Below are 72,089 nucleotides of genomic sequence, written 5' to 3' on the forward strand. Positions count from 1 at the left end.
GATCTGTAATTTTCTTGTCTGGCTTTTGTCTAGTTTTGGGATCAGGGAAGTGCTGATGTAAAATGAGTTTAGAGGTGTTCCCTCCAGTTTCCTGAAAAGTCTATTTAGAATTGGCATTGTTTTTTTTTTCTTGGGAAGTTGGTGAATTTACCAGCGAGGCCATCTGATCCTAGATGTGGGAACGTTTTTAACTACAAATTCAATTCCTTTCATAGGCAGACGGCTATTCAGGTTATTCGTGTCTTCTTGAGGGAGTTTTATATCTTTAAAGAATTATCTCATTTCATCTAAATGGTCAAATGTGTTACGATTAATCCTGTAATAATTAAGTTTTTATCTTTTTATTGATGTTGGGATCTGTAGTGATGTCCTCTCTCTCCCTGCTAATATTGGTACATTTGGATCTTCTTTATTTTTTGATCAGCTTAGCTAGAAGTCTAGTAATTTAATTTCTCTTTTCAAAGAACTCACTTTTGGTTTAGTTGGTTTTCTGTATTCTACTTTCTATTTCATTGATTTTCTCTCTATTATTTCCTTCCTTTTATTTGTTTTGGGTTTAATTTGCTCTTTTACTTCACTTTCTTGGGGTAAAAGCTTAAATCACTGAACTTTGTTTAAGGTGTTTAAAGTGTCAACTTAGATCACGTATTTGAGACCTTATTGTTTAACATATCACTCAGTGCTATCAGTTTTCCTCTAAACAGTGTTTTAGCTACATCTCAGAAATTTTGATAGTTTTTGATTCTCTACAAAATACTACCAGTTTCCCTTTGTGATTTCATCTTTGACACATGCCTTACATAGAAGTGCAACATCCAAATGTTTCTGGCTTTCCAAATTCCTTTCTGTTATTAATGTTTATTTTAATTCTGTCATCATTATAGAAGGTATTCTGTCTGATTTTAAGTATTTTATATTTTTGAGAATTCTTTTCTAATTGTTATATCAGTTTTTCATAGACGAGTTTTAAACTTTTTTCTACATTTTTGTTTCTCCATTCATTTCTATTGGTTTTTGCTTTATTCATTTTGAATAAATGTATCTGCTATTTGGTGTTTTTTAGGATTATATTTAGGATTATAAATAGTCTTATTGATGAACTGACATATTTGCGATTATCTCACCTGTTAGGTGCTGCAGATATCTGTTGCCTTACTTTGAATGGCTTTAGTTGTTTGGAAAAAATGACTGTGTTGATTCTTTTGTGTAACAATTGATACAGTAAGGACATTAGGTTGTGATATTATTAAAATAGACATGATCATATGACGATTTAAAATAAAATTTTAGACAAACCATTATACCTTGTATGGATTTACATGTTCCTGATGTGCTAGTCAGCATAAGTTAAAGGTGGTAAGGACTCCTGGTATTTTTTATTCTTTCTGACAACTAGTCCTCTCATAATTGGCTCTATGACGACCTCCATTAACCCATGCGGTCCCTGTCATTAATTGAGGATGCTGTTTTCATATGGCACATTGCTGTTGATCAGCTGTGTTCAGCAGCTTTCTTTTGTCCCAATCCCTTGTTAAGTAGCGCTACAGCTGTCCCTCAGCCGCAGGCTTCTTCAGTGTCTGGTGGAGGACGTTGTGTGATTATTTCCTCTTCTCAGCAGGATGAGGAATGATTGAAATGTTTTCTGCAGAGTACAGCGGTTTTGCAGAAAACACCAAAAGCACAGTCCTTGTGTATTTGCTGCTTTGGAATAAAAATATGATTCAGCAAGGCCCCACTGTGGGGCGGGCCTTCCTTGTGCCCTGTCCAGATCCCAGGTCTAGTTACCTCCTGGGCCTGCTACCTGCCCTTCTCCATGTTTCATAAAGAGGCCCAGTAGACAAAGCAGCAGTGCCTCCCAGTGCACTCCTCTTCTGTTCCTTTGAGAAGTGCATCACTCAGCCCTCAACAGCTTTTTTGATTTTTTGGTTTGTTTTATTTTGTGCAGGGATATGTTGGAGCTGACAATCCCTTTTAGACAGTCTGTCCTAGGTCCAAAATTCCTGAAAAGAGGCAGCCTGAGAGTGTGCTGCCACACAGCTGGAGGGACCATCCCTGGAAAAAGGCTTTGTGGTGGAGGCCTCACTCCTCACCACACTCCTTCCCTCCTCCTCCCCAGGAGCTGAGAAACCAATTGTCAGAAACAAGGCATCCCCTTTGCCCAGGCCACCAAATTGGGGTCCGCATCGTTCAAGATGAAGATGAGCCGCCACAAGGAGTTCGTCAGCTTGTTTACCGATGTCATGCTGGGAGATGACCCCGAAGTGCAGCGTGGCAAGCCAGACCCCAACATCTTCCTAGCTTGTGCACTAGGTTCTCTCCCCCTCCTGCTATGGAGAAGGTAAGCGGGTACTGGTGACCCGGGCGGCGTTCCACGACCACATTCCACCACATAATATCAATGTAGTGTTTGCCAAATGTGAAAAGATGTGGTTTGTGCTATTGAAGGCCACTTTGCAGTGCTCCCTAGAACTTGGGTATGTGGGCAGGGAGGTGGTCTGGTTGTAAGATTTTATGAGGAATCTTGGCCACACCTAAGTCACCAGGCCAGGGAGACTCAGCCAGAATCCACTGTGTCTCGGACAGTCTGAGAAGGTTATAGTACCAAAACAAGGCCTATTCAGACATTTTCCAAGGAAGCGGCGATGCTACTGATGTGGGGCTTAGGTTCTAACGTTAAGGTATAAATGTAAATCACAAAAACTGACGTCCCCTTCCCAACTGCATATAGAGTGCTCATTGTTTGCTGCAGAGTTTTTGCTTATGTAGTGACATTGGGTTTTTATGGCCAACTGGGTTTTTTGCACTTCCATCTATTTCTCCATTGGAAAGTGACAGCTGGTGGGCTTATATTCTATAACACCTCCTGTCCTGCACTGCAGCTCTTGGCTCCCTCTTGTTATATGAGCCTCCTTCTCAGGTGACCTGGGTAGAGGGTTTAGAGAGCTGATCGCTCATAGTGGCTGGCCAGGCCTGGCTCCAAATTCCTCTGACAGCTCTATTACTGCTGAGATGGAGTCCTTGGCCTGAATGATTTGCAGGTACACATTCTAGAATTACAGCAAGGCACCCTTGAAAGGGGAGCTCTCACTGGTGATATAAGTGTAAGCAGCTGAGGAGGGCATCGGTCGGGGAGTCCCTGCAAATGCCTCCTTCCGCTGGGTTCCTGTGTGTAAGGATTTCAGTAATTTATGAAGAGGAACATTTTGGTGAGAGGTCTTTTTAATACTTCACCTCTCACTGCTAACCAGTGACACCAATCACAAGCCCAGGGAAATTACTCAGAAACCTCCTTCCCAATAAAGCTGGGGTAGTCTTAAAGACCTGGGTTTTTTTTTTTTTTTTTTGCATAGGGTCCAACTTAGTACCTAAAACCAATAGAGGCAGCCAGTACTTGTGCCTCAGTATGCAGACCTCTGATTCTCTGAAGCCAAGTTGGCATTCAACGATTCACTTCAATTCTGACGCTGACACCTAGGGTCAGCCTAGACCCCACAGGTTAACTCCTCAGTCTCACAAGACACCCAGTGAAGATGCCCATCACACGTTCCAGGGGCGACCTGCCTGTACTTCTGATTGACTGACTATAAATTGGGAGTTCTTGGCCAGATGTGGTGGCTCATACCTGTAATGCCAGCACATTGTGAGTTGAGGTGGGCAGATCACCTGAGGTCAGGAGTTTAAGACCAGGGTGGTCAACATAGTGAAACCCTGTCTGTATTAAAAATACTAAAATTAGCCAGCATGGTGGTGATCATCTGTAATCCCAGTTCCTTGGGAGGCTGATGCAGGAGAATCACTTGAACCCTGGAGGTGGAAGTTGCAGTGAGCCAGGAACACAACCCTGCACTCCAGATCTGGGTGACAGAGCGAGACACTGTCTCAAAAAAAAAAAAAAAAAAAAAAAAAAAAAAAAATTCAGGGGTTCTTGCAATCCTCTCTTCAGATCTGATAATCCCCTAACATGACTGACAGAGCTCAGGAAAACACTTTGATACACTTGCCGGTTTCTTGTGAAGGGTACAACTCAGGGACAGCCAAATGGAAGCAAAGCAATGGGCAAGGTACAGCATGTAGGTGCAGTGCTCCCCTGCCCTCTCTGGGCACCTGACTGTCCCAGCACCTCCATGTGCTCACCAAACACAAAGCCCCCAGACCCCTGATGTATGAGTTTTTATGGAGGTTTTTTACATAGGCATTAGTGATGCCTTCACTAACCATGGCTCTTTGAAGTCAATCCATGCCACTACTCCCTTCCTGGAGATGAAGAGAGGGCTGTTTGTTTGTTTGTTTGTTTGTTTGTTTTGAGATGGAATCTTGTTCTGTTACCCAGGCTGGAGTGCAGTGGTGTGATCTTGGCTCATGGCAATCTCTGCCTCCCAGGTTCAAGTGATTCTTCTGTCCCCAGCCTCCTGAGTAACTGGGATTACAGGTGCCTGCCACCTCACCCATATAATTTTTGTATTTTTAGTAAAGGTGGTCTCGTCATGTTGGCCAGGCTGTTCTGAAACTGACTTCAGGTGATCAAACCCGATTGGCCTCCCAAAGTGCTGAAATTACAGGCGTGGGCCACTGCGCCTGGCCCCAGTGTTCTAGTAACATGTTTGGTCTTTCCACCTCTAGACCCTGTCCTTAAGCTATCCTGGGTGCACCACATGCATCCATTAGGTTGAAAATGGCCCATTAATCATTCGGAAATTCCAAGTGGTTTAGGAGCTCTGTGTCATGAACTGAGGACAAAAACTGAGTGTGTAGTTTTTGTGATGGCATAGCTATAAACAGTCATTGAAAGACAGTGAGGCATTCTCAGTGGGGCAACACACATACCTGGGCTGATTTAAATTTCATTCTTGATTTAAGTCTCCTTATTGAATTCAACTTGACTACAATTGCTTGACGTGGGACATGCCTGAGACCTCCCAGTCAGAGAGTCAAGGCTGAGCCTCCAGGTGCAGCTGGGACAGGTCCCAGTGGGAACATGTATCTGCTTCTTATGTCTGGACATGTGTATGTCTACATGCTTGGCATCCTGTTACAAATTCCACTGAAATTTTCCCTCAGAATTTCCCCTCGTGAAAGAATTATCCCATAGCTTCAGGCTGTAAAGGCTTCCTCTCAGAAACACCATTTTTTTGTTGTTGTTTAACCTTGAGTTATAGTTCCCATACATGAGGTCCCAGAGTTGATCACGGTATGTTGGCACTTGCATTCAGCACTGTACTTACGAACTGATAAAGACAAAGTAAAATATTTGCCTTCGTAATTCGAGCTGTTCCTGTAACTAAAGTAATAAAACTAAAATTCAAGTACAGGCAGTCTTTGTTTTGCAATGCAGTATGTTAATGGAAATATGGTGTTCCACGTGGGGTTTTTTGGTTTTCATTTTGTTTTTCAGATAGGGTCCCCCTTTGTTGCCCAGACCATAGGCAGTAGTGGGACAATCATAGCTCACTGCAGCTTCCAACTCCTGGGATTCAGCATTTCTTCTGCCTCTGCCTCCTGAGTAGCTAGGACCACAGGCACATACCACTATGCACAGCCAGGTGCGGCAGCTCACACCTGTAATCCCAGCAGTTTGTGATGCTGAGGCAGGAGGATGCTAGAGAACTGGAGTTTGAGACCAACCAGGGCAACATAGTGAGACCCTGTCTCCACAAAAAATTAGCCATGTTTTAAAATGTTTATGGAAGCAGTGTGTATGTGGAAACCACATGCTGCCATTGCATGGGACCAGTTATGGTGAATCCCACAAAGCAAGGGCCCTCATGAGCAGAACTTTCTCTCACAAGGTACCCTGCAAAAAGAGGCCCACGGAATGAACTGTTTTAACATCTGGTTGTTCTCATTAACAATGTTTGTTTTAGACTTGTCATAGAAAAATGAGCAATTGCATATTTTAAAAGTTATTTAGCTTTCAGAAACTACTAAAGATTACCCTTAATATCTACATTTACTTACAGAAGTATTTATCTTGCAGAAATGAAACCTTTCCTCTCTTATTTCTTAGAGACGGTGACACATTTTGGGTTTTCCTCCTCTGATGTGCATATTGTGATACTGAACGAAGATTTTCCCAAGCTCCTGCCGGGGAAGCAGCCCTTGTTTTGTACTTGGCATTTGTGTCAGGAATACAGGAGGCAGTGACTAGAAGGCGCATGGATGATCTTGGAGTTCTTCAGTCAAGCCCTGCTGCTTCCTCTTGGCTGCAGTGTGGGTGTTAGCTCACGGGCAGCATGCTTCCAGAGTTCAAGGGCATTCCATTACATCAGCAGTCACTGAAGAGATTTCTGAATCTCTTAGGGGATTGCCTTAGGGAATTTATTATGCCATAGCTGTCACCAGGTTAATTAGGTGTAGTAGTAGTGGTAGTCATGGGAAAGGAGTCAAAAACAAGTAGGATCAAAGGGTTATTAATTATGTTAAATATTCCCATCTTACTAGGAGAAAGTTTACAACAGAGCTGACATTAAAAACTCAAGTTTTCACTAAGAATATTTTCTAAGTTATTCATTTATCATTATTTTGTTCTAAAAAAAATAAAACAATTATGCAGAGAGGGATGGCTGGCAAGATGGCCAAATAGAAACAGCTCCAGTCTGCAGCTCCCAGCAAGATCGACACAGAAGGCAAGTGATTACTGCATTTCTAACTGAGATACCCGCCTCATCTCACTGGGACTGGTAAGACAGTGAGTGCAGCTCACAAAGGATGAGTAGAAGCAGGGTAGGGTGGCCTCTCACCTGGGAAATGCAGGGGGTCTGGGAACTCCCTCCCCTACCCAAGGGAAACTGGGAGAGACTGTGCTGTGAGGAATGGTGCACTCTGGCCTAAATACTATGCTTTTCCCACGGTCTTAGCAACCCACAGACCAGGAGATTCCCTTGGGTGCCTATGCCACTGGGGCCCTGGGTTTCAAGCACAAAATTGGGCATCCGTTTGGGCAGACATTGAGCTAGCAGAAGGAGTTATTTTTCATAACCTCAGTGGCACTTGAAACACCAGCATAACAGAACTGTTCACTCCCCTGGAAAGGGGGCTGAAACCAGGGAGCCAAGTGGTCTAGCTCAGCAGATCCCACCCCCGTGGAGCCCAGCAAGCTAAGATCCGCTGGCTTGAAATTCTCACTACTAACACAGCAGTCTCAAGTTGACGTTGAACACTTGAGCTTGGTGAGGGGAGGGGTGTTTGCCATTTGTGAGGCTTGAGTAGGCGGTTTTACCCTCATGGTGTAAACAAAGCCACTGAAAAGTTCCAACTGGGTGGAGCCCACTGCAGCTCAGCAAAGCCACTGCAGTCAGACTTCCTCTCTAGATTCCTTCTTTCTGGGCAGGGCATTTCTGAGAAAAGGGCAGCAGCCCCAGTCAGGGGCTTATGGATAAAACCCCCATCTCGCTGGGACAGAGCAACTGGGAGAATGGGTGGCTGTGGACACACCTTCAGCCAACTTAAATGTCGCTGCCTGCCAGCTCTGAAGACAGCAGCAGATGTCCCAGGAGTGTTTGAGCTCTACAGACTGCCTCCTCAAGTGGGTCCCTCTCCCCCGTGCCTCCTGATGGGGACACACCTCCCAGCAGGGGTCAACTGTCACCTCATACAGAAGAGCTCCAGCTGGCATTGGCAGGTGCCCCTCTGGGGTGAAGCACTCAGGAATGAACAGGCAGTGATTTTTGCTGTTCTGCAGTCTCCGCTAGTGATACCCAGGCAAACAGGGTCTAGAATGGACGTCCAGCAAACACCAGCAGACCTGCAGCAGAGGGGACTGTCTGTTAGAAGGAAAACTAACAGACAAAAATAACATCAACATCAACAAAAAGGACATCCACTCAGAAACCCCATCCAAAGGAGCCACCAAAATCAAAGACCAAAGGTAGATAAATCCAGGAAGATGAGAAAAAAACAGCGCAAAATGGCTGAATATTCCAAAAACAAGAACACTACTACTTCTCCAAAGGATCACAACTCCTTGTCCGCGAAGGAACAAAACTTGGCAGAGAATGAGTTTGATGAACTGACAGAAGTAAACTTCAGAAGGTGGGTAATAAACTCCTCTGGGCTAAGGAACATGTTCTAACCCAATGCAAGGAAGCTAAGAACCTAGAAAAAAGGGTTAGAGAAATTGCTAACTAGAATAACCAGTTTAGAGAACATAAATGACCTCATGGAGCTAAAAAACACAGTGGAGAACTTCGTAAAGCATACACAATAAACAGCTGAATGTATCAAGCGGAAGAAAGGATACTAGAGATTAAAGAAAAACTAACGAAAAAAAGTATGAAGAAAACAAGATGAGAGAAAAAAAGAGTAAAAAGAAATGAACAAAGCCGCCAAGAAATACGGGACTATGTGAAAAGACACGACCTACGTTTTACTAGGGTACCTGAAAGTGAGGGGGAGAATGGAACCAACTTAGAAAACACATTTCAGGATATTATTCAGGAGAACTTCCCCAATGTAGCAAGTCAGGCTGACATTCAAATTCAGGAAATACAGAGAACACTACAGAGATACTCCTCGAGAAGAACAATCCTAAAACACATAATCATCAGATTCACTAAGATTGAAATGAAGAAAAAATTTTAAGTGCAGCCAGAGAGAAATGTCAAGTTACCCTCGAAAAGTAGTTTTTTGTAGGTTCTTTTAAGATGTCTCTGCAGAAACATTAAAAGCCAGAAGAGAGTGTGGACGCGAATATTCAACATTCTTAAAGAATTTTCAATCCCGAATTTCATATCCAGCCAAACTAAGCTTCATAAGTGAAGGAGAGATGAAATCCTTCACAGATAAGCAAATGCTGAGAGGTTTTTGTCACCACCAGGCCTGCCTTATAAGAGCTCCTGAATGAAGCACTAAACATATAAAGGAAAAACCAATATGGGCCACTGCAAAAGCATACCACATTGTAGAGACTGTCGACACTGTGAAGAAACGCATCAACTAATGGGCAAAACAACCAGCTAGCATAATAATGACAGGATCAAATTCACATATAATAATACTAATGTTAAATGTTAATGGGCTACATGCGCTAGTTAAAAGACACAGACTGGTAAATGGGTAAAGATTGAAGACCCATTGGTGGACTGGACTTATGAGACCTATCTCATTTGCAAAGACACACATAGGCTCAAAATAAAAGGATGGAGGAAGATTTACCAAGTAAATGGAAAACAGAAAAAAAGCAGGGGTTGCAATTTTAGCTTCTGATAAAACAGACTTTAAACCAACAAAGATCAAGAGACACAGAAGGGCATTACTTAATGGTAAATGGATCAATGCAAGAAGAAGAGCTAACTATCCTAAATATATATGCACCCAATACAGGAGTGCCCAGATTCATAAAGCAAGTTCTTAGAGACCTACAAAGACATTTAGACTCCACACAATAATGGTGAGAGACTTTTACACCCGACTGTCAATATTAGATAGAGACAGAAAATTAACAAAAATATCCAGGACTTGAACCCTGCACCAAGTAGACCTAATAGACATCTACAAAGCGCCACACCCCAAATCAACAGAATATAAGTTTTTCTCAGCACCACATCAAACTCATTCTAAAATTGACCACATAATTTGAAATAAAACACCCCTCAGCAAATGCAAAAGATCGGAAATCATAACCAACAGTCTCTCAGACCACAGTGCAACCAAATTAGAACTGAGAATGAAGAAACTCACTCAAAACTGCACAACTACAGGGAAACTGAATAGCCTGCCACTGTATTACTACTGGGTAAATAATTAAGGCAGAAGTAAAGAAGTTATTTTAAACCGAGAACAAAGACACAACCTACCAGAATCTCTGGGACACATTTAAAGCAGTGTGTAGAGGGTAATTTATAGCACTGGATGCCCACAAGAGAAAGCAAGAACGATCCAAAATCGACACACTAGCATCACAATGAAAAGAACTAGAGAAGCAAGAGCAAACAAATTAAAAAGCTAGCAGAAGACAAGAAATAACTAAGATCAGAGTAGAACTGAAGGAGACAGAGAAACGAAAAACCCTTCAAGAAATCAAGGAATCCAGGAGCTAGAGTTCTGAAAAGATCAACAAAATAGATAGACTGCTAGCCAGACTAATAAAGAAGAAAAGAGAGAAGACTCAAATAGATGTATTAAAAATGATAAAGGGGATATGACCACTGATACCACAGAAGTAAAAACTACCATCAGAGAATACTACAAACACTTCTATGCAAATGAACTTCAAAATCTAGAAGAAATGGATAAATTCCTTTACACATACAGCCTCCCAAGATTAAACCAGGAAGAAGTTGAATGCCTGAATAAACCAATAACAAATTCTAAAATTGAGGCAGTAACTAATACCCTACCTATCAAAAAAGGACAGGACTGGACGAATTCAAAGCTGAATCCTACCAGAGGTAAAAATAAGAGTTGGTACCATTTCTTCTGAAACTATTATAAGCAATAGAAAAAGAGGGACTCCTCTCTAACTCATTTTATAATTCCAACATCATCCTTATATGAAAACCTGGCAGAGACACAACCAAAAAAGAAAATTTCAGCCCTCTTTCCCTGATGAACCCCCATGGGAAAATCCTCAATAAAATCCTGGCAAACCGAATCCAGCAGCATGTTAAGAGGCTTATCCATCAAGATCAAGTTGGCTTCATCCCTGGGATGCAAGGCTGGTTCAGCATACACAAATCAATAAACATAATCCATCACATAAACAGAATTAATGACAAAAACCCTATGGTTATCTCGATAGATGCAGAAAAGGCCTTTGATAAAATTCAACACCCATTCATGCTAAAACTTCTCAATAAACTAGGTGTTGATGGAATGTATCTCAAAATAATAAAAGCTATTTGTAACAAACCCATAGTGTCATACTGAATGGGCAAAAACTGGAAGCATTCCCTTTGAAAACTGGCACAAGACAGGGACAGTATTGGAAGTTCTGGCCAGGGCAATCAGGCAAGAGAAAGAAATAAAGGGTATTCAGATACAAAGAGAGGAAGTCAAATTCTCTCTATTTGCCAATGACATGATTGTGTATTTAGAAAACCCCATTGTCACACCAACAAATCTCCTTAAGCTGATAAGCAACTTAAGCCAAGCCTCAAGATACAAAATCAGTGTGCAAAAATCACAAACATTCCTATACACCAATGATAGACAAATAGTCAAATCATGAGTGAACACCTATTCACAATTGCTACAAAGAGAATAAAATACCTAGTAATACAACTTAAAACAGATATGAAGGAACCCTTCAAGGAGAATTACAAATGATTGCTCAGTGAAATAAGAGAAGACAAAAATAATGTAAAAACATTCCATGCTCTTGGATAGGAAGTATCAATATCATGAAAATGGCCATGCTGCCCAAAGTAATTTATAGATTCAGTGCTATACTCACGAAGCTACCATTGACTTTCTTCACAGAATTAGAAAAAACTACATTTCACAGGGAACCAAAAAAGAGCCAGTATATCCCAGGCAATCCTGAGCAAGAAGAACAAAGCTGGGGGCATCACACTACCTGACTTCAAACGACAATACAAGTCTACAATAACCAAAACAGCATTATATTGGTACCCAAACAGATACATAGACCAATGGAACAGAGCAGATGCCTCAGAAATAACACATCTACAATCATCTGATCTTTGACAAACCTGAAAAAAACAACAATGGGGAGAGTCTTCCATATTTAATAAATGGTGTTAGGAAAATTGGCTAAGTATATGCAGAAAACTGAAACTGGACCCCTTACACATTATACAAAAATTAACTCAAGATGGATTAAAGACAAATGTAAGGCCTAAACCCATAAAACCCTAGAAGAAAACCTGCGCAGTACCATTCAGGACATAGGCATGAGCAAAGACCTCATGACTAAAACACCAAAAACACTGGTACGAAAATGCAAAATTGACAGATGGGATGTGATTAAACTAAAGAGCTTCCACACAGCGAAAGAAACTACCATCAGAGTGATAAGGTAACCTACAGAATGAGAAATAATTTTCGCAATCTATCCATCTGATAAAGTTCTAATATTCGAAATATAATAATTTAAACAAATTTACATGATTAAAATCAAACAACCCCATAAAAAAGTGGGCAAAGGAGATGAACAGACACTTCTCCAAAGAAGACATTTATGTGACCAACAAACATTGAAAAAAAGCTCATCATTACTGGTCATTATAGAAATGCAAATCAAACCACAATAAGATACCATCTCATGCCAGTTAAACTCACAATAATTAAAAATTCAGGAAACAACAGATGCTGGAGAGGATGTGGAGAAACAGGAACACTTTTACACTGTTGGTGGGAGTACAGATTAGTTCAACCATTGTGGTACACAGTGTGACAATTCCTCAAGGATCTAGAACTAGAAATATCATTTCCCCCAGCAATCCCATTACTGGGTATTAAAGGATTATAAGTCATTCTATTATAAAGAGACATGCACACGACTGTGCACAATAGCAAAGACTTGTAACTAAGCCACATGTCCATCAATGATAGACTGGATTAAGAAAATGAGGAACACAGAATACTGTGCAGCCATGAAAAAAGAGTGAGTTCATGTCCTTAGCAGGGACATCATGAAGCTGAAAATCATCATTCTCAGCAAACTAACACGAGAACAGAAAACCAAACACTGCATGTTCTCACTCATAAGTGGGAGCTGAACAATGAGAACATATGGGCACAGGAATGGAAACATCACACACCAGGGCCTGTCAAGAGTTGCGGTCTAGGGGAAGGATAACATTAGGAGAAATATCTAATGTAGATCACGGTTGATGGGTGCAGTAAACCACCGTGGCACATGTATACCTATACCTGTATAACAAACCTGTATGTTCTGTACATGTATTTGAGAATGTAACATACAATAAATTAAAAATAAATTCATTATAAGGCCATCATCAGAAGTCCCCCGGGACCCACGTTCAGTCTAATGAGCACTTGCTGAGTGAAAGCACCTGCCTGAGGATGCTGCCTCTGCCAGCACATCCTCTGAAGCCCAGAGACATGTGGGTAAAGAGCCTCCTTGCACCTAATGCCAGGCCCTGAGACTTGTGAGTGTGAGCACACTCCTTGACTAGCGGGGACTTGAGAGACCAAGCTGAAAGGCACCCGAGGGCTCTCTGTTCTCAGACACAAAAATGCCATCTTTATTGTGAAATAAAAATTATGGCATTGCTTATGTGTCACTTCCAGTGTTGATACTTATTACAAGTAAAACCATAAATCAGAAATTTTTTAAAGCGTAGCTGTCACTACTTGCGTGTTTTAATTTTTTGTTAATCGTGTTTTAGGAGCTGAATTTCAGGGTTTTAAAAGAATTATTTTTGTTTCTGTGTTTCTGTTCAGCTTTCAAGTAGGTTAAACTTCACAAATAGATAGAGTAGACTAATTTCGCCAGCCTAAGTTTTGTGTATATTCGGTATCCTTTTTCTTTTAAAATACCCTATGAGGTAATATTCACAATTTGTAAATAAGGGGTGTGGTAGATTCTACTTTTTCCCCTGGAAACCTGCATATTTCTTAATAAATAAGGTCTAAGTCCACATAAATAGGTAGACTGGGCTCATTTCATCAATCTTCAGACATTTTGACTCACACCCCAAACTATTATACTATCACCTTGTTAAGAGTACAGTCTTACAGGTGGTGGTTCATGCCTGTAATACCAGCATTTTAAGAGGCCAGAGTGGAAGAATCACTTGAGTTCAGGACTTGAGACCAGCCTGGCAACACAGCAAAACCATGTCTACAATAATAATAAATGTGCCTGGCATATGATGGTTCATGCCTGTTGTCTCAGCTACTCAGGAGGCTAAGATGGGAGAATCACCTGAGTTTGGGAGACAGAATTTCCTGTGAGCTGAGATCATGCCACTGCTCTCCAGCATGGGTGACAGAGCAAGACGCTGTCTCAAAAGAGAAAGAAAAGGGAGTAGTCTGGGTGGTTGTGTGGGGATATGGGTATTCTGTGAAATGCTTTCAGCTCTGCTATAAGCTGAACCATGTTTACATTACTGTGTTGGGGGGGGTCTACACATTGTGACTGAGAAAGACCAAAAGTTCACTCAGACACAAATTAGAACATCAAAGGGGAACTGGGGACGGCACAGGGCCTGAGATGAACGCTCAGAGTTTTTACAGAGAAGGAAGAGAGAGTGGGATTAGCCAACAAGCATGCAGCCAAGACAGAATCAATCCTGAAGACTTTGGAAACAAAGTAGAAAAGTTTCGCCTGGCGCAGTAGGCATTTGAGCTCACTGGAAGTTCTCAGAAGGACATGTTCGCCATGTTTGTTTGATAACTCAGTGGAGTACGGTGTGGCAGATTAGAAATAGGTGGTAAGGGAGGAGTAAGTGTCAGGTGTGATTCCAATGTGATTTCCTTCAGGGAACTTACAGTTCAGTTAGAATAAAAAACATGAGTAATGACAAAACTTAGAGGCGGCTTAGGAAAAAGTGAAATTAATATAAGAAAATGGTCACTGGGCATATTTTCATATCAACTTGTACCAAATTTGAAGAACATTTTTCATCTCTGTAACTCTCCTAGATTTTAAAAAAAGTGAAAAAAAAAGTAACTCCTAGATATTAAAAAAAGTGAAAAAAAAGTAACTCCTAGATATTAAAAAAAGTGAAAAAAAAATTTAAAAAATGAAAAAAATATATACACACATATATATGTGTATATATATATATCTAATACCTGTGGCTTCATGTGAAACACCCAAAATTTAATCTTCACTTATCCTTATCGTACATTTCATATTTCCCAAAAGAAGGCATACAGGAGCAGGCAGTCTACCAGTTTGAGCTAACATTTGTAACTGGAACTTCTTTTTCTCTGAGAATAATGGAGAACAAATAGCTGTTTATTACTTTTGTCCAGTTTGAAGTTATATTTAGGCTGGGCAAGGTGGCTGACGCCTGTAATCGTAAACTTTGGGAGACCAAGGTGGGTGGATCACTTGACGTCAGGAGTTTGAAACCAGCCTGGCCAACCTTGTGAAACCTCATCTCTACTAAAAATACAAAAATTATCTGGGTGTGGTGGTGCACACCTGTAATTCCACCTACTCAGCAGACTGGGGCAAGAGAATTCCTTGAACCCAAAAGGCAGAGTTTTCAGTGAGTCCATATTGCACCACTGTACTCCAGCCTGGGCAACAGAAGAAGACTCCTCCTCAGAAAAACAAACAAACGGACGGAGCAAGATGGCCCAATAGGAACATCTCCAGTCTCCAACTCCCAGAACGAGCGACACAGAAGACCGGTGATTTCTGCAGTTTCAACTGAGGTACTGGGTTCATCTCACTAGGGAGTGCCGGACAATCCATGCTGGTCAGCTGCTGCAGCCCGACCAGCAGGAGTTGAAGCAGGGCGAGGCATCGCCTCACCTGGTAAGCGCAAGGGGGAAGGGAATCCCTTTTCCTAGCCAGGGGAACTGAGACACACAACACCTGGAAAATCGGGTAACTCCCACCCCAATACTGCGCTTTAAGCAAACAGGAACACCAGGAGATTATATCCCACACCTGGCCGGGAGGGTCCAACGCCCACGGAGCCTCCATCATTGCTAGCACAGCAGTCTGCAATCTCGCGGCAAGGCAGCAGCGAGGCTGGGGGAGGGGCGCCCGCCATTAATGAGGCTTAAGTAGGTAAACAAAGCAGCTGGGAATCACTAACTGGGTGGAGCTCACAGCAGCTCAAGGAAACCTGCCTGTCTCTGTAGACTCCACCTCTGGGGATAGGGCAAAGTAAACAACCACAAAAGCAGCAGAAACCTCTGTAGACGCAAACGACTCTGTCTGACAGCTTTGAAGAGAGCAATGGATCTCCCAACACGGAGGTTGAGATCTGAGAAGGGACAGACTGCCTGCTCAAGTGGGTCCCTGCCCCCTGAGTAGCCTAACTGTGAGACATCCCTCACTAGGGGCAGTCTGACACCCCACACCTCACAGGGTGGAGTACACCCCTGAGAGGAAGCCTCCAAAGCAAGAATCAGACAGGTACACTCGCTGTTCAGCAATATTCTATCTTCTGCAGCATCTGCTGCTGATACCCAGGCAAACAGGGTCTGGAGTAGACCTCAAGCAATCTCCAACAGACCTACAGCTGAGGGTCCTGACTGTTAGAAGGAAAACTATCAAACAGGAAGGACACCTACACCAAAACCCCATCAGTACATCACCATCATCAAAGACCAGAGGCAGATAAAACCACAAAGATGGGGAAAAAGCAGGGCAGAAAAGCTGGAAATTCAAAAAATAAGAGCGCATCTCCCCCGGCAAAGGAGCGCAGCTCATCGCCAGCAACAGATCAAAGCTGGACGGAGAATGACTTTGACGAGATGAGAGAAGAAGGCTTCAGTCCATCAAACTTCTCAGAGCTAAAGGAGGAATTATGTACCCAGCACAAAGAAACGAAAAATCTTGAAAAAAAAGTGGAAGAATTGATGGCTAGAGTAATTAATGCAGAGAAGGTCCTAAACCAAATGAAAGAGATGAAAACCATGACACTAGAAATATGTGAAAAATGCACAAGCTTCAGTAACCGACTCGATCAACTGGAAGAAAGAGTATCAGCAATTGAGGATCAAATGAACGAAATGAAGCGAGAAGAGAAACCAAAAGAAAAAAGCAGAAAAAGAAATAAACAAAGCTTGGAAGAAGTATGGGATTATGTAAAAAGACCAAATCTACGTCTGATTGGGGTGCCTGAAAGTGAGGGGGGAAATGGAACCAAGTTGGAAAACACTCTTCAGGATATCATCCAGGAGAACTTCCCCAACCTAGTAGGGCAGGCCAACATTCAAATCCAGGAGGTACAGAGATGCCACAAAGATACTCCTCGAGAAGAGCAACTCCAAGACACATAATTGTCAGATTCACCAAAGTTGAAATGAAGGAAAAAATCTTAAGGGCAGCCAGAGAGAAAGGTCGGGTTACCCACAAAGGGAGGCCCATCAGACTAACAGCAGATCTCTCGGCAGAAACTCTCCAAGCCAGAAGAGAGTGGGGGCCAATATTCAACATTCTTAAAATATTTTAAACCCAGAATTTCATGTCCAGCCAAACTAAGTTTCATAAGTGAAGGAGAAATAAAATATTTTACAGATAAGCAAATGCTTAGAGATTTTGTCACCACTAGGCCTGCCTTACAAGAGACCCTGAAGGAAGCACTAAACATGGAAAGGAACGACCGGTACCAGCCATTGCAAAAACATGCCAAAATGTAAAGACCATTGAGGCTAGGAAGAAACTGCATCAACTAACGAGCAAAATAACCAGTTAATATCATAATGGCAGGATCAAGTTCACACATAACAATATTAACCTTAAATGTAAATGGACTAAATGATCCAATTAAAAGACACAGACTGGCAAACTGGATAAAGAGTCAAGACCCATCAGTCTGCTGTATTCAGGAGACCCATCTCACATGCAGAGACATACATAGGCTCAAAATAAAGGGATGGAGGAAGATTTACCAAGCAAATGGAGAACAAAAAAAAAGCGGGGGTTGCAATACTAGTCTCTGATAAAACAGACTTTAAACCATCAAAGATCAAAAGAGACAAGGCCATTACATAATGGTAAAGGGATCAATTCAACAGGAAGAGCTAACTATCCTAAACATACATGCACTGAATACAGGAGCACCCAGATTCATAAAGCAAATCCTTAGAGACTTACAAAGAGACTTAGACTCCCATACAATAATAATGGGAGACTTCAACACTCCACTGTCAACATTAGACAGATCAACGAGACAGAAAGTTAACAAGGATATCCAGGAATTGAACTCATCTCTGCAGCAAGCAGACGTAATAGACATCTATAGAATTCTCCACCCCAAATCAACAGAATATACATTCTTCTCAGCACCACATCATACTTACTCCAAAATTGACCACGTAATTGGAAGTAAAGCACTCCTCAGCAAATGTACAAGAACAGAAATTATAACAAACTGTCTCTCAGACGACAGTGCAATCAAACTAGAACTCAGGACTAAGAAACTCAATCAAAACCGCTCAACTACATGGAAACTGAACCACCTGCTCCTGAATGACTACTGGGTACATAACGAAATGAAGGCAGAAATAAAGATGTTCTTTGAAATCAATGAGAACAAAAATACAACATACCAGAATCTCTGGGACACATTTCAAGCAGTGTGTAGAGGGAAATTTATAGCACTAAATGCACACAAGAGAAAGCAGGAAAGATATAAAATTGACACTCTAACATCGCAATTAAAAGAACTAGAGAAGCAAGAGCAAACCCATTCAAAAGCTAGCAGAAGGCAAGAAATAACTAAGATCAGAGCAGAACTGAAGTAGATAGAGACACAAAAAACCCTCCAAAAAATCAATGAATCCAGGAGTTGGTTTTTTGAAAAGATCAACAAAATTGACAGACCACTAGCCAGACTAATAAAGAAGAAAAGAGAGAAGAATCAAATCGACGCAATTAAAAATGATAAAGGGGATATCACCACCGACCCCACAGAAATACAAACTACCATCAGAGAATACTATAAACACCTCTACGCAAATAAACTGGAAAATCTAGAAGAAATTGATAATTTCCTGGACACTTACACTCTTCCAAGACTAAACCAGGAAGAAGTTGAATCCCTGAATAGACCAATAGCAGGCTCTGAAATTGAGGCAACAATTAATAGCCTACCAACCAAAAAAGTCCAGGACCAGATGGATTCACAGCTGAATTCTACCAGAGGTACAAGGAGGAGTTGGTACCATTCCTTCTGAAACTATTCCACTCAATAGAAAAAGAGGGAATCCTCCCTAACTCATTTTATGAGGCCAACATCATCCTGATACCAAAGCCTGGCAGAGACACAACAAAAAAAGAGAATTTTAGACCAATATCCCTGATGAACATCGATGCAAAAATCCTCAATAAAATACTGGCAAACCGGATTCAGCAACACATCCAAAAGCTTATCCAGCATGATCAAGTGGGCTTCATCCCTGGGATGCAAGGCTGGTTCAACATTCGCAAATCAATAAACATAATCCAGCATATAAACAGAATCAAAGACAAGAACCACATGATTATCTCAATTGATGCAGAAAAGGCTTTTGACAAAATTCAACAGCCCTTCATGCTAAAAACGCTCAGTGAATTCGGTATTGATGGAACGTCTTAAAATATTAAGAGCTATTTATGACAAACCCACAGCCAATATCATACTGAATGGGCAAAAACTGGAAAAACTCCCTTAGAAAACTGGCACAAGACAGGGATGCCCTCTCTCACCACTCCTATTCAACATAGTGTTGGAAGTTCTGGCTAGGGCAATCAGGCAAGAGAAAGAAATCAAGGGTATTCAGTTAGGAAAAGAAGAAGTCAAATTGTCCCTGTTTGCAGATGACATGATTGTATATTTAGAAAACCCCATTGTCTCAGCCCAAAATCTCCTTAAGCTGATAAGCAACTTCAGCAAAGTCTCAGGATACAAAATTAATGTGCAAAAATCACAAGCATTCTTATACACCAGTAACAGACAAACAGAGAGCCAAATCAGGATTGAACTTCCATTCACAATTGCTTCAAGGAGAATCAAATACCTAGGAATCCAACTTACAAGGGATGTAAAGGATCTCTTCAAGGAGAACTACAAACCACTGCTCAGTGAAATAAAAGAGGACACAAACAAATGGAAGAACATACCATGCTCATGGATAGGAAGAATCAATATCGTGAAAATGGCCATACTGCCCAAGGTAATTTATAGATTCAATGCCATCCCCATCAAGCTACCAATGAGTTTCTTCACAGAATTGGAAAAAACTGCTTTAAAGTTCATATGGAACCATAAAAGAGCCCGCATCTCCAAGACAATCCTAAGTCAAAAGAACAAAGCTGGAGGCATCACGCTACCTGACTTCAAACTATACTACAAGGCTACAGTAACCAAAACAGCATGGTACTGGTACCAAAACAGAGATATAGACCAATGGAACAGAACAGAGTCCTCAGAAATAATACCACACATCTACAGCCATTTGATCTTTGACAAACCTGAGAAAAACAAGAAATGGGGAAAGGATTCCCTATTTAATAAATGGTGCTGGGAAAATTGGCTAGCCATAAGTAGAAAGCTGAAACTGGATCCTTTCCTTACTCCTTATACGAAAATTAATTCAAGATGGATTAGAGACTTAAATGTTAGACCTAATACCATAAAAATCCTAGAGGAAAACCTAGGTAATACCATTCAGGACATAGGCATGGGCAAAGGCTTCATGTCTAAAACACCAAAAGCAACGGCATCAAAAGCCAAAATTGACAAATGGGATCTCATTAAACTAATGAGCTTCTGCACATCAAAAGAAACTACCATCAGAGTGAACAGGCAACCTACAGAATGGGAGAACATTTTTGCAATCTACTCATCTGACAAAGGGCTACTATCCAGAACCTACAAAGAACTCAAACAAATTTACAAGAAAAAGACAAACAACCCCATCAAAAAGTGGGCAAAGGATATGAACAGACATTTCTCAAAAGAAGACATTCATACAGCCAACAGACACATGAAAAAATGCTCATCATCACTGGCCATCAGAGAAATGCAAATCAAAACCACAATGAATTACCATCTCACACCAGTTAGAATGGCGATCATTAAAAAGTCAGGAAACAACAGGTGCTGGAGAGGATGTGGAGAAATAGGAACACTTTTACACTGTTGGTGGGATTGTAAACTAGTTCAACCATTATGGAAAACGGTATGGCGATTCCTCAAGGATCTAGAACTAGATGTACCATATGACCCAGCCATCCCATTACTGGGTATATACCTAAAGGATTATAAATTATGCTGCTATAAAGACACATGCACACGTATGTTTATTGCAGTGCTATTCACAATAGCAAAGACTTGGAATCAACCCAAATGTCCATCAGTGACAGATTGGATTAAGAAAATGTGGCACATATACACCATGGAATACTATGCAGCCATAAAAAAGGATGAGTTTGAGTCCTTTGTAGGGACTTGGATGCAGCTGGAATCCATCATTCTTAGCAAACTATCACAAGAACAGAAAACCAAACACCGCATGTTCTCACTCATAGGTGGGAACTGAACAATGAGATCACTCGGACTCAGGAAGGGGAACATCACACACCGGGGCCTCTCATGGGGAGGGGGAAGGGGGGAGGGATTGCATTGGGAGTTATACCTGATGTAAATGACGAGTTGATGGGTGCAGCACAGCAACATGGCACAAGTATACATATGTAACAAACCTGCACGTTATGCACATGTACCCTACAACTTAAAGTATAATAATAATAAATAAATTAAAAAAAAATATGTGGCGTAGCTCTTGACTCTGGACAGTCTGAATTTATATTTGCTACATCCAAAACAAATGCTATTTATTTATTTATTTATTTTTACATAAGGAGTTCATTTTTATTATAAAAAGCATGGAACCGGCAGGAGTAGTGTCTCACACCTGTAATCCCAGCAGTTTGGGAAGCCAGGGCAAGTGGATCACTTGAGTCCGGGTATTCAAAACTAGCCTCAACAATATGGTAAGTTCCATCTCTACCAAAAAAAAAAAAAAAAAAAAAATACAAAAATTAAAGGTTCGTAGTGGTGTGTGACTGTAGTCCCTGCTACTCCGGAGGGTGAGATGGGATGACTACTTGAGCTGGAAGGTAGACATTTCAGTGAGCTGAGATTGCACCACTGTATTCCAACCTAGGCAACGGAGTAAGACCCTGTCTCAAAAAAGAAAAATAAAGGCATTGAACCAACATGACATCATTAAAAAAAAAAAAAAAAAAAAAGTCATCATTAATTTGCCCATCTGGAGGCCATCACTATCAAAATTATGGATATTTTTGAAATTTTGCTGAAGTTTTCAGCCTCCCCATAGATACTGTCTTCCCCAACCACAGCCCTGTTCCCCTTTCAAGAAAAGTCAGCTCATTGCCTGGAGCAGAAATGGCCTGAAGAGAAAAAAATTCCTTCCTTTCCTTTTTCAAAAGTCTAAAAGCAGCAGGAACTGGTACAGCTAATGACATAAAAAGTATATTTTAGATCAAGACACGGGAGAATGGAGGGGGGAAATTAAAAGGATTTCTTGGTCAAATAGGCACATACACCATTTTTTAGCTTTTTTTGATTTCCCGTTAAGTATTGTGTGTGTGTTGGGGGGGGGGGTGGGGGGGTGTTTTAACAAGTTCATCATTTAATAAATCTGAATTCATTTTCACCACATGGTATTGTACATGGTCATCTGCTGAAACATATTTCTTTTTTAACAGATCTTAGTTTAAAAAAAGTCATAGATACTCTGAGTTCTGTATAAACTGGTGGGACAATAAGTTAGTTCCTTTGTTTTAACTTATAAGCCTCAACTTCACCACAGAATAAAGAATATAGGCCAAAGAAAGCATAATCGGTCACTTGTATAGAACAGTATTGTTTCTATAATTTGAAGCTTTCTGAATGGACAGATTCAGGCCTGATGCAACTGTAAAAAGATTACTTAATGAATAGACTATATGGAAATTGTACAAAATGTTATTACTTTTAATCATGAGTAGCTTAAACAGCCCTATATCACTAATTGCTATTCAAAATCAAAAACCTGTTTTTGAATCTCCGAGAAGGCAGCCTGTGTACACAACCATACCATCTTGTACTTAGGGGTGTGCCAAAAAGTAATTCAACAGCAACTTTGGCTTTAGGAAAGAGTCACAAATATTTAAAAGCATGGCTTTAATCGTCATTTTAAGTATACGGTAGGGGAAAAGTGTGCTTTAATTAAATATACATCATACCAGTGATGCTGGCAAGGTTGAAAGTTACTCCTAATGTTAATAGCTATAAAAACTAATTTGTACATAACAAGACAATGACAGGAAAAAGCAATCCCTTTGAAACAAAATTATCAAATAAAAAATGTTCACAGTGGTTTGTATCAACAGTATGCATTTTATGACAAGAACATGTACAGATTCGAGCACCCTAGGGCTCTCTTTATGTCCTAAAGAAAATGAGCATTTACATGATTATGGGTTGTACTGAATTTAAAAAGATCAACTGTACACTTACTCCTTAGACAGAATAAACTGTCCTGGGGTGTACAGGTTTAACACCATCATTAAAATTGTTTGCAAAAGGAAGAGAGAATTAAAAAACAAAACATTTTTCTTTTTGGAGTGAAGAGTCTTTCATTCGCTGTTATAACCAGCAAATGCCATTCACTAAATCAAAAACGGAAGGAAGGGCCCCCACAAACACAGATCTATCTGAGCAAGCTGACCAGTACACATTACAGTCTTAAAAATGAAGGTTATATACTCTGTTACAAGTCCCAACTAGGCAGTGTCAAAATGACATCTATTTCTTTGCTTTCTTTGTGATCATACCTCTTGGAGGCGTTACAGGTCTCGTGGTATTTGGCTTCTTTTTCTCTGCAGGCTTTAAAATCTGAAAAGAACACATTAGTGTTTCATCCACACTCATCATGGCACCTACACTGTCAAACTCTCCACAATAATTGGGCGCCGAAAACAGAGTGACCAACTACCTCTTTGCAAAAAATTCATATCCATCTTCAACCACCTGATGGGCTCTACATGTAAGATCCAAATCATGCTTATGGAGACATTTTGCAACCACTTCTGCACCAAATATGAAGTACACTCCTCTGTCATTTTCACCCCAGCCTAAGACATCTTTATTGGGGTCAGACCACAAAAGATCACAAAGAAGACCTTGATCTGGTACATCAGTTGGTCGCATAATTCGCCGGATCTGCTCCATAGATTGAAGATCTGGTGATAAACCTCCATGACAGCAGAATATCTTCTCATCCACGATGGCTGCTATCGGTAAACAGTTAAAACAGTCTGTGAAAGTTTTCCATAGTTTAATGTTGTATCTTCTTTTACATTCATCATGAAATCCATAAATTCTGTTGATGTTGGCACATTCATGGTTCCCTCTGAGAAGAAAAGAATTCTCAGGATATTTGATTTTGTAGGCCAGTAAGAGGCAGATCGTCTCCAATGACTGCTTTCCCCTGTCCACATAGTCCCCAAGAAACAGGTAGTTGCTTTCTGGCGGGAAACCACCTTACTCAAAAAGTCGCAGCAAATCGTAGTATTGGCCATGGATGTCACCACATATTTTGAGTGGTGCCTCAAGTTCTAGTAGGATAGGCTGATTGAGAAAGATTTCACGAGATTTTAAACACAGTCCTCTGACTTCATTCTCCTGAAGCTGGACGAATTTACCAGGCTTGGACCCTTTCACTTCCAGCAGCGGTTGGATGATGCTGTCGATGTTGAGTTTGTCTAAATCCTCCATCGCCTTCCCACTGCCTACCCTCCCGCAGCGGCGCCGCCGCCGGCTCGCGCCCAGGACTCACACCTCCTTTCCCACGCCACGAGCAGAGGCGGTGGCAGCAGCCGCGGCGGGTCCCCCCCACCCCGCCTCCCCGCTCCCTGCTTCCTCCTCTCCCCACTGGAACCGCGAGAGCTTGAGTGTTGTTTTATACTAACTATTGAATACTTGCAAAAATGATCAGGGAATCAGAGCTTACAATACATTGACCACTGCACCCAACACCTTGGGTGGCAGAATGTTGTCAGCACATCCGCAGCCCCAGTGTGCCGCCTCCTGAATTCTATCCTGCTCACTCTACTGCGCACCATAAATGATCTCCCCAATTTTTGTGGTATTATTCTCTGGTTTTTCTTTATAGTTTTACCCTCTGTGAAACAATATAGAGTCAGAATGTTGACCAAGCATACAACTTTATTATCCTCTCCGGCCACCGTTTTCAAACACCTGGAGAGATCATCACACTCAAAAGAATAAAATATCTTCCAGCCATTTTTGGTCATAAAACATTTTCATCTCAGAAATTGGAATAGTCAGTCCCTCTTAATAGTCAAAACTTCAAAACTGACGACATTTGATCTTTTTTCTTCCCTACCTGAATATGTTTAGACAGGTGCCTCAGGTAGCCTGCAGAGGGCAGAGGTTGCCTCCTTTTTCTTGGTGCTTTCCAGGGCTCCTTGGAGATTTTCAGGTGAACTCCTTCACAGGAGATGAGGAAGAGTATCTGTATTCTGCTGGGTGCCTATAGTTCTGTCTTATTCTCAGAAAGTCCAGTACCACCAAGGAATTCCATGCCAGCCTCCTCTAATTTAGGAAATGTGGGGTCCATCTAATTTAGGAAATGTGGATTGATCCCATTACTGCAGCCCCTCCTGATGCTGCCTCTCTTCTGTACACTAGACACCCCAGCTGAGTGAGAACGTAGTCCACAATCCAATTTAACTTTCCCAGAAATTGGTCAGACACCCCTTCTCCATATCTTCCAACTGCAAGGATCATTTCAAAGCATTGTCAGGATCTCTTTGAAGCTCGCCTATTAGGCAAGGGACCAGTAATAATAACCTGTTTTCCCCTGATTTTTCCAAAGAAAACTCTTCACCAGCATTAGATTTGATCTAGTTGTTATATTCTCAAAGTAAGTGAAAATATTTGCCAGTCTTGAAGCAAGTTTTAGAGTCTCCCAGTACATTGTCAGCATTTCCTATTGAAAACCCACTATATGCAATTTGCCCCTACGCTTACATTTATAGCTGGTTTGGGAACCTCAGCTAATATTTCTAGATTTTTAAGTTCTGCCAATCTGATAAGTACAAAACGATATCTGTATCTCATTTTCTGATGCTTAATGAGATTGAACATCTTTCCATATGACTTTTTTTAACCTCTTTTACAAAGTCTTCAGGTATTTTCACTTTTTTTTTTCTTTTTGTATACATTTGTAAGAGTTTTTAATTTATTCTAGAGACTGAGTCATGGTGAGTTACATGTTGCAAATATATTTTATTTATAACTTGTTTTTTTTCTCTTTATGACATTTTTTTACAAACTGAAATTTGTTGAATGTAGTCAAGTTTGTGTCTCTTTTCAATTATAGCTTTTGATTATTATTTTGTCAGTTTAAGAAATGCTTTCCTGTCCGTGCAACATGAGATTGTCTCCTTAATTGTTTTGTGAAGTGTTATAGCTTTGACTTTGGCATTTAAATTTTTCAACCTTCTGGATTTGAATTTTGTGTAGAGTATGAGGTGTAGTTTCAGTTCTCCTTTTTTCTCTGTGTATAAATAGCCACTGTCCTAGCGCCATTTATTTCATATTCTTCCACACATCCAAAAATCTCTTTCTGTTATACATGAAAATTCAAGGGACTTAAGTCTGTTTCTCGGATCTCGACTCTTTTCATTGGTCAATGTGTCTGTTCCTGCCCCAAATGGCTCTTTATCTTTTAAATTGTCTCATGTATCTGTGCCATTCCTAATTCTACATGGATTTAACCCCAAAACTTTATATTAATTCTAAATAGAATTAGTTTTTCAGTCTTCTTTTTTTCAGAAGAGTCTTGGTTATTTACGGCTCTTTCTTCTTTCATATACATTTTAGAATGAATTTTTCCTAAAATCTTGTTGGCATTTGACTGAAACTGCATAAAATTATCTAGATTGAGTAATGACTTGTTGAAAATATTGTGCCTTCCTATTCAAGATTATGCTATAACTCTTCATTTATGTTTACTTTATTATCTTTCAGTATTTCTATAATTTTTCAATAAAATGTTTTCAAACCAGTTTTATTCTATTCAGCACTAACTTTTTATATTTTTATGCCTTTCATGAATGCTATCTTCTGAAAATATATATTCTGTTTTTTACCAGTATTGTAGATAAAAAGTATTAATGTTTTCAAAAATCCTCAGTAATTCTAATAATGTTTCTAAATATTCCTTTAGGTTTGAGGGTTTTTTTAGATAAGCAATGAATAAGCAGCCAAAGATAACAGCTTTTTTCTTTGTAATATTTAAACACTTTATTGTTTGTTTATTTTATTGAGCTAGACTTCTCCCCAATATGAAGCTCAATGTTATTATTTAATATTATATTAATTGTAAAAATAAACTAGATGTTCCTCCTCAAAGAGAGTTCCCTCTCCATCTAATTATGAATTAATCATAACTTCTCTTAGAGGCAAAATTTATTCAAAGACCTGTGCTAACATTCTTAAATATCTACTAACCATAATAAAGAACAATGTTCTTTATGTTCTTCGCTTCCACAATTTAGTCTAAATATTTGACCTCTCATGCTTATGCTGGTCCAAATGGGCATTAGAGTATAGCCTGTTCCTTTTCCTTATTTGGAGGTGTTTTTACCTTTCTCAACATTCCACAAGTTAATTCCTGCTTCCTTTGTTGTCCTCTGCCTTTTGCCTCTTTTAAAAAGTTCTAAGTTACTAGCCAATCCAGACAAATACAGAATGTGAGGTCCTATTCCAACCAGTGGAAACCAGACACGGCAGTAGGGTGAACGCTTTGGGTTATAAATGACCCTGTCTCCTTTGTTTGGTTTCCTCCAGTGGCAAAACGGCTGATGCGTGTACCCCTTCTGCAGGAGTAAAAATGGCCTTACAGAGGAAATTAAATTAGTGTTCAGGTACTATTTCTTTATGGCACTGGGGAACAAGCATTTCTAATGTATTAATCACATAATACAATCCTACTTACTTATTGTTAAACAGGAAAACTTTTTCCTTTTCACAATTATATAAGATGTTTCAATTAAGTTTCTTAAAGTAGATATTTATCAGGAGAAGGGAGTTACTTTCTATTCCTAATTTGCTCAGAATTTGTAAAAAAAATTCAGGAATATAATAGTGATTTTATCAAATGCTTTTTCTTCATCTGCTAAAATGATCATTATAGGTTTTTCTGTGATTAATGAGTTGGTGTTTTTTAATGTTAATCCAGTTTTGTATTTCTAATTTGTATTTTTGTATGTCCAATCTGTTCATTATGTGATTGAATTGTTATTTAATTATTCTTTATGCATTGTTTTATTCATATTTTGTTTAAGATATATGCTCCTATATTTAATAAAAATGTCTTTCCTTGTATGATTTGCTTATGCAAGTCAACTAGTCTCAGAAAATTAACTGGGGTAAGTTTCTTATGTTTTGCTCCTTGGAGGAGTTACATTGGTTTGGCATTATGTGCTGTCTGTGAGAATTAACATATGAAACCAATTGGGTCTAGATTTTTCTTTGGTGGAAAGATTTTTAAACTACTGATTCAGTTTTTGTGTTTTTTTTTTTTTTTCTTTATTTTTTAGTTTGTCAGTGTCTTCTTGAGTCAGTTATATTTTTCTAGGATTTTGAACGTTTAAGTTTTCCAGTTTGTTGGTGTAGAGCTGTCAAGGCTATCATTTTTATCTCTTTAGTACTTATATTTATGGGTTTTACAACTTCCAGTAGTGTGTGTTTGTTTCTTTTTCTTCAAACAGACTTGCAAGAGGTTTTTCAGTCTTAGTACATTAGTATTTACAGTACTAAGAATAAAGTATGAAGTAATTTATGGAGGGTTTAATTCTCTACTTTATGGAGGCTTAAAGACAGCCTAGCTTCCTGTGGTGAATATGCAGTATATTGATTTCTATCCTATTTTCACTTCTAATCTCTATATTTAAGGCTTTAAGTTTTCCACTAGGTACTGCCCTATTGGTATCCTCTTGCTTTTTAACTATTGTTTTCATGTATGTTCAGTTTCCATTACAATTTATTTTTTGACCCTGGGTTTTTTATTTTATTTATTTGTTTATTTATTTATTTATTTATTACATTCTTAGGTTATTGGAGAACAGATGGTGTTTGGTTACATGTTCTTTAGTGGTGATTTATGAGATTTTGGAGCGCCCATCACCTGAGCGGTGTACACTGCACCCTATTTGTAGTGGAAACCCTTGAGATCTAAAACGTGTGTTTTAAAATTTCTGTATGGGATTTTGCTAGTGATCTCTGCATTCTTGATTTCTAACAATGCGTATGGGAAAAATGTGTCTATATACACTAACGTGATGAAATTTATTGAAAACCTGCTTTATGAACTAGTAAGTGGTCAATTTTTGTTACTATTTTATGTACTACATTATATTGGAAGAATGTATTTTTACTTTGCAGGCTGTAATGTTGTCATATGAAGTTGAGATGTTTCTTTTTCTTATATATTCTATTTTTAAGTTTTCGTCATGTAGAGAAATTATTAAATTGCTGAGCAATGTCCAAAAATTCAAACTTTTTTTTATCATATAGGTTTATAATATGGCTATATAGGTGGTGGTAAGGACATAGTGATGAATGTGACCAACAGTCTCCCTACTCCCATGGACTTACCTCAGTGTTTAGAGAGAAATAGAGAAGTACTCATGTGGTTGTTTAGTTATTGTTGTATTAAATGTTACAAAGCACAGTGTATGAAGAGGGAGGTTGCCTAAGATCAAGTACTATGGCAATTGCATTGTGGTTATCACTTAGTATACCCAGAAGTGTGAACACAGAATAGAGAAAGGTCACCCAGGTATATGGATCACAAAAAAAAGTTCAAATACAGAGCTTGTCCCTCCAGCATGCTTAGTCTTTGATCCTCATTCCCCACACTATCCCAGCCTCTTTTGCCTCCTCTCCCTTTCCTCCACTTATTCATGTGTTTGGTTTTTGGTTCTTTGTCATAGTAGTCACCTTTCTCTGAAAACATCTTCTTCGGCATTCAGGACACAACTCCTCAACTCTGTAGGTGAAATGTTCATCATACCGAATCAATTCATTTTTCCAACTCCCAAGTGACATAATCAAATTTTATTAATTATTAATTTGCATAAATATCAAAGAATCCTTTTTAGTAATTAGCATGTGCTCTCGATTATTCTAATGAAAACCATCACCCAAAGTGAAGTCCAGACTGGGTCCAGACTGAGGTTTTCTTATGAATTCTTTTGTTATCTAGCACTTTCCTCCCCATCAGTTCTCTATTTTATGACATGACATTGCACACAGTTAGGAAGGAATTTCTCACCTCAAAAGAAATTCTATTCTTTTTTTTTTTTTTTGGTATGGCAAAAATTTTACTCTTTTCTGCTCAGTAAATCATCTTTTCCAGGAATCTGCCGTTTGTCATTTCTCTTCTGTCATGCCATGTTCGTGCTCTGTATCTTACCATGTCAGAAAGTTTCCATGATCATTCCCACATTCTTCCTGTGCAACCTCACTTCATCTTTCCAAGCAAAGTTTTGCGTTAAGGGTTTTACCAGCAACTCTGAAAAACATTATCAAAGATGTTCTCACTCCCTTAGTTCTTCCTCTTCACATTGTTCAAATTTTATTTAGCATGCCAGTGTTTCTTCATAGATTGTACTTCAGTAGATTGTACTTTAGTATTTCTATGGTTCTTCACCTCATCAAAAACAGACTATTTTTATTTTTATTTATTTTATTTTAATTTTGGAATAGAATCTTGATTTATCACCCAGGCTGGTATGCGAAATTAAAATAAAAGTAAAACATCTGGCCTCAATTGGTACTCCCACCCGAACCTCCCAAAACACTGAATTTGTTGGCATGGGCCACTGTGTCTGGCCTAATTTTTTCCGTTTCTTCATTCTTTTCCATCTCTTTGGTCTGGAAATGGAGGGCTCTGTAATAATTTTCTTTTTTTTTTTTCATTTTTTATTACTATTTTATTTTAAGTGATTCTCTTTATCAAATAAATGGGGGAAATAATAGCCATTAGCAGTTTACGTGGTTTTGTTTTGTTTTATGAGACAAGTCACTCTGTCACTCATGCTGGAGTGCAGTGTTATAGTCATAGATCACAATAACCTCGAACTCCTGAACTCCTCTACCTCCTGAACTCAAGCGTTCCTTCTGCCTCAGCCTTTCAAGTAGCTGGAACTACAGGCATGTGCCACTGTGCCCAGCTAATTTTTAATTTTTTTATGCAGAAAGTGTCTTATTCTGTTGTCCAGGTTGGTTTTGAACTCCTGGGCACAAGGGATCATCTTGCCTTAATCTCTTGAAGTGCGGATTACAGACGTGAGCCAATATACTTAATATGTTTTTAAAAATTTTTTTAATACATCAAATAAATGGGGAAGATGGCCTTAGCAAGTTATATAAGTGATTGGGTTTTATTTTATTTTTGTTTTTGAGGCAAGATCTTATATTTTACGCTTGAGTTCAGTGGTGTGATCGAGGCTCACATTAGCCTTGACTTCCTGGACTCAAGTGATTCTCCTGCCTCAGCCTCTCAAGTAGCTTGAGCTACAGGCATGTGCCACCATGTGCAGCTAATATTTAAATGTCTTATAGCAACAGGGTTTCATTCTGTTGCCCAGTTTGGTTTTGAACTCCTGGGCTCAGGCAATCCTCTTGTCTCAGCCTCCCAAAATTCTGGATTACAGAATGAGTCACTGTCCTGAATAATTTTTTTTTTAATTTTTTAGAGAAACATTAAATAAATGGAGAAAATAATGGCCCTTAAATAAATGGAGAAAATAATGGCCCTTAGCACGTTATCTAAGCACTTTACTTTGGTGATCACAAACAAGGCATTTACTTCCAGAGTGGGCAAGAAAAAAATCTTAGAAGCAGACTCAAGAGCAAGTGATTGACATACAAATACATGTTTGTATTTTAGTGGTCCACTGGAGAGTAATAGTAAGAATGCACACAGCCTTATCTTTGCAGGCATTATAAAACCATGTCAAAAAGTTGAGGCAATTCCACAAACCCAAACCTCACCAACAGCCTAATCTGGGAAGTATAAGCACACCCCCATGGGAATGAAACAAGTGAAAGAAGCAACTGTCACCACCCTTGTGCCCCATGCATAGAGGCAAAACACCTGCCAATAGACACTTTCCATCTGGAGTCACCCAAAACCAGGACTCATTAACAACAAAAAATATATATTCTGACACTCTTTATATGCAGTGTCCACTAGCCTGGCACCACCTCACACACCCTCTCTCCTACCTGTCAGCTCTCCCTTTTCTGGAGGGTACCAGTTCCCAGTTTTCTGACTTCATGCTTTCAACAGAGGAAACTCTCTCTGCAGTTCCTTGCCCATGCAGCATTGGCATTTCCAGCGAGATGTATTCCCCCTCTGCCTACGCTGTCCCCACTTTATGAGGCAAGATCCAGTTGCTACCACTACTCTCTGCAGCCTGGACAGTTCTTCTCTCATTCTGCTGGAGTCATTGGAGGCAGTTCGAAGACAAAAGGCAAAGAAAAGTCCATTGAAAAACAGTACTTTTTGGACAGGAGAAGTGAATGAGAAACTGGAACTTAATTTCTGTGGATTGCTCTTTTCTTGAAACTTTCTATTCTTTGGGAAATTTGATTCAAATAAGTGATTTTTTTACATTAGAGGCCACCTTGGGAATCCTAAGAAAAGACATAGCCCTTGATTTTGATGTACCAGTAGAACTTTGGGATAGAGGGGCAAGTAGACAAATGTGTTCAGTGAAGGGATTTTACATAACAACAGTACACACAGACTGCCCAGAGCCCCGCATCTGAGGCATTTTGGTTTGGGTGGGGCTCTTGAAGAAGCAGCTGCTCAAGGTGACCCCTGGAAAGGGATCAGAATTTAGATTCCTGCCTCAGCATTTCTCAGAAAGTTGGGAGATATCAGCGTGCGTGAGTGTGTGTGTGTGTGTGTGTGTGTGTGTGTACCTGCACATGTGAACATAATGTGTGTGAATGTAGGGTGTGGAAGGAGAACTCCTGTTGGTTTGGAGTTAGCAAATTATAAGGTGCAAGGTTGGGAGGGAAGCAAGTGATGCCAAAGAAGTGAGAAGGGACTTAGACACCAAAGTCCTTCCATCACCTTCCCTGAGTCCTGGAGGAAATGGGGAGGCTTTTCTACTAGTTCCAAACACAACTACCAGTAATGGTGAGCAGCTTCTCTTTGTCAGTGCTCTCCCTTATGTCAATTGGCTGAACAATCTCTATTCAACCTATGACTTTTATTTTCTTAACTTATGTATTTTATTAACTCATACACATTACTCATTTGGTTTGTTGAAGCAATAAGACATCATTTACCAAAATAATGCCTGTCAGAGTGGTTGACCATAAAAATCCTGCATCACATTCATCTAAAAGGCACTTCCCATGAAGGCAACCAATTTTGGCCATTGTCATGCAACTTGGAGTATTTCAGGACAGCCAGCTTAACCTTCTTTCTCTTGAAAGTTTTAGTCAGACATAGTATGTCCATTTTTCAGTTACTTGATAGCAAAGATCAGTCTTTGCTGGTCAGGAGGAATTTCTTCTTTATTCTGGATCTTGGACTCTACATTTTCTATTGTACCCAAAAGTTCAATGTTGAAAATGATGGTCTTCTCCATTTTTACAAAAATCTGCATTTTTAAAAATCTAACAAATATTTATTACACTCCCACTCTGAGGCAGGCACTGTAATATTTGCTAGGAATATACGGAACATTAAAACTAGATGGGTCCCTATGTTAGTGATTAATTCAATAATTTCACAAATAAATGTGAATTTGCAACTCTTCAAAGTGCAGTGAAGGATACAGATACATGTATATGTATGCACTTATGCATAGAAATATATATGCATGTATATTTATAAGGGGATTTGACCCAGTCTTTGGGGGAGAGATGGTTCATTCGAAGAAAGCGACATCCCAGTTGATGTTTTGAAAGTGTTGGCTGGGCATAGTGGCTCACGCCTGTAATCCCAGCACTTTGGGAGGCCAAGGAGGGCAGATAACAAGGTCAGGAGATCGAGATCATCCTGGCTAACACGGTGAAACCCTGTCTCTACTAAAAATACAAAAAATTAGCTGGGCATGGTGGTGGGCTTCCATAGTCCCAGTTACTCAGGAGGCTGAGGCAGGAAAATGGCATGAACCTGGGAAGCACAGCTTTCAGTGAGCCAAGATGGCATCACTGCATTCCAGCCTCGAGGACAGTGCGAGACTCCGTCTCAAAAAAAAAAAAAAAAAAAAGGAAGTGTTAACTAGGGAATGCTTGGTATGCGTGATGCATGTGGCAGGCCTGTTCTCCCTAATGGCTGAACTGGCAGGCCTCTTTCACAACTGTTTCAACACTGACTGAGTGGTAAAGTTAAATATTGAAAGCTGGAAGAGCCAACGCCCTTATACAAAGGCTAACAGGTAAGAAATCTACCAAGAATTTTGCCCATTAGTTTCTTAGACTTTGAAGCATGACAAGATAATGAAGGTATTCTTTACAGGACCCATTTAAGATTTAAAAAGTTGTATTGGGGGTCTGAAGAAACTCCTCAGACCTCCACAAACAAGTTTTATTGAGTTCTGAAGAAACTTCCCAGGCCTCCACAAAGAAGCTTATTGGGAGGACTAAAGGAAATCCCCAAATGTCCATGATTTAGCAGGAGACAAGAAAAGGGTAATCACCCTAGTCCCTGGACCCATTTAGATTAGATTAAGTAAATTTATTATGGCTTCAATTGAAGGTCTTCAAAACTATGACCTTAGTTACAGATTAAACGAAGTTAATCACTTATATGTTTAGATGAATGCACACTTACACATAGACATGTAGCTTAGAAGGCATATAAGCTCTGGAAAATTTGTCATTTTGAGTTGGTCTGGTGGTAATTTCCAGGACTTCTCCCCGTACCTGGTTAGAGAAATAAAAACTCTCTTTTCTCCCAGTTCATCTCCATCTCATTATTGGGCCACAAAAATAAGCAGCCTGACCATTGGTTTGGTCTGGGAGCATGCGTGTTTAGGGGCTGGGGATATAGGAGAGAGCCCGGCTTCTTAGAGCACCTTCAGGAAAGCCAGCCAGCTGAAGGAAGAGTGGGAGCACCAAAAGAGATGAAACTGGAGGAGACTGACCTTGCTGGGTTTTGAGAAATCAGATACACAGTTTTGTCTTTGAAAATCTGCCTTTTCATGATAGTTCCACTGCAGATGGGCGATGTGAAAGGAATAACACTATGCAGACCCACGAGGTTGCCCTAGGACTTTTTCCCCCTTCTTCTTGCATTGTATCCTTACTTTTCAATAAAAATGCCACTAAGAATCAGTGTAGAATTGACTTTGAAATCAGAATGTTGGTGTTTTCAATGGCATTACTTTTGGAAAATAATATCTGCGAACCTCAGTTTTCTCAAAATTAGAATGGAGATTGTAATAACTATCTTATAAGATTAAATGAAATCACGTATGACCAGATTTAACAAGTAGTCACCAGATGGAAGCTTATTGCTATTCCCAAGTGATTGGGGATTAACTGATGTTCTAGACCAGCAATCAGCAAACATTTTCTGTAAAAGGCCGGGTAGTAAATATATTCCACTGTTTGAACCATATGGTATCTGTCTTAATAGCTCAGTTCTGCAGCTGAAGCAGGAAAACTGTCATGGACAAATGTCATGAATGGGCCGGACTCTGTTTTAATAAAACTTTATTTATAAACATGAGCAGTGAGCCACATTGGGCCCATGAGCATAGTTTGCCAATCCGTTTAGAATATCTCCTGTGGGTCAGGATATCCAGTGATGCTATTAAGCAGTCTGTCTTACTTGCTGTCATATATAATAATCCAGTTGTCCTGCAAGGTAGGTATTACTGCCTCTCCTTTACAACTAAAGCTCAGTGATGTTAAGAAATTCATTTCCATCCACACAGTCAGCAGTTACTGCAAAATGAAGCCCGGAGTCTCTAATTTCCCTGAGCCTAAGCTGGCTTTCCTATTGTGTTTCCCTCTTAACTTGGTATTTAATGCTCTTTGGTTATACTGATGTTCTTGGAGGAACATAGATGCCCGTTATTCTTATAGCACAGACACTTCTAACTGAAACTTTCCTCAGGCCACCTCTAAGACTGCTGAATTTTGCATTTTTCTTTCCAAGTTTTTTTAGTGCATGCTCCCTGGCGTCGCTCTCTGCTGCTGTGTGTCCACATCCATCACATCCCATCTGTGTGAAGCTCACACATATAATTCCTCTTAGCTGGTGATTTATAGTTTTTCAAGTTTCCCACATCAAATGTGACTTCCCTGGAGCAGGCTTCTCAGTCTTTAATTTTATTTTGGCTTAATGGTGAATGAAACAGGGTCTTGGCAGCTGGAGGCAGGGTCATGTGCAAAGTTTTTTTATTTTCACGAAGCAGCCGAGATTCGCAATGAAGTTCTGCTTTGGAGACATTTGGATGCAGAAGAAAACACAATGTGAACTCTATTTTTTTTCTGACACCTCTAAAACTATATTTCATACTTGCACATTTTTATCACCTTCTCTAAGTGATGGTCTGAGTGGATGCCTGGGGCTGGTGGCCCTCCAGAATGTGAATTTCGCTGGACCCTCGAAAGAGAGCAGACATTAAATGCCGAGCCAAACACAGTGACAGAAATAGAAAAAAAAAAAAAAAAAAGAGGTTCATGTCATACCTAAGCCCTGGGCAACTTCCTGAGTTTTCTATCTTGGGTGAAGTTAAGCCTTTAGAATGCTTTTAAGGGTGTTCTTTCTTCAGGGTACGATTTCTATTAAAATACAGGGCCGCCTCTTTCAGACTTCTGTGGCTGGAGGGGGCGATTGTCATCTGCTGTAGTTTTTCACTGTAATGAAAGCATAACTGGGAAGAGCCTGAGCTGAGCCCCTGGACTCTGTGGGGTTGGAGGTGGTGCACTCCACATGCAGTTCTTAGTGAATGTGAAAGGTCCTGCTAAGGTTGATTTGTAGGGCTTTTAGAGAAAAGGGGTCCAAATCTAGACCCTAAAAGAGGGTTCTTGGATCTCAAGCAAGAAAGAATTCAGGACAAATCCACAGCATAAGTTGAAAGTGTGTTTATTACAAAAGTAGAGGAATAAAAGAATGGCTACACTCATCATACACAGATCAGTCCTGGGGGCTGTGTTTGTGAGAGGTGAAGCCAGTTGGACTTCCTGGTCAAGTGGGGACTTGGAGAATGTTTCTGTCTAGCTAGAGAATTGTAAATGTGCCAATCAGCCTCTGTTTCTAGCTAAAGGATTGTAAATACAATCAGAACTCTGAAAATGCACCAATCACCACTCTGTGTCTAGCTAAAGGATTGTAAATGCACCAATCAGCACTCCATAAAAATGCACCAATCAGCCCTCTGTGTCTAGGTAAAGGATTGTAAATGCAACAATCAGCACTCTGTAAAATGGACCAATCAGCGCTCTGTAAAATGGACCAATCAGTGCTCTCTAAAATGGACCAATCAGCAGTATGTGAGCCAGGACAAATAAAGGGATAAAATCTGCCACCCCAGCTAGCAATGGCAACCCGCTTGAATCCCCTTGCACACTGTGGAAGCTTTGTTCTTTTGCTCTTCACAATAAATCTTGCTGTTGTTCACTCTTTGTGTCTGTGCCACCTTTACAAGCTGTAACACTCACTGCGAAGGTCTGCAGCTTCGTTCTTGATGTCAGCGAGACCAAGAACACATTGGAAGGAAGTAATTCTGGACACATCTTCATAACCACGAAGGGACTATTGCCAAGCAGTGAGTACCATCAGACCCTTTTCACTTGCTATTCTGTCCTATTTTTCCTTAGAGTTTGGGGGCTAAATATTGGGCACCTGTCAACCAGTTAAAAGTGACTAGCACAGCTGCTGGACTAAAGACCTGGTGGGTGTCATGCTTTCTGGGAAAGGGCTCTTTAACGACCTCCGACCCACTGGAGTTTGGAATGTTGGTTTGCCTAGAACCAGCTTCTGCTTTTCCTGTACTTTCGGGATGAGCTGAGGGTCGACAGAGGAAAGCCATTCAGCTTTGGGGTCCAAAAAATGTTGATTGACTCTGCAGCCATGAGCAGAATTCTCAAAGTCACATTGCCCAACTGAGACTCGCCCATCTGTCCTATTTATCCTGACCCTTGCCTCCTGGGTCCTAATGACTGTTAGACAAACTTCCTCTTGCCTGTCTTCTCTGAGGGTAGTCTTGTTTCTAAAAACCACTTCTTGTCTCTCGTGCTTTTCTAGTTTCTCCTCTAATAGTGATTTATAGTATAAACTTCAGGACTCTGGTCCCTTCTTTAGGCATCTGGGCTCACCAATCAGAAAGACATAATTTTGGCCCAAAGCCCCATTGATGGGGGCCTATCTGGAATTTTAAGATCCCTCATCAGACTAGCAGGCCTTCAGAAGCTATTCCTGAAGTTAGGATATAGAAAGCCTCAGAAATGATATCCTTCCTATTCATATGATAAGTGACGGCAAAGGACATTCTTCCAATGCTGCAGATCGCTTCCCCCACTCAGGGTGTGGCCCTCCACTTCATTTTTGGGGAGTAACATCTCTACTGGACAGGGGTAAGTTCCCAGTACTAAGAGTAGAACACTTAGGACTCTAACAGGTTTTCAAGAATGCGTTGGTAAGGGCCGCTATATCCGACCTTCCTCGGTCCTCTTTGTGGTCTAAGAGGAAAATTAGGATTTCAGCTGCTGTGAGCACAACTATTCCAATCAGCAGGGTCCAGGGACCACCATTATGGGTTCTTGGGCAAGAGGGATTTCTGCTGCTGAGTTGGTGAGTGCAACATTCTGATCAGTAGGGTACAGCAACAGCAACCATTGTGGGTTATTAGGCAAGAGGGGTAAACAAACCAAAACCATGGGTGTTTCCCCCCCCCCCCCACCCGCCAAATGGGAAACAGGCATCAATAGGCTCACTCTCAAAATACATCCTCAGCCATTGGGACCAATTTGACCCACCAAACCCTGAAAAAGAAGTGGCTCATTTTTTTTTCTGCACTATGGCCTGGCCCCAATATTCTCTCTGATGGGGAAAAGTGGCCACCTGAGGGAAGTATAAATTACAATACTATCCTGCACCTTGACCTTTTCTGTAAGAGGGCAGGCAAACGGAGTGAAATACCTTATGTACAAGCTTTGTTTTCATTAAGGGAGAATCTACAACCCTTCAGAGCTTGCAGTTTCCATTCCACAAGAGGACTTCTCAGCTTACCCCCATATCCTAGCCTCCCTATAGCTCCCCTTGCTATTAACGATAAGCCTCCTCTAATCTCCCCTGCCCAGAAGGAAACATGCAAAGAATTCTCCAAGGGACCACAAAAATCACAAAAACCCCCGGGCTATCAGTTATGACCCCTTCAAGCTGTAGTGGGGGAGGAATTTGACGCAACCCATCCCCTTTTCCCTTTCTGATTCAAACAGATCAAGGCAGACCTGGGGAAGTTTTCAGATGATGCTGATAGGTATATAGATGTCCTAGCGGGTCTAGAGCAAACCTTCAATCTCACTTGGAGAGATATCATGCTATTATTAGATCAAACCCTGTCCTTTAATGAGAAGAATGTGGCTTTAGCTGCAGCCTGACAATTTGAATACACATGGTATCTTAGTTAACTATGTGATATAATGACAGCTGAAGAAAGGGACAAATTCCCTACTGGTCAGCAACCTGTTCCCAGTATGGATCCCTGCTGAGACCTTGACTCAGATATGGAGGACTAGACTCATAAACATCTGTTGACCTGTCTTCTAAAAGGACTAAGGAGAATTAGGAAAAGCCCATGAGTTATTCAACGATGTCCACCACAACTCAGGGAAAGGAAGAAAGTCATCTGCCCTCCTTGAGCAGCTAAGGGAGGCCTTAAGAAAGGATACTCCCCTGTCACTCAACTCACTTGAGGGTCAATTCATCCTGCAAGATAAGTTTATTACCCAATCAGCCACAGATATCAGGAGAAACCTTCAAAAGCGAGCCCTGGGCCCTGAACAAAATCTAGAGACATTGTTAAACTTAGAAATTTTAGTTTTCTGTGATAGCGACCAAGAGGAACAGGGTGAAAAGTAAAAGTGAGAACAGAGAAAGGCTTCAGCCTTAGTCATGGCCCTCAGACAAACAAACTTTGGTGATTCAGAGAGGACAGAAAATGGAGCAGGCCAGTAACCAGGTAGGGGTGGTTACCAGTGTGGTTTGCAAGGACACCTTCAAAAAGTTTGTCCAATGAGAAAAAGCTGCCCCCTCACCCATGTCCACTATGCTGAGGCAATCACTGGAAGGTGCAGTACCCCAGAGGACAAAGGTTATATGGGCCAAAACCCGCTAATCAGATGATGCACCAATAGGACTGAAAGTGCCTGGGCAAGTGCCAGCTCATGTCATCACCCTCATTGAGTCTCAGGTATGTTTAACCATTAAGGACCAGGGAATTGACTTCCTGTATGGACACTGGCACAGCTTTCTCAGTGTTAATCTCCTATCCTGGACAGCTGTTCTCAAGGTTCATTGCCATCTAAGGAATCCTGGGATGGCCTGTAACCAGATAATTCTCCCACCTCCTCAGTTGTAATTGGGAGACTTTGCTCTTTTCACATGCCTTTCTTGTTATGCCTGAAAGAAAGGCATATTATTAGGGAGTGAAATATTAGTCAAAACTGGAGCCATTATCTACATAAGTATGGGGAACGAGGTACTCATTTTTAGTCCCCTGCTTGACGAGGGAATCAGCCCTGAAGTCTGGGCTTAGGAAGGACAATTCAGAAGGGCAAAAAATGCCTGCCCAGTCCAAATCAGGGTAAAAGACCCCACCAGTTTTCCTTATCAAATGCAATATCCCTTAAGGCCTGAAGCTTGCAAAGGATTGCAGGATATTGTTAGATACCTAAAAGCTCAAGGCTTAGTAAGAAAATGCAGCAGTCCCTGCACCACCCCAATTCTAGGAGTACAAAAACCAAATGGTCATTGGAGACCAGTGCAAGGTCTTAAACTCATCAGTGAGGCAGTAATTCCTCTATATCCAGTTTTATCCAACCCCTGTACCCTGCTCTCTCAAATACCAGAGGAAGCAGAATGGTTCATGTTTCCGGACTTCAAGGATGCCTTCTTCTTTATTCTCCTGCACTCTGACTCCCAGTTTCTCTTTGCTTTTGAGGATTCCACAGACCACACGTCCCAACTTACGTGGAAAGTCTTGCCCCAAGGATTTAGGGATAGTCCTCATCTGTTTGGTCAGGCACTGGCCCAAGATCTAGGCCAGTTCTCAAGTCCAGGCACTCTGATCCTTCAGTATGTGGATGATTTACTTTTGGCTACCAGTTTGGAAGCCTCATGCCAGCAGACTACTCTAGATCTCTTGAACTTTCTAGCTAATCAAGGGTACAGGTCATCTAAATCAAAGGCCAGCTCTGCCTACAACAAGTCAAATATCTAGGCCTAATCTTAGCCAGAGAATCAAGGGCACTCAGCAAGGAATGAATACAGCCTATACTGGCTTATCCTCACCCTAAGACATTAAAACAGTTGAGGGGGTTCTTTGGAATCACCGGCTTTTGCCAACTATGGATCCCTGGATATAGCAAGATAGCCGGGCCCCTCTATAATAAAAGAGACCCAGAGGGCAAACACTCATCTAGTAGAATGGCAACCAGAGGCAGAAAGAGCCTTCAAAACCATAGAGCAGACCCTAGTACAAGCCCTAGCCTTAAGACTTCCCACAGGACAAAACTTCTCTCTATACATCACCAATAGAGCAGGAATAGTTCTTGGAGCCTTACTCAGTCTTGAGGAACAACCCCACAAACAGTGGCACACTTAAGTAAGGAAATTTATAGAGCAACAAAAGGCTGGCATTACTCTTTATGAGTGGTTGCAGCATTGGCCATCTTAGTGTCAGGCTATCAAAATAATACAAGGAAGAAATCTCACTGTCTGGACTACTCATGATGTAAATGGCATACTATGTGCCAAAGGAAGTTTATGACTATCAGACAACCACCAGCTCAGATACCAGGTGATACTCCTTGAGGGACCAGTGCTTCAAATACACATGTATGCAGCCTTCAGCCCTGCCACTTTTCTCCCAGAGGATGGAGAACCAGTCAAGCATGACTGCCACCAAATTATAGTCCAGACTTATGCTGCCTGAGAGGATTTCTTAGAAGTCCCTTTAGCTAATCCTGACCTTAACCTATATACTGATGGAAGTTCATTTGTGGAGAATGGAATACAAAAGTTAGGTTATGCCATAGTTAGTGATGTAACTGTACTTGAAAGTAAGTCGCTTCCCCCAGGGACCAGAGCTCAGTGAGCAGAACTAGTGGTACTTAACTGAACCTTAGAACTGGGAAAGGGAAAAAGACTAAACATCTATACAGATAGCAAGTATGCTTATCTAATCCTACAAGTCCATGCTGTAATATGGAAAGAAAGGCAGTTTCTAACTTCTAGGGGGACTCCCATTAAATACCACAAGGAAATCATGGAGTTATTGCACTCAGTGCAAAAACCCAAAGACGTGGCAGTCTTACCCTTCCAAAGCCATCAAAAAGGGGAAGAAGAGGCAGGGGAAGACCAGCAGAGAGAGAGAGAGAGTGAAAAGACAGAAAGTCAAAGAAGGGGAGAGAGAGAGGAAGAGACAGACAAAGAGGGAGTATGAGAGAGAGAGAGAGAGAGAGAGACAGACAGACAGACAGACAGACAGACAGAGAAAGTCAAAAAGAGAAGGAAGTGAGAATGAGAGACAGATAAAAGTAGTAAAGAAAGAACAGTGTACACTATTTCTTTAAAAGTCAGCGTAAAATTAAAACCTAAAATTGATGATTGAAGGTCTTCTCCGTAACTCTTTAACACTTTACTTGTATCTGGTGGATGGAGGCTAGAAATGCTGTTGAACATCTTACAATGCATAGGATGCTCCTCTTCCCACGAACTGAACAAAATCATCTTTCTCCAAATGGCAGTGTACTACCAAGGTTGAAAAATCTGTTTTCAAACAAAGGAAAAAAGTGAGGTAGTAAAAGAAAGAGGGAAGGAGAGACAAAGAGAGGGGGAGAGAGAGAACATTGACAGGCATTTCCTTCCTTTAAAGTAATTTTTTTTTTTCAGGAAATGAAACCACTTTCTGCTTTTAATCTCTGGCCTAAAAGGGACTCTACATTTTATTTTAGGTGAGGGAGTCAACAACTGAGGGCACAAGGGCATATCAAATGACAAATTATTTTAAAGTTGCTGCATGGAGCCTAATACAGGAGTTGACCCAAAATGAAAAGATAAGCTTTCCCACCAGCTGAACATTTCCCTGGAGTTGGAACAGTCTGTGTCTCATAACACTTAACAAATGGCTTCATGGCTGCCAAGATGACATAAGATCAGATCAGATATAAATCCCATCCTAGATATGATTGGGCCTAGGAAACTCTAACAAGCTTTCTCTCTCTTTTTTTTTTTTTTTTTTTTTTTTTTTTTGTTTGTTTCTTTGTTTGAGAGGTTGTCTCCCTCTGTTGCCCAGGCTGGAGTGCAGTGGATTGATCTCTGCTCACTGCAACCTCCATCTCCCAGGTTCAACTGATCCTACTGCCTCAGCCTCCTGAGTAACTGGAATTACAGGTTACACCACCATGCCCAGCTTTTTTTTTTTTTTTTTTTTTTTTTTTTTAATTTTTAGTACAGACAAGATTTAGCATTTTGGTCAGGCTGGTCTCAAACTCCTGACCTCGTGATCCACCTGCCTCGGCCTCCCAAAGTGTTGGGATTACAGGCATGAGCCACCGTGTCCAGCCAACAACATTTAACATAATTGTAAAAACACTGAAGTAGAAGTGTCCTATACCGGAAAGCCTGACAAAAGAGCAATGAAACATCTATAGCCAACGATCAAAGATAGGTTTCTTGCGGGCAGGACATCTGCAGTTGAGTCAATGAACACTGATGCCAGGACACTCCTTACCTTGCTGTCTTGTTTGTGTGGTTATTTAAAACCTGAAGGACAAACCCAGGCTTTTCACTTAGTTACATGCTTGCCCCATGGGGCGCTAAATGAGGTGTCTGCTGGCTGAATCTGTTGAATAATGCAGCCAATAATAATTCTCCACTCATCTGAAAAGTAGTGAAAACAAGAAATTAGTTACAATTTCCTGGAATTTAAAAAATTATAAAATCAAGTATTTGTATATTGCACATCTCTCCATGCCTGAAGCAGGGTCTTTGTGACAATACTGTTCCCTCTTATATTTAGATAGAGAGAGTGATGTGTTACACGCACTGACTTTTCATTATAGTGTGACTATCTGGAAACTTCTTTGTGCATTCCAGAGAGTGTGAAGAAAATCCTAGTGCCTCAGAGGAAGCTGAAAAGTTCCTGCTGTAACATTTCCAGCCATGTCTTTAACATCTGTCACACCGAGCTGGTGGATGTCAGGCAGCAACACCTCTTTCCCTCTTCACTAGAGAGACCAGGATGGGCAAGAGGGTGGAGGATACCTGCTTCCTAAGAGAAAAAGGCAAAGGGGGAAAAGTAAACAGAAAAGCGAGAAAAGGATGGAATGTTTCATGAGCTGCCATCAAATGTCTCACTTCCAAACTCCATGGGAGCAGGAACCCTGACTAATTTGTTCATTGTCATGTCCTAAATGCCTGCTTGGTCTTCACCTTCGTCAGATGCTGGATAAGATACAGGATGAATGAATGGATGTTGTTGCAGACCCGAGTGACCTGCTAGGGCTAGCTTTGGGTCAAACAGCCACAAAATCAGGGCCACCCAGGATGATAAAACCAGAGCATGCCCACATGGACTTCTTTTGGCATTTCAGAGAAGGTGAAATTCTGAAACTGAAGGAGAGCTGACACACTAGTGTGTAAAGTAAGAAATATGAGCTTACATTGAGGCGTTCTGATTGGTTACCTCTGCAAACAGCTAGACTAGCATTGCTAGGAGGCAGGGATCGATAAAACCTGAGCATTCCTGTATGTCACATATTACTCTGTTTCAGTCTTTACTAAAGTTTTTGTTTGTTTGTTTTGGGGTTTTTTTTGTTTGTTTGTTTTTTAATGAAGCATTGGAGGGAACAGTCCACAGGTTGCCGCCTTTTCTGCTGCCAATTTCAAGCTCAAAGATCCCTAAAAGCACCTTTAACTTTTGATAGTTTGCTAGAAAGATGCACAAAATTCACTGAAAGATGTTATACTCATGATTTTGGTTTATTACAGGGATGGAATGAGGATTAAAAAGCAGTCACTGGAAAAAGAACATAGAGTGGCTTTCAGGATATTTCCAAATGTGGAACTTTCAGTGGTCCTGAACTTGTGAAATCTTGGACAGCATTACTTTTCTGGCATTAACGTATAAAAATATTCATGGATTCGGAGCAAGATGGCTGAATAGGAGCAGCTCCAACTTCCAGCTCCCAGCGCAAGTGATACAGAGGATGGGTGATTCCGCATTTCCAACTCAGGTGCAGACTGACACCTCACACCTCACATGGCGGGGTACACCCCTGAGACGAAGCTTCCAGAGCAAGAACTAGACAGCAACATTTACTGTTCAGCAATATTCTATCTTCTGCAGCCTCCACTGCTGATACCCAGGAAAACAGGGTCTAGAGTGGACCTCAAGCAATCTCCAATGGACCTACAGCTGAGGGTCCTGACTGTTAGAAGGAAAATTAACAAACAGAAAGGACACCCCACCAAAACCCCATCAGTTCATCACCATCATCAAAGACTAAAGGCAGATAAAACCACAAAGATGGGGAAAAAGCAGGACAGAAAAGCTGGAAATTCAAAAAATCAGAGCGCATCTCCCCCTCCGAAGGAAGACAGCTCATCGCCAGAAACAGAACAAAGCTGGATGAAGAACGACTTTGATGAATTGAGAGAAGAAGGCATCAGTCGATCAAACTTTTCAGAGTTAAAGGAGGAACTACGTAAGCAGCGCAAAGAAACTAAAACTCTTGGGGAAAAAATGAAAGAATGAATAACTAGAATAATCAAGGCAGAGAAGGCCATAAACAAACTGACAGAGATAAAAACCATGACACGAGAAATACATGACAAATGCACAAACTTCAGTAACTGACTCAATCAACTGGAAGAAAGAATATCAATGAATGAAGATCAAATTAGTGAAACAAAGCGAGAAAAGACTAGAGAAAAAAGAGGAAAAAGAAATGAACAAAGCCTCCAAAAAATATGGGATTATGTGAAAAGACCAAATCTACGTCTGATTGGTGTGCCTGAAAGTGATGGGGAAAATGGAACCAAGTTGGAAAACACTCTTCAGGATATCATCCAGGAGAACTTACCCAAACTAGTAAGGCAGGCCAACATTCAAATTCAGGAAATACAGAGAATGCCACAGAGATATTCCTCAAGATGAGTAACTCCAAGACACATAATTGTCAGATTCACCAAAGTTGAAATGAAGGAAAAGATGTTAAGGGCAACCAGAGAGAAAGGTCGGGTTACACACAAAGGGAAGCCCATAGACTAACAGCAAATCTCTTGGCAGAAACTCTCCAAGCCAGAAAAGAGTGGGGGCCAATATTCAACATTCTTAAAGAAAAGAATTTCCAGAATTTCATATCCAGCCAAAATAAGTTTCATAAGTGAAGGAGAAATAAAATCCTTTACAGACAAGCAAATGCTTAGAGATTTTGTCATCACCAGGCCTGCCCTAAAAGATACCCTGAAGAAAGCAGTAAACATGGAAAGGAATAACCAGTACCAGCCAGTGCAAAAACATGCCAAAATGTAAAGGGAAAGGACCATCAATGCTAGGAAAAAACTGCATCAACTAACGAGCAAAATAACCAGCTAACATCATAATGACAGGATCAAGTTCACACATAACCATATTAACCTTAAACGTAAATGGACTAAATGGTCCAATTAAAAGACACAGATAGGCAAATTGGATAAAGAGTCAATAACCATCAGTTTGTTGTATTCAGGAGACCCATCTCACATGCAGAGACCTACATCGGCTCAAAATAAAGGGATGGAGGAAGATCTACCAAGCAAATGGAGAACAAAAAAAAAGCAGGGGTGGCAGTCCTAGTCTCTGATAAACCAGACTTTAATCCATCAAAAATCAAAAGATACAAAAAAGGCCGTTATGTAATGGTAAAGGGATCAATTCAACAGGAAGAGCTAACTATCATAAATATATATGCACCCAATATAGGAGCACACAGATTCATAAAGCAAGTCCTTATATACTTCCAAAGAGACTTATACTCCCATACAATTATAATGGGAAACTTGAACACCCCACTGTCAACATTAGACAGATCAATGAGACAGAAATTTATCAAAGATATCCAGGAATGGAACTCAACTCTGCACCTAGTGGACCTAATAGACATCTACAGAACTGTCCACCCCAAATCAACAGAATATACATTCTTCTCAGCACCACATCACACTTATTCCAAAATTACCACATAGTTGGAAGTAAAGCACTCCTCAGCAAATGTACAAGAAGAGAAATTATAACAAACTGTCTTTTAGACCACAGCGCAATCAAACTAGAACTCAGGACTAAGAAACTCATCGAAACCGCTCAACTACATGGAAACTGAACAACCTGCTCCTGAATGACTACTAGGTACATAACGAAATGAAGACGAAATAAAGATATTCTTTGAAACCAAAGAGAACAAAGATACAACACACCAGAATCTTAGAGACACATTTAAAGCAGTGTGTAGAGGGAAATTTATAGCACTAAATGCCCACAAGAGAAAACAGGAAAGATCTAAAATTGACACTCTAACACCACAATTAAAAGAACTAGAGAAGCAAGAACACATTCAAAAGCTAACAGAAGGCAAGAAATAACTAAGAGCAGAACTGAAGGAGATAGAGACACAAAAAACCCTCTAAAAAAAACGATGAATCCAGGAGCTGGTTTTTGGAAAGATCAACAAAATTTATAGACAGCTAACAAGACTAATAAAGAAGAAAAGGGAGAAGAATCAAATAGATGCGACAAAGGGGATATCACCACTGACCCCACAGACATAGAAACTACCATCAGAGAATACTATATACACCTCTACGCAAATAAACTAGAGAACCTAGAAGAAATGGATGATTTCCTACACACTTACACTCTCCCAAGACTAAACCAGGAAGAAGTTGAATCCCTGAATAGACCAATAGCAGGCTCTGAAATTGAGGCAACAATTAATAGCCTACCAACCAAAAAAAGTCCAGGACAAGACACATTCACAGCCGAATTCTACTAGAGTTACAAGTAGGAGCTGGTACCATTCCTTCTGAAACTATTCCAATCAATAGAAAAAGAAGGAATCCTCCCTAACTCATTTTATGAGGCCAACATCATCCTGATATCAAAGCCTGGCAGAGACACAACAAAAAAAGAATTTTAGACCAATATCCCTGATGAACATTGATGCAAAAATCCTCAATAAAATACTGGCTAAATGAATCCAGCAGTGCATCAAAAAGCTTATCCACCATAATCAAGTAGGATTCATCCCTGGGATGCAAGGCTGGTTCAACATACGCAAATCAATAAATGTTATCCAGCATATTAACAGAACCAAAGACAAAAACCACATGATTATCACAATAGATGCAGAAAAGACCTTTGACAAAATTCAACAGTCCTTCATGATAAAAACTCTCAGTAAATTCGGTATTGATGAAACGTATCTCACAATAATAAGAGCTATTTATGACAAACCCACAGCCAATATCATGCTGAATGGGCAAAAACTGGAAGCCTTCCCTTTGAAAACTGGCACAAGATAGGGGTGCCCTCTTGCTCCACTCCTATTCAACATACTGTTGGAAGTTCTGGCTAGGGCAATCAGGCAAGAGAAACAAATCAAGGGTATTCAGTTAGGAAAAGAAGAAGTCAAATTGTCCCTGTTTGCAGATGACATGATTGTATGTTTAGAAAACCCCATCGTCTCAGTCCAAAATCTCCTTAAGTTGATAAGCAACTTCAGCAAAATATCAGGGTACAAAATTAATGTGCAAAAATCACAAGCATTGTTATACACAAGTAACAGACAAACAGAGAGCCAAATCATGAATAAACTTCCATTCACAATTGCTTCAAAGAGAATAAAATACCTAGGAATCCAACTGACAAGGGATGTAAAGGACCTCTTCAAGGAGAACTACAAACCACCGCTCAGTGAAATGAAAGAGGACACAAACAAATGGAAGAAAATACCATGCTCATGGATAGAAAGAATCAATATCATGAAAATGGCCATACTGCCCAAGGTAATTTATAGATCCGATGCCATCCCCATCAAGCTACCAATGACTTTCTGCACAGAATTGGAAAAACTGCTTTAAAGTTCATATGGAAACAAAAAAGAGCCCTCATTGCCAAGACAATACTAAACCAAAAAACAAAGCTGGAGGCATCACTCTACCTGACTTCAAACTATACTACAAGGCTACAGTAACCAAAACAGCATGGTACTGGTACCAAAACAGAGATGTAGACCAATGGAACAAAACAGAGCCCTCAGAAATAGTACCACACATCTACAGCCATCTGATCTTTGACAAACCTGAGAAAAACAAGAAATGGGGAAAGGATTCCCTATTTAATAAATGGTGCTGGGAAAATCGGCTAGCCATAAGTAGAAAGCTGAAACTGGATCCTTTCCATACTCCTTATACGAAAATTAATTCAAGATGGATTAGAGACTTAAAGGTTAGACCTAATACCATAAAAACCCTAGAAGAAAACCTAGGTAATACCCTTCAGGACATAGGCATGGGTAAGGACTTCATATCTAAAACACCAAAAGCAACAGCAACAAAAGCCAAAATTGACAAATGGGATCTAATTAAACTAAAGATCGTTTCTTCTGCACAGCAAAAGAAACTACTGTCAGAGTGAACAGGCAACCTACAAAATGGGAAAAAATTTTGCAATCTGCTCATCTGACAAAGGACTAGTATCCAGAACCTACAAAGAACTCAAACAAATTTACAAGAAAAAAACAAACAGTTCCATCAAATAGTGGGCAAAGGATATGAACAGACATTTCTTCAAGAAGACATTCCTCTCAAGAAGACATTCATTCAGCCAACAGACACATGAAAAAAATGCTTGTCATCACTGGCCGTCAGAGAAATGCAAATCACAGCCAGAATGAGATACCATCTCACACCAGTTAGAATGGCAATCATTAAAAAGTGAGGAAACAACACAAGCTGGAGAGGATATGGAGAAATAAGAACAGTTTTACACTGTTGGTGGGATTGTAAACTAGTTCAATCATTGTGGAAAACAGTATGGCAATTCCTCAAGAATTTAGAGCTAGAAATACCATATGACCCAGCCATTGCATTACTGCGTATATACCCAAGGGTTATAAATCATGCTGCTATAAAGACACATGCAGACGTATGTTTATTGCAGCACTATTCACAATAGCAAAGACTTGGAATCAACCCAAATGTCCATCAGTGACAGACTGAATTAAGAAATTGTGGCACATATACACCATGGAATACTATGCATCTATGAAAAAGGATGAGTTCATGTCCTTTGTAGGGACATGGGTGCAGCTGGAAACCATCATTCTCTGCAAACTTTCACAAGAACAGAAAACCAAATATCACATGTTCTCACTCATAGGTGGGAATTGAACAATGAGATCCCTTGGACATGGGAAGGGGAACATCACACACTGGGGCCTATTGTGGGGAGGTGGGAGGGGGAGGGATGGCATTGGGTGTTTTAACTAACGTAAATGACGAGTTTTTGGGTGCTGACGAGTTGATGGGTGCAGCACACCATCATGGCACATGTATACATATGTAACAAACCTGCACATTGTGCACATGTACCCTAGAACTTAAAGTATAATAAAAAAAATGAAATAAAATAGAAATATTCATGGAATATGACAACCAGAGAAGCACCCCTGAATCTTGGTGTTGATTCTTTTTCAGAGTTTTATCATATAAATTTGGTTGGACATCTGTAACAGTTGGAGAGAGGTTTAACATGACTGATTACAGAACTGTAATGTATTTTCTGTTATTTATAAGCCATTTGGTTGATAGTATTTTGTTATTGCAGCCTAAAAGGACTAATACAGGCCTTTGCTTTTCCAAATCCATCATTTCTTCAGGTTCGTCTAGAGAGATTCCTGGTTCTCACTCATAACCTGCCAAATCAAGCTTCCAGGGGTAGATACCATAGTATTCTATGGTGTACATGTGCCACATTTTGTTTATCTAGCCTATCATAGATGGGCATTTGGATTGGTTCCAAGTCTTTGCTATGTAAATAGTGCTGAAAGAAACATAAATGTGCTTCTTTCTTTTTATTAGAATGATTTATAATGCTTTGGGTGTATACTCAGTAATGGAATTGCTGAGTCAAATGATACTCTGTTTCTAGATCCTTGAAGAATGCCCAGAGTGTCTTCCACAATGCTTGAACTAATTTACACTCCCATCAATGATGTAAAAGCGTTGCTATTTCTCCACATCCTCTCCAGCATCTGTTGTTTCTTGACTTTTTAATGGTTGCTATTGTAACTGGCATGAGGTGGTATCTCATAGTGGTTTTGATTTGTATTTCTCTAATTATGATGAGCTTTTCTTCATAAATGACTTCTTTTGAGAAGTGTCTATTCATATACTTTGCCTACTTTTTGATGGGGTTCTTTAATTTCCTTGTAGATTCTGGATACTAGACCTTTGTCAGTTGGGTACACTGCAAAATTTTTCTCCCATTCTCTAGGTTACCTGTTCACTCTGATGAAACTGTCTTTTGTTGTGCAGAAGTTCTTTAGTTTGATTAGATCCCTTTTATCAATTTTGGCTTTTGTTGCCATGGAATACTACTTGGACATAAAAAGAAATGAAATAATGGCATTGGCTGGAGCCTGGGTGAAATTAGAGACTATTACTCTAAGTAAAGCAACTCACTTCACTTAGAATGAAAAAGAAAACATCATATGTTCTCATTCATAAGTGGGAGCTAAGCTCTGAGGATGCAAAGACATAAGAATGACACAATAAACTTTTGGAGACTTCGGGAACTCAAGGGAAGTGTGGAGGAGGGTGAGGGACAAAAGACTACATATTGGGTACGATATATAGTGCTTCAGTGATGATGCACCAAAATCTCAGAAATCACCACTAAAGAACTTGTTCATGTAACCAAACACCACATATTATCCAAAAAAATCAATTGAAGTAAAAAAGTTTTAAAAGAAAAGGCACAGTGGTTTAACAGGCATGGCTTGTGGTACACACCTGCAAAAATCACAGAGTATGGGGTTTGAGGACCCACCATTTCTATGTATAAACTTACTGCTCAAAATTCTGGAGATTGGAAAGTTCAAGATTTAGGTGTGGCAAATACAGTGACTACTGAGGCCCCTCTTTCTGATTCATAAATGGCGACTTCTTGGTGTATCTTCACATGATAGAAAGGGCAAGAAAGCTCCTTTATAATCTGATTCCTAAGAGCTGGCTGAAAAACAAGGAAATATCCACTCAGTTCGTTTAATAGAGTAAGGATGGATAAATGCATGCATATGGAATATTCCACCTCACATACCTACCAAGTGCTTAGATGCTATAAAAACTAAAAAAAAAAAAAAAATAGCCAGACATGGAAGTGCCTGCCTATAAACCCATCTACCTGGGAGGCTGATGCGAGAGTCACTTGAGCCCAGGAATTTGAGTCTGCAGACAGCTATGACTGCACCAGGGCACTCCATTCTCAGCAACAGAGAAAGATTCTGTCTCTAAAAAACCATCTACCCCAACAAATTTATGACACTCTTCTCATCAAGAGACAGGGTTTGCACCCCCTGCCCTTGAATATTGGCAAAAGAGTGATTGCTTCCAGCGATAGTATATGGTGACAGGGACATGATGTGACACTTTAAAATAATTTTTAATTGTTGTAAAACACACGTGATGTAAAATTTACCATCTTCACCGTTTTTAAATGTACAGTTTTATTAGTTCGTTTTCATGCTGCTGATAAAGACAAATAGTGAGACTGGTCAATTTAGAAAAGAAAGGTTTAATTGACTCACAGTTCAGTGTGGCTGGGGAGACCTCATAATCATGGTGAAAAGCAAGGAGGGGCAAGTCACATCTTACATGGATGATGGCAGGCAAAGGGAAAAAAGCTTGTGCCGCTGAACTCCCCTTATAAAACCATCAGATATTGTGAGACTTATTCACTATCATGAGAACAGCATGGGAAAGACCTGCCCCCATAATTCAAATACCTCCCACTGGGTTCCTTGAACAACATGTGGAAATTCAAGATGAGATTTAGGTGGGGACACAGGGAAACCATATCAACAGGTCAGTAGTGTTAAATTTACTTTGTTATACAATGACCATCACTTCCTGTCTCCAGATTTCTGTACGCCTTGCAAAACTAGACACTATTCATTAAATAATAACTTGTCTTTTGTGACTAGCTTATTTCACTAAGCATAATGTCCTCCTGGTACATTCAGTATTCAGCCTCTTTTAAGGCTGAATAATTACTGTATGGGTAGACCAAATTTTGTTTATTCATTTATCCATTGATGGACACCTGGGTTGCTTCCCCCTTTTGGCCATTGTATATAGTACTGTTGTGAATGTGAATGGACAAATATGTTTTTGATACCCTGATTTCAGTACTTTGGAGTACATATCCAAAAGTAGAATTGCTAGATCATATCATAACCTTATTTTTAATTTTTAGAGGAATTTCAATATTGTTTTCCATAATGACTGCACCATTTTACACTCTCCAAATATTACAGGAGTTTCAATTTTTCCACTTTTTCAGCAGCACTTGTTACTTTCTGGATAATCTTTTTTAATACTAGTCATGCTAATTGGTGCAAAGGAAATCCTTTTGTGGTTTTGATGTGCATTTCCCTACTGATTAGTGATGTTGAGGATCTTTACATGTGCTTACTGGATACCATGTGACTTTTGAGGCTGGATTATAAAAGGCCAGAAAGGCTTTCCCTTGTTTGCTGACACACTCACTGCTGGAATTTCAATTCACCAAAGTATAAATCCAAGTAACTAGAGGCTGCCATGCTGTAAGGAAGCTCAAGCTACTGGGACAAGCAAGGTGCAGGTGCTCTCAACAGCCCCACCTGAGCCCAGATTTTGAGTCCTGCCAGCCCAAGCACAAGAAAGCGAGGAAATAAATCTCTAGATAATTCCAGTTTCCAGTTCTTCAGGTCACTTCCACTCATCGGAGTCTTCCCCATTGAGGCTGTATACATCAGGGAGCAGGACAAACTCTGCCCAATGTGCCCAGTCCAAATCACCAACCCACTCAATTTATAAGCAAAGAAAATAGTAGTTGCTTTATTCCACTACGTATGGGTTGGTTTGCTATGCATCAAGAGATCAGTGAAACAATCATGTCAGTCATGGGCTTTAGGAACCCCTTGGGGAAGAATGTCAGCTCACAGGTATTTTCATTTGGCTGAGAGCAGGTAGTGCAGCTCTGAGCTGATTACAGGCAGTATTTTTCTCAGGTGGGCAATGGGTGTCCTCGAGGATAAAATGGCAGAATGAACCTGGACGGGGCACCAACAGTCACTACTGCAGTGAACCTTTAGTAATTCTTCTTCTCTAAGTTTGGAATTAATACTTTGCCAGGAAATTAGCAGTGTCAAGTTAAAAGTAGATTGCAAAGGTGAATGACGATTAAGACAAAGGCTGAAAGGTAAGAGTGACTGAACTGCTTACCCCATAATTTTTCCGTTTCACAGGTGAAGACTAGGCTGCTGGTTCCTCATTTAAAAACACACAAAGGCAGCCAAATCAATAGGAAATTGCCAGAAAAAGGCTATTTTATGCAGATGATATACAATTTTGCGGAGATATTCTCAAGAATATAAAGATGCCAGAATGAATGAAGTAGGCTTTCTACTTACACCAAGCTCATAGGAACACAAAAACTTTCTAGAAGACTAAGAAAAGATGGTTGAGTAAAGAGACACAAAGTGGTTAGAATAAGTGTTAACTGCTAATTTGAATCCTTTATCCTGTGTAGACTATAGTGGTGTGATGGAAAAAGTTGTCATGAAAAATTCTCAAATGCTTACAGAGAAAATGCAGTTATAGGAGAACCAGCTCATTCATATTTTGACTATAAACTTTATAGGACCTTGTACTCTACTACTAATATTCTTGAATGTTTAGACCTGTACAATACAATCTTAATCATGGATATGGAGCACAGGGTGCCCTTGGTGAGGCCACTTCTCTTAGATCTTGGCTTAAAGGTCATGGGGTCTAAGAGCTCTTTCTTGGCCATTCATTTGAAGTAGCAGCCAAGGTCCACTGCATTATATTTTCTATTTTCCACTTTCTGTTTAGTGTATACTGCTGTCATTTTTCTTTCTTTTTTCTTTTTTTAAATTTATTTATTATTATTATACTTTAAGTTGTAGGGTACATGTGCATAAAGTGCAGATTTGTTACATATGTATACTTGTGCCATGTTGCTGTGCTGCACCCATCAACTCGTCATTTACATCAGGTATAACTCCCAATGCAATCCCTCCCCACTCCCCCCTCCCCCCTCCCCATGATAGGCCCGGTGTGTGATGTTCCCCTTCCTGAGTCCGAGTGATCTCATTGTTCAGTTCCCACCTATGAGTGAGAACATGCGGTGTTTGGTTTTCTGTTCTTGTGATAGTTTGCTAAGAATGATGGATTCCAGCTGCATCCAGGTCCCTACAAAGGACTCAAACTCATCCTTTTTTATGGCTGCATAGTATTCCATGTTGTATATGTGCCACAATTTCTTAATCCAATCTGTCACTGATGGACATTTGGGTTGATTCCAAGTCTGCTATTGTGAATAGTGCTGCAATAAATATACGTGTGCATGTGTCTTTATAGCAGCATAATTTATAATCCTTTGGGTATATACCCAGTAATGGGATGGCTGGGTCATATGGTACATCTAGTTCTAGATCCTTGAGAAATCGCCATACTGTTTTCCATAATGGTTGAACTAGTTTACAATCCCACCAACAGTGTAAAAGTGTTCCTATTTCTCCACATCCTCTCCAGCACCTGTTGTTTCCTGACTTTTTAATGATTGCCATTCTAACTGGTGTGAGATGGTATCTCATTGTGGTTTTGATTTGCATTTCTCTGATGGCCAGTGATGATGAGCATTTTTTCATGTGTCTGTTGGCTGTATGAATGTCTTCTTTTGAGAACTGTCTGTTCATATCCTTTGCCCACTTTTTGATGGGGTTGTTTGTTTTTTTCTTGTAAATTTGTTTGAGTTATTTGTAGGTTCTGGATATTAGCCCTTTGTCTGATGAGTAGATTGCAAACATTTTCTCCCATTCTGTAGGTTGCCTGTTCACTCTGATGGTAGTTTCTTTTGCTGTGCAGAAGCTCTTTAGTTTAATGAGATCCCATTTGTCAATTTTGGCTTTTGCTGCCGTTGCTTTTGGTGTTTTAGACATGAAGTCTTTGCCCATGCCTATGTCCTGAATGGAACCACCTAGGTTTTCCTCCAGGATTTTTATGGTATTAGGTCTAACATTTAAGTCTCTAATCCATCTTGAATTAATTTTCGTATAAGGAGTAAGGAAAGGAACCAGTTTCAGCTTTCTACTTATGGCTAGCCAATTTTCCCAGCACCATTTATTAAATAGGGAATCCTTTCCCCATTTCTTGTTTCTCTCAGGTCTGTCAAAGACCAAATGGCTGTAGATGTGTGGTATTATTTCTGAGGACTCTGTTCTGTTCCATTGGTCTATATCTCTGTTTTGGTACCAGTACCATGCTGTTTTGGTTACTGTAGCCTTGTAGTATACTTTGAAGTCAGGTAGCGTGATGCCTCCAGCTTTGTTCTTTTGACTTAGGATTGTCTTGGAGATGCGGGCTCTTTTTTGGTTCCATATGAACTTTAAAGCAGTTTTTTCCAATTCAGTGAAGAAACTCATTGGTAGCTTGATGGGGATGGCATTGAATCTATAAATTTCCTTGGGCAGTATGGCCATTTTCACGATATTGATTCTTCCTATCCATGAGCATGGTATGTTCTTCCATTTGTTTGTGTCCTCTTTTATTTCACTGAGCAGTGGTTTGTAGTTCTCCTTGAAGAGGTCCTTTACATCCCTTGTCAGTTAGATTCCTAGGTATTTGATTCTCTTTGAAGCAATTGTGAATGGAAGTTCATTCCTGATTTGGCTCTCTGTTTGTCTGTTACTGGTGTATAAGAATGCTTGTGATTTTTGCACATTAATTTTGTATCCTGAGACTTTGCTGAAGTTGCTTATCAGCTTAAGGAGATTTTGGGCTGAGACAATGGGGTTTTCTAAATATACAATCATGTCATCTGCAAACAGGGACAATTTGACTTCTTCTTTTCCTAACTGAATACCCTTGATTTCTTTCTCTTGCCTGATTGCCCTAGCCAGAACTTCCAACACTATGTTGAATAGGAGTGGTAAGAGAGGGCATCCCTGTCTTGTGCCTGTTTTCTAAGGGAGTTTTTCCAGTTTTTGCCCATTCAGTATGATATTGGCTGTGGGTTTGTCATAAATAGCTCTTAATATTTTGAGGTACGTTCCATCAATACCGAATTCATTGAACGTTTTTAGCATGAAGGACTGTTGAATTTTGTCAAAAGCCTTTTCTGCATCAATTGAGATAATCATGTGGTTCTTGTCTTTGGTTCTGTTTATATGCTCGATTATGTTTATTGATTTGCGAATGTTGAACCAGTCTTGCATCCCAGGGGTGAAGCCCACTTGATCATGCTGGATAAGCTTTTGGATGTGTTGCTGAATCCGGTTTGCCAGTATTTTATTGAGGATTTTTGCATCGATGTTCATCAGGGATATTGGTCTAAAATTCTCTTTTTTTGTTGTGTCCTTGCCAGGCTTTGGTATCAGGATGATATTGGCCTCATAAAATGAGTTAGGGAGGATTCCCTCTTTTTCTATTGAGTGGAATAGTTTAAGAAGGAATGGTACCAACTCCTGCTTGTACCTCTGGTAGAATTCAGCTGTGAATCCATCTGGTCCTGGACTTTTTTTGGTTGGTAGGCTATTAATTGTTGCCTCAATTTCAGAGCCTGCTTTTGGTCTATTCAGGGATTCAACTTCTTCCTGGTTTAGTCTTGGAAGAGTGTAAGTGTCCAGGAAATTATCCATTTCTTCTAGATTTTCCAGTTTATTTGCGTAGAGGTGTTTATAGTATTCTCTGATGGTAGTTTGTATTTCTGTGAGGTCGGTGGTGATATCCCCTTTATCATTTTTAATTGCATTGATTTGATTCTTCTCTCTTTTCTTCTTTATTAGTCTGGCTAGTGGTCTGTCAATTTTGTTGATCTTTTCAAAAAAACCAACTCCTGGATTCATTGATTTTTTGGAGAGTTTTTTGTGTCTCTATCTCCTTCAGTTCTGCTCTGATCTTAGTTATTTCTTGCCTTCTGCTAGCTTTCGAATGTGTTTGCTCTTGCTTCTCTAGTTATTTTAATTGCGATATTAGAGTGTTAATTTTAGATCTTTCCTGCTTTCTCTTGTGGGCATTTAGTGCTATAAATTTCCCTCTACACACTGCTTGAAATGTGTCCCAGAGATTCTGGTATGTTGTATCTTTGTTCTCATTGGTTTCAAAGAACATCTTTATTTCTGCCTTCATTTCGTTATGTACCCAGTAGTCATTCAGGAGCAGGTTGTTCAGTTTCCATGTAGTTGAGCGGTTTTGGTTGAGTTTCTTAGTCCTGAGTTCTAGTTTGATTGCACTGTGGTCTGAGAGACAGTTTGTTATAATTTCTGTTCTTGTACATTTGCTGAGGAGTGCTTTACTTCCAATTACGTGGTCGATTTTGGAGTAAATATGATGTGGTGCTGAGAAAAATGTATATTCTGTTGATTTGGGGTGGAGAGTTCTATAGATGTCTATTAGGTCTGCTTGCTGCAGAGATGAGTTCAGTTCCTGGATATCCTTGTTAACTTTCTGTCTCGTTGATCTGTCTTATGTTGACAGTGGAGTGTTGAAGTCTCCCATTATTATTGTATGGGAGTCTAAGTCTCTTTGTAAGTCTCTAAGGACTTGCTTTATGAATCTGGGTGCTCCTGTATTGGGTGCATATATATTTAGGATAGTTAGCTCTTCCTGTTGAATTGATCCCTTTACCATTATGTAATGGCCTTCTATGTCTCTTTTGATCTTTGATGGTTTAAAGTCTGTTTTATCAGAGACTAGTATTGCAACCCCTGCTTTTTTTTGTTCTCCATTTGCTTGGTAAATCTTCCTCCATCCCTTTATTTTGAGCCTATGTATGTCTCTGCGTGTGAGATGTGTCTCCTGAATACACACACTGATGGGTCTTGACTCTTTATCCAGTTTGCCAGTCTGTGTCTTTTAATTGGAGCATTTAGTCCATTTACATTTAAGGTTAATATTGTTATGTGTGAACTTGTTCCTGCCATTATGATATTAACTGGTTATTTTGCTCGTTAGCTGATGCAGTTTCTTCCTAGCCTCAATGGTCTTTACATTTTGGCATGTTTTTGCAATGGCTGGTACCGGTTGTTCCTTTCCATGTTTAGTGCTTCCTTCGGGGTCTCTTGTAAGGCAGGCCTAATGGTGACAAAATCTCTAAGCATTTGCTTATCTGTAAAGGATTTTATTTCTCCTTCACTTATGAAACTTAGTTTGGCTGGATATGAAATTCTGGGTTTAAAATTCTTTTCTTTAAGAATGTTGAATATTGGCCCCCACTCTCTTCTGGCTTGGAGAGTTTCTGCTGAGAGATCTGCTGTTCGTCTGATGGGCTTCCCTTTGTGGGTAACCCGACCTTTCTCTCTGGCTGCCCTTAAAATTTTTTCCTTCATTTCAACTTTGGTGAATCTGGCAATTATGTGTCTTGGAGTTGCTCTTCTCGAGGAGTATCTTTGTGGCGTTCTCTGAATTTCCTGGATTTGAATGTTGGCCTGCCCTACTAGGTTGGGGAAGTTCTCCTGGATGATATCCTGAAGAGTGTTTTCCAACTTGGTTCCATTTTCCCCCTCACTTTCAGGCACCCCAATTAGACGTAGATTTGGTCTTTTTACATAATCCCATACTTCTTGAAGGCTTTGTTCATTTCTTTTTCTTCTTTTTTCTTTTGGTTTCTCTTCTCGCTTCATTTCATTCATTTGACCCTCAATCGCTGATACTCTTTCTTCCAGTTGATCAAGTCGGTTACTGAAGCTTGTGCTTTTGTCACGTATTTCTCATGTCATGGTTTTCATCTCTTTCATTTCGTTTATGACCTTCTCTGCATTAATTACTCTAGCCACCAATTCTTCCACTTTTTTTTCAAGATTTTTCGTTTCTTTGCACTGGTTACCTAATTCCTCCTTTAGCTCTGAGAAATTTGATGGACTGAAGCCTTCTTCTCTCATCTCACAAAGTCATTCTCCGTCCAGCTTTGATCCGTTGCTGGCGATGAGCTGCGCTCCTTTGCCGGGGGAGATGCGCTCTTATTTTTTGAATTTCCAGCTTTTCTGCCCTGCTTTTTCCCCATCTTTGTGGTTTTATCTGCCTCTGGTCTTTGATGATGGTGATGTACTGATGGGGTTTTGGTGTAGGTGTCCTTCCTGTTTGATAGTTTTCCTTCTAACAGTCAGGACCCTCAGCTGTAGGTCTGTTGGAGATTGCTTGAGGTCCACTCCAGACCCTCTTTGCCTTGGTATCAGCAGCAGGGGTTGCAGAAGATAGAATATTTCTGAACAGTGAGTGTACCTGTCTGATTCTTGCTTTGGAAGCTTCCTCTCAGGGATGTACTCCTCCCTGTGAGATGTGGGGTGTCAGACTGCCCCTAGTGGGGGATGTCTCCCAGTTAGGCTACTTAGGGGTCAGGGACCCACTTGAGCAGGGAGTCTTTCCCTTCTCAGATCTCAACCTCTGTGTTGGGAGATCCACTGCTCTCTTCAAAGCTGTCAGACAGAGTCGTTTGCATCTGCAGTGGTGTCTGCTGCGTTTGTTTAGTTTACTGTGCCCTGTCCCCAGAGGTGGAGTCTACAGAGACAGGCAGGTTTCCTTGAGCTGCTGTGAGCTCCACCCAGTTCGAGCTTCCCAGCAGCTTTGTTTACCTACTTAAGCCTCAGCAATGGCGGGCGCCCCTCCCCCAGCCTCACTGCTGCCTTGCCGGCAGATCACAGACTGCTGCGCTAGCAATGAGGGAGGCTCCGTGGGTGTGGGACCCTCTCGGCCAGGTGTGGGATATGATCTCCTGGTGTGCCTGTTTGCTTAAAGCGCAGTATTGGGGTGGGAGTTACCCGATTTTCCAGGTGTTGTTTCTCAGTTCCCCTGGCTAGGAAAAGGGACTCCCTTCCCCCTTGCACTTCCCAGGTGAGGCAATGCCTCACCCTGCTTCAGCTCTCCCTGGTCGGGCTGTAGCAGCTGACCATCACCGATGGTCCGGCACTCCCCAGTGAGATGAACCCAGTACCTCAGTTGAAAATGCAGAAATCACCAGTCTTCTGTGTCGCTCGCGCTGGGAGTTGGAGACTGGAGCTGCTGCTATTCGGCCATCTTGCTCCGCCCTGTTATTTTTCTTATACTCTATTGTGCAATGTTGTTGCCCAACTCCAAAACCCCACTGCCACCTCCACTTTCACCACCTACCACCAACACTACCAACCTCACTGACATCACTAGTGGTATGGTTTGAATGTGTCCCCCAAGGTCATTTGCTGAAAACAGAAATCCCAGTACAATCAGTGCTGCAAGGTAGGGCCTAAGAAGAGGTGATTAGGTCATGTTGTCCTTATGAATGGAATAATGTCATTATAATGAGAATTGGTTATACTGAGAGTGACTTTGTTATAAAAGCAAGCTCCACCCTCTTGCCCTTCTGCCCTCCATCATGGAATTATCTGCCCAAAGTTCCTCACCACATACTGGTGTCATGCTGTTAGAATTTCTAGTCTCCAGAACCATGAGCCAAATGCATTTCTGTTTATTTTAAATTACCCAGTCTGTGGTATGCAGTAATAGCAACACAAAATGGACTAAGACAACCATCATTGTCACTACCATAAACACCACCACCTCACCACCATCACCATGACCAGCCATGATTATCACTGTCATCATCTTGATGCATCCATCAACAGCACGATTGCCACCATCATCATAAACACCAGCACCACTACCACTATCATTATTGCCATCCACAATTATCACCATCATCAGTGTCATTACCATCACCATCACCACAACCAAACCATCACCAACATCACCACCATCATCACTATAACAACCATCACCAACGTTATCACTGCAATCATCACTATTGTCATTACTGTCACTACAACCACCATCACCCTGGCTTCACTGTAACCCCCACGAAGGTGACAGTGTTACATTCCTTGCTTAGTGTTGAATTTGCCATGCCTGGAGCATTACTCAGCCCAAAGAAGACATTTAATAAACAGGCATTTGCTGTTGAACATAAAACTAGGGTACAGCAGCTTTGACAATAACTTTGAAAGGCAGGGGGCAATGTATTCTCAGAGGAAGATCTGGTAGAGTGACTTGATGACCTAGATCTTATTTACAGAAGACTTCTAGGGCTGTCAGCAACTGGAAAATGGAAAACTTGGTGGGAACGTTCAGTATAGGTCGGTATTGTGGAGTACTACTGGTGTTTTCTGGGGAGCAATGAAAAGACTCTGAGCACATTATGAGTATGAGGTGCTCTGACTGAAACCATGATTGAAATCCATGTCCATCCTCTCAACCTGACCCTACACCCACCTTCTGTGGCCTGACGGACTTCTTTTCCTCACCCCAGTTCCAGCTGAAGTTTTCATTCCCAGAGCAGGTTGGGTGATATCCTGCTCTGTGTGAGTTGCTGTGACATTTTATTTTTCTCTACTATAACGTGAGTCCCATTGAGCTGGGAATCTGATCTATCTTGTTCATTGCAGTGCCCCAGATCTCAAAGTGAGCTACTTTGTTTTAGTTCTCACACACAGTTGTCAAAAGAGTTTACTAAATCTGATGTGCCCTTCCCCTGGGAGTAGATCTTCTCTCATCTTCATGTTTGCACCAGTAAATTTTATATGCAGATGGAAGCAGTGATAAAAAAGCAATCCTTAGGAGTCACAAGGAGACACAATCTTAAGGCAAATCATACATTGATCCCCCTTTCTCTTACACTGGCAGGTGAGCACGCATTCACTTGTTACAGGGCATAACTTCCCAGTTCTGTGAGGAGGCCCTGGAGCTAAGTAGATACCAATGAGTAGAATAAATTCTCTTTATTTGATATTTACAAACAAATATCTTTTAAAAACTTTTGCTACTGTGTCAAGGGTGCACTCCTAGTAGCAAACATTGAATTGAAAAACATGTTTTGGGCCACAGGCAGTGGCTTATGTCTGTAATCACAGCACTTTGGGAGGCTAAGACAGGCAGATCACCAGATCAGGAGATTGAGACCATTCAGGCTAACATGGTGAAACCCTGTTTGTACTAAAAAGACAAAAAATTAACCAGGCATGATAGCACGCGCCTGTAGTACCAGCTACTCAGGAGGCTGAGGCAAGAGAATTGCTTGAATCTGGGAGGCCGATGTTACAGTTAGCCAAACCCATCATGCCACTGCACTCCAGTTTGGGTGACAGAACGAGACTTCATCTCGAATACAACAAAACAAAACAACAAAAAAAAGGAATATTTAAATTTACTTTCCTACGTATTAATTTTTTTAAAAAATTAACTACCGTATACTATCTTTTATTCTGCGGTATAATGTTAATAATAAGAACATAAGTAAAACACACACACACACACAAAACTTTCACCTGGGCATGATAGTTCATGCTGTAATCCCAGGACTTTGGGAGGCTGAGACAAGAGAATCATTTGAGACAGGAGTTCAAAACCAGCTTGAGCAACACATTAAGACCTTGTGTCTGCAAAAATAAAAATTAGTCCTGCATGGTGGCACATGCCTGAGCCCCAGCTACTCAGGAAGCTAACGTGAGAGGATTGCTTGAGATCATGGGTTTGAGGCTGCAGTGAACTATGGTGGTGCCACTGTACTCCAGCCTGGGCAACAGAGAGAAACTGTCTCTTAAATATATATATATTTAATTTAAAAATAGAAAAACAAACTTACATTTCCATTGCTGTGAGTACTTGTTTTGATAGAAGATCTGATGTCCTATTTTACAGTGAGCTATAAATTTACCTCTAAACCCTCAAGAAAAAAAAAAAAGTGTTTTTGTTTTAGCTTAATCCACTGAGTATGCTTAGATGTGTCTACATTTTGACTTGCGAGGTTTGTGTAAATTTATTCCACTTTTTTTGCATATCTGCCCTAATATAAGCATCTGAGGGAATGCTCAATCAAATGGCAGTTAGTTATTTTCTTTTGTCTAAAAAAGACCACTCATTTAAAATTCAATGAGTTGTGCACATAATTTTAAGAAGCAATGTGCTCTTCTAAATGTGGAAGCTCCAGAGATGTTGCTAAGAGTAAGAACATCTACTGTTGAGTATGTGGTTCAGTTCCCAAAACTGACACATTTACCAAGTGACTAAAAGTGTTATAATGTTTCTTGGCATCACTTCCTCTATACCTCTTATGGGAAAAATCATTCTGTGCTCTGATACAACAGTTACAAGTCTGAATGAAGGAGAATTTAGAAAGATATTTTAGAAGGTATTTTTGATGGGAACGTTGAGATGATTTTATATAGATAGTTGTCTTATAGAGAAAATCAACTACTTATTTTAAAACTAAAATTATTTAAGACATGCAATAATCACTTTAGGCAATAGCTGTAAACTATAATGAGTGAAATAGAAATATTAAGAATAGTTGACAATAAATTAAAATATGCCTATACTCTGGAGGCAGATATTTACTACTTTAGTTGTGCATTTGGTTTCAAAATATATGATTTCAGCAAACACAACAGCATTGACAACGAAAAAATATTACAATGGAATAAGCCTGAGATTGGTAAAACAAACAAACAAACAAACAAAAACACATATACACACACACAAAAACAACAACAAAGAAAAGACCTCTCTTCCCAAATATCTGCATCTTAATTCCCAGGACCTTTGAATATGTTACCTTATGTGGCAATGGTAATTCAGGTTGAGATGAAGTTAAGGTTTTGAATCAGTTGACCTTAAATTAGGGAGATTAACTGGATTATCTGGGTAGGCCCGATGGAATTGAAGAGATTCTTTAAATAGGGAAGAGAGAAATATAAGAATCAAATGATGTGATTTGAGAAATTCTTGGCTAACGAAGCTATCAGACCTTTCCCAATTCTAGTTTATAACCCAGACCAGTATAACTGATTGGGTGGAAGACCACCCTCAGAAATGTTCTTTTCTGATAAGCAACCATAGACCTTATGCCAGTTTCAGCTAGTTTGTAGAAGCTGTTAGCAAATTAGATTTGGGTCCTATAGTTCACCTCTTCATGTGAAGAACCAAATTCTAGCTGATTTTAATGTGAAAACCATGCCCCAAAGAGAATGTGAGATATATGTCATGTATATGTTTACTTATTGTACATGTGCTCACTCCCATCATAAATATATATAGCTTTCTTCCAAATCTGCTAAATATGTATAACTCCACTGTTTAATACAGAACCCGTGAGGCATAAAACCTAACCTGCCTCTTCTGTCTTTGAAGACAGAGCACATTTTGTCCACCTGAGAGTATCCTCCCCAATTTCCAAACTGATATCACCAGTAAAGCTGTCCTTCTATTTAACCATCCTGGTCATCTTTTGGACAACAGTCCAAATTGAGATGTACTCTGTATGCAAAACATACACCAGATTTCAATAATTTAGTACAAGAAAGAGTGTAAAATATCTCAATAATTTCTAGAACATTATTGACATAGCCAGGCACTGTGGCACGTGCCTGTATTCCTATTTATGTGGCAAGTTGAGGCAAAATAATAATTTGAGGCCAGGTGTTACAGACTGTAGTGTGTCATAGTCATGACTGTGAATGCCACTGTACTCCAACCAGGGCAACATAGCAGATTCCTTCTTTAAAATAATAATCATAAAAAATTATTTACATACTGAAATGATCATATTCTGGATATACTGGCTTATATAAAATGTGTTATTGAATTTAGCTTCACTTATTCTTTTTACTTTTTAAAATGAGGTTATGGGAAAATTTAAAATTATGTGCATGGCTCCTGTTGGTGACTTGTGTTATGTTTCTGTTGGATGATGCTAGTCTTGATTAATATTGTAGGTGATCATGTCCCATCCACCACCCTTTGCAAATTAATTATCAGCAATGTGGGCAATGTAGTGCATAGTTTTGACATTTTGAACTGTAGATGTAATCATGGAAAGGACTGTCGGGAAATCATAGTCTAAAATATAGAATTGGCTATGCTTCATGTCTGTACACTCTCCGAGTTAACCTAATCAGAAATTCTGATACATGATTCTTTTCCTATAGAGAACTTACAATGAGTTATTCAAATGGAATTAAGAAAATATAAAGACACCGTGGGAAAAACTCCATCCCTTTCAGTGGTTCTTTTTGAAATTTTCACTTTAATGACTCATTTTGTGTACTATAAAATGACATTTTAAAAAGTTGGAAAAAAAGCTTTTGTTGATTCTTTCAGACTTCTGAATGTAAAATGAACATCCTGGGAATTGACAAATGATCTATTATGCTACTCATCTGAACTGAATGTGTAGGAGACAGTGGTACTCATTGACTCATGCCTTCATTTAACAAAAGGATTGAATTCTTTCTCAGAATGAGACATATCACCAGCACAGAAGACCTGATGCCTGTCCTTTACAGCCTTCTTATTTTTAGTAGAGAATGCTTGGAGCCATAGATCTGTGGTCTTTCCAGTCTGGATGGTGCTTCAGAAGTGCCCTTTAAAAGGACAGAATTTTGTTTGGCATCCTGAGTTTTTAAAAAGGAGGCCTCTAGACCTGACATGGTGCCTCATGCCTGTAATCCCAGCACTTTGGGAGGCCAAGCTGGGTGAATCATGAGGTCGAATTCGAGACCAGTCTAACCAACATGGTGAAACCCCATCTCTACTAAAAATACAAACATTAGCTAGGAGTAGTGGCATGCACCTGTAATCCCAGCTACTCAGGAGGCTGAGGCAGGAGAATTGCTTAAATTTGGGGGTCGCAGGCTGCAGTGAGCTGAGATTTCACCATTGCATACTCCAGTCAGGGCTACAGAGCGGAACTGTGTCTAAAATTAATTAATTAATTAATTAATTAATTAATTACTTAATAAAGGGGGCCTCTTTCAGCACAGTCACCTAAGCTCCATCTGTGGGAGATGACTGGATGTTCCATCCCCATTCCCTTGGCCATTTTCAGTTTGCCAATGGGTGCACTAGAGGGTCCACAGCAAGTTGACAACCTCTCACTCAAGCATGGCTGGCTTCCTTCTTCACAGCTCAGGGCTGTCCTGTCTTTAGGGATCTTACTCAGCTTAACATGGGTCAAAACCCCTGAGATAGTCCTAACACATTGGAGAAGGGAGTTGGAGGTAAAATGCCTCCTTCCCTGGGGTGGAGGTGTGCATCCAAAACCACATCTTCCTTTCCAGGGATAAGAGTGACTAAGCTTCCAATTATTAACACATTCCCTTTACTTCTTCTCTAACTCTCACTCTCCACTTCCCCAATAGGCTTCTTGGATAACCTCTTGAATAAGCTACTGCATAAGTAAGCCCACTACACCCAACTCCTGGTCTTGGGGTTGACGCATGTGGGAACTTAGATTAATATATCTATAAGAACAACCTATGGCAAGATTTTCAAGCTGATGGCAAAATTTTAAAACTGGCATATTTTCTCAAGTTGTGCTATGTGTGCACTTCAGATATCACAATTTCATTTTTAATATTGCATAATATTAATGGAATTATGACATATTAAGCATTGCAGTGTCATGTGATGGAATTCCTTTAGAAATCATTAGGGGAAAGGTTATGGGAGAAATCGTGAGTCCCATACACAGTTAAAAACCTCCCTTTAATATATGCATTAGAAAGTCTCCTCATCTGGCAGTGTTTAAACTTTGGGGCATGCATCTTGCTTTATATGGAATGGGAGTATATCAGAGACTGTAGTAATTGAGCCCACGGATAGCCTTCAGGACTTTAATCCCTAAACTTCCTGGAGGCAGATCAAAAGACTGGCTCCTCCACAGAGATATAAATTATGTAGGAGCTGGAAGAGAATTAGAGGGTATTACTTGAACAAACTTTCAACAGATCCTTCTAAAGTCAATATAGATGGGATTTCCAAAGCTTTTGTCATGTTGGAAAATGTCTGCATATGCAAATATGGCTCCTGGGATCATCGCAGCTATACGTCTTCCTCTGTAAAATATCAGGAAAATTACTTAGATTACAGCAATAAGGAAAATCCTGTGGTTGTGACTGTTTCTTTTATTATAGTGTCATGTATGTTTTTGTTTACTTATCTCTCTTCCAATGTTCAAGGGTTGAACATTTTCAACTCTTGAAATTATAGTTAAATTTAGTTAAAATCATGATATGTCATTAATATGTCTTCCTTGAATATGGATAATACACAAGCATTTCATTAGGAGGCAGAACATGAGAGTGTTAAGAATATGGGCTTGGGAACAGTGGCTCAACCTTTTTTTTTTTTCTTTTTTTGAGACAAAGTCTCAATCTGTCGCCCAGGCTCAAGTAGAGTGGTGCAATCTCAGCTCACTGCAAGTCCCACCACCCAGGTTCCTGACATTCTTCTGGCTCATCTTCTTGAGTAGCTAGGACTATAGGTTCCTGCCACCATGTCCAGCTAATTTTTTATATTTTTAGTAGACATGGGATTTTACCGTGTTAGCTAGGATGGTCTCGATCTCCTGACCTCATGATCCACCCACCTTGGCCTCCTGAAGTGCTGGAACCACAGGCATGAGCCACTGTGCCTGGCCCAAACTTTTAATCCTAGCACTTTCAGAGGCCAAGACAGCAGGATGACATGAGACCAGGAGTTTCAGATGACGCTGGTGAACACAGTGAGACCCTGTCCTTGAAAAAAAAAAGTTAAAGTAACAAACAGAAAAAGTAAGAGTCAGGCACGATGGCTCACACTTGTTATCCCAGGTTTTTTGGAGGCTGAGGAGGGAGGATCATGTGAGCTCAGGAGTTTGCCTGAGGAACATGAAAGACTCTGTATCAATAATAATAATGATAGTATATGGCTTGAAATGGAGCTGCATGGGTCTGAAGCTTGGCTCAACTACTCTCTGACATTGAGGTTATTATTTATTCTGTGCCTCAGTTTCTGCATCTGCAAAATGGGATTTATAACATCTTCCTGTAATTGCATGATGAGTTCTTCCTGCCCAGCACACAGACAAAATCAATTCACTGAAATACAGTGTGGCAGTAGAGAGTTTAATTGATGTGAGGCAGACCTATGGGGGAGAAACAGTTATCACTTAATTCAGTGTCCCTTGGAGGATAATACTTTTATGGACACTTTGGCAGGCAGGGGATTAGGAAATGGGTGCTGGTGATAGGCTAGGGGTGAAATCAGAGGCGTGTGGAAATGGTTCTCATGCATTGAGTCCACCTGTGGGTGGGGCCACAGGACCAGCTAAGTCATCAATCATGAGTCCTGCTGAGGTCAGTCTGAAAAACAACTCTGAAAAAAAGAATCTTAGCTTCTACAAAATGATGTTTTCTATGCGAGCAGTTGCAAAGGTCACATGTCTTGTGACCTCTGGCCACATGATCCCTGAGCAGTAACAAATTATAGAATCTATGCTTACATCTTAGCAGAGTTCAAGTTTTTGCCATAATCCTATTCTTGTGGCCTTTCAAAAGTGGTTTAGTTTTGGGGAAGGCAGGCTAGTTTTGAGGAAGAGCTATAATCATTCCTACTTTAATGTCAGACTACAAACTAAATTTCCCCTGAAGTTAGCTTGACCTATGTCCAGGAATGACCAAGCTAACCTGGAGTTTAGAAGCAAGATGGAGTCAACTATGTCCGGTTTCTCATACTATCATAATTTTGAAAAGGCAGTTTCACCTCCAGTAGTAATAGGAGTATATGTAACTGGGGTGTTGTATTAGTCTGTTTCACACTGCTAACAAAGACATATGCAGGTTTGGGTAATTTATAAAGCAAAGTAAGTTATAAAGAAACAGTTTAATGGACTCACAGTTCCGCATCACTGGGAAGTCCTCACAATCATGGTAGAAGGTGAAGGAGGAGCAAAGTCACATGTTGCATGGCGGCAAGCAGGAGAGCGTGTAATGGGGAACTGCCCTTTGAAAAACCATCAGATCTTGTGAGACTTACTCACTATCATGAGAATAGCATAGGAAAGACCTGCCACCATGATTCAGTTACCTCCCACTGGCATGTGGGAATTATGGGAGCTAAAATTCAAAATGAGTGAAACCCTATCAGATGTAATTCTGCTGCAACCACAACTGGGTATACTGCCATTCAGCTTTGATGCTAACCATCCAGAGTTAGTTCAGACCCCAGAAGTTAAAGGATTTAATCCTCAAGAAGACTCAAGAATCCTCGAGAAGTCAAGAAGACTTCTCATACCATGGACACCAGCTACACTCTGTTGGTCTCCAGGGCACTTGCACTTTGTACCAGCTTACTATAAATTCGGGGGTTCCTGAGAACCCCTCAAGTTTTGTAATTCACTAGAATCCACTAAATTTAGGAATCACTATACTTAACCATTACAGTTTTATTATAAAAGATACACATAGGCTGGGTGCTCACATCTGTAATCTCGGCACTTTGGAAAGTTAATGCGAGAGAACTGAGGCCAGAAGTTTGAGGCCTGCCTTGGCAACATAGGGGGACCCCATCACACACACACACACACACACACACACACACACACACACACACGAAACAAACAAAAAAATAAGTGGGGCATGATGGTGTGTGTACCTGTGGTCCCAGCTATACAAGTGGCTGAGGTGGGAGGATGACTTGAGCCCAGGGGTTCAAGACTGCAGTGAGCTATCATTGTGCCACTGCACTCCAGCCTGGATGATGGAGAGAGGCCTTATATAAAAAAATAATAATAAAAGAAACCAAAAAAAAAGAAAGAAAGAAAGAAAGAAAGAAAGAAAGAAAGAAAGAAAGAAAGAAAGAAAGAAAGAAAGAAAGAAAGAAAAGTGTGCATAGGGCAAGATCCAGGAGGGAATTTAGAGCTTTAGTGCCCTTTCTCCATGGAATCAGCATACTTCCTTCTCCCAGCATGTCAGGGTATTCACCAGTCAGGAAGTTCTACTGAGCCTCAGTGTCCAGAGTTCTTATCCATGTTTGGTTTGGTAAGCATAATCAATTAAGTATTAGCCATGTTGTTGACTTTTATCTCTTGCTGTCTCCCATCCCCAGAGATCAAGCAGATGAAAATCCCTGCAAGCCTCCAGTCACATGGTTGGTCTTTCTTTTTTTTTTTTTTCTTTTCTTTCTTTCTTTTTTTTGAGACGGAGTCTCGCTCTGTTGCCCAGGCCGGAGTGCAGTGGCTCAATCTCAGCTCACTGCAAGTTCCACCTCCTGGGTTCACAGCATTCTCCTGCCTCAGCCTCCTGAGTGGCTGGGACTACAGGCACCCGCCACCATGGCTGGCTAATTTTTTTGTATTTTTAGTGAAGACGAGGTTTCACTGCATTGGCCAGGATGGTCTTGATCTCCTGACTTCATGATCCGCCCGCTTCAGCCTCCCAAAGTGTTGGGATTACAGGCGTGAGACACCATGCCCAACCCATCAGTCTTTCTTTTGACCAGGCCCCATCCTGATGCTATTAACTTCACTGTACCCTACATCAATTAGCATAAGAAAGACACCCTCCTCTTAGGAAATCCCAAAGGTTTTAGAAGTTCTGTGCTGGAAACCCAGGACAAAGATTGGACAAATTATTTACTATCTAAATGAGTTCATAACCTGTAATAAAGGCTGGTGCAGGGTGAGTGTTCAATATATGGTAGCCAAAGTTATGTAGGAGGGAGTAGAGGGCCAAGAGACATATTTACATCTCATTTCTAAATCCTGATCATTTGCTGGCACAATGAGTTGCTCACAGTTGTAATCCTACGTTCTGGGAAGCCTAGGTAGGAGGATTGCTTGAGGCCAGGAGTTCAAGACCAGCTTGGACAATGTAGCAAGAACCTGTATCTACAAAACGTTAAATTATTATTCAGGTATAGTGGCATACGCCTGTAGTTTGAGCTACTCAGTAGTCTGAGGTGGGAGGATTGCTTGAGTCTAGGAGGTTGAGGCTGCATAAGCTCTGATGATGTCACTGCACTCCAACCTGGGTGACAGTAAAACTCTGTCTCCAAATCTTAATGATAATAAATAAATC

General features: G+C 40.4%; 1 pseudogene; it reads right to left on the bottom strand.

Annotated features, from left to right (window-relative positions):
* Window positions 1–22,236: 22,236 nt before the first annotated feature.
* LOC141409543 (serine/threonine-protein phosphatase PP1-gamma catalytic subunit-like) lies at window positions 22,237–24,383 on the bottom strand (annotated as a pseudogene).
* Window positions 24,384–72,089: the final 47,706 nt, after the last annotated feature.

The sequence above is a fragment of the Macaca fascicularis genome, chromosome Y, assembly GCF_037993035.2.
Source record: "Macaca fascicularis isolate 582-1 chromosome Y, T2T-MFA8v1.1".
NCBI classification, from domain to species: domain Eukaryota; kingdom Metazoa; phylum Chordata; class Mammalia; order Primates; family Cercopithecidae; genus Macaca; species Macaca fascicularis.